Source organism: Coregonus clupeaformis, chromosome 23 (assembly GCF_020615455.1).
Source record: "Coregonus clupeaformis isolate EN_2021a chromosome 23, ASM2061545v1, whole genome shotgun sequence".
Classification (NCBI taxonomy): Eukaryota; Metazoa; Chordata; class Actinopteri; order Salmoniformes; family Salmonidae; genus Coregonus; species Coregonus clupeaformis.
In genome coordinates, this window is record NC_059214.1 from 13,336,702 (window position 1) to 13,387,531 (window position 50,830).

The 50,830-nt window shown below is 42.9% G+C and overlaps 1 protein-coding gene across 2 annotated transcripts; it reads left to right on the plus strand.

The window, feature by feature from the left end:
- The first annotated feature begins 2,091 nt into the window (after nt 1–2,091).
- Nucleotides 2,092–24,659, plus strand: LOC121536630 (GPI inositol-deacylase). 2 transcript variants are annotated; one of them, XM_041844039.2, is made up of 26 exons: nt 2,092–2,390; nt 3,393–3,546; nt 10,843–11,018; nt 11,293–11,464; nt 11,575–11,735; nt 12,702–12,754; nt 12,851–12,917; nt 14,380–14,485; nt 14,630–14,688; nt 14,955–15,038; nt 15,277–15,338; nt 16,578–16,629; nt 16,877–16,954; nt 17,219–17,294; nt 17,498–17,571; nt 17,727–17,781; nt 17,945–18,011; nt 18,158–18,263; nt 18,473–18,511; nt 18,685–18,869; nt 19,192–19,422; nt 19,562–19,697; nt 19,786–19,836; nt 19,917–20,152; nt 20,278–20,385; nt 20,513–24,659. In XM_041844039.2, exons 1-26 carry the CDS (start codon nt 2,259–2,261, stop codon nt 20,649–20,651), a joined length of 2,859 nt encoding a protein of 952 aa, XP_041699973.2. In that variant the 5' UTR covers nt 2,092–2,258; the 3' UTR covers nt 20,652–24,659. The 2 variants fall into 2 exon arrangements, with proteins under 2 accessions (XP_041699973.2, XP_041699974.2); XM_041844040.2 differs by having other exon boundaries at nt 15,289–15,338.
- Nucleotides 24,660–50,830: the final 26,171 nt, after the last annotated feature.

The following is a 50,830-nucleotide window of genomic DNA, read 5'->3' on the forward strand; positions in this document are numbered from 1 at the left end:
ATAATAAGAACTAACCCAAACAGCAATAGGCAAGGCATATTGACATGGTAGAGAGGCATAAAGCAATCACAGGTGTTATTAGAGAGAGCTAAGACAACAACTGGTAATGGCAATAAAGTTTGGGCTGAGGCTAAACAGAATAAACAGGACAGGGTACCGTGTAAAGGAACAGTCCAGCAGGCATCAGCTGTGCAGCTGAGTGATCATAAGGTCCAGTGAACAGCAATATGTGAGTCTGAGAGCAGTTTGAATTGGTGCTAAAGCACAGCGAGCAGGAAGCACGGCTGTTGTTTGCGTGTGCTAGCGGGCCGGGGCTAGCCGATGGATCTTCGTGGTCGACATCGTAACGGGAAGCCTGTTGAAACCACATCAGACGATTTCGTCTGCAAACCAGTCGTGTTGGATCGGCGGGGCTCAGTGTCAACACTAGGAGGTCCCGTCCGGTTGACAGAGAGGTAGATAGCCGGGAGACACCTACAGACACCTACAGACTGTGTAAGGGCTTTTTTACCAAGAAGGAGAGTGATGGAGTGCTGCATCAGATGTCCTGGCCTCCACAATCCCCCGACCTCAACCCAACTGAGATGGTTTGGGATGAGTCGGACATGAAGGAAAAGCAGCCAACAAGTGCTCAGCATATGTGGGAACTCCTTCAAGACTGTTGGAAAAGTGCGACTGCACTTGAAAACACTTTCAAAGTTCTTGAAATGCTCCGAATTGACTGACCATCATGGCTTAAAGTAATGATGGACTGTCATTTCTCTTTGTTTATTTGAGCTGTTCTTGCCATAATATGGACTTGGTCTTTTACCAAATAAGGCTATCTTCTGTATACCACCCCTACCTTATCACAACACAACTGATTGGCTCAAACACATTATGAAGGAAAGAAATTCCACAAATTAACTTTTAACTAGGCACACCTGTTAATTGAAATGCATTCCAGGTGACTACCTCATGAAGCTGGTTGAGAGAATGCCAAGTGTGTGCAAAGCTGTCATCAAGGCAAAGAGTGGCTATTTGAAGAATCTCAAATATAAATATATTTTGATTTGTTTAACCCTTTTTGGTTACTATATGATTCCATATGTGTTATTTCATAGTTTTGATGTCTTCACTATTATTCTACAATGTAGAAAATAGTACAATTAAAGAAAAACCCTTCAATGAGTAGGTGTGTCCAAACTTCTGACTGGTAGTGTATATATATACTTTTTTTGTTTCATTGTAGGAAATAAAAGACTGTAAAAACAGCAGGAAATCAGCTCCAAGTGATTTTAATTTAAGAAATATGTTGCCAAGTATTCCCACACATAATAGAGAGACACGTGATTGTATACAAATGTAAGTAAGGTTTGAAATCATTATGTTTCATGCGAACATTATACTGTATATGTTTGGGCTTCTTGTGGTCAATTTGCAGTCTACAAATTATTTGTAATTGTGATCCGCCCCCCGACCATCCGCTCAAGAACAAATCGGCCAGCGGCTGAATCTAGTTGATGATCCCTGTTTTAGAACGTTGTCTCACCATCAAATATGGTAGAGAGAGGAAGTCCAGTCGCGGGTAGTGGGAGAGGATGGAGCTAGGTGAAACCAGGCCAACATTCTGCTAATTTTCTCATTGATGAAACATCTGATCTCAATAAATTGTTCTGTTCCCAAAACTGCAATCTGTTACGAACACAGCGCACAAAGCTTTATAGACTTGATGCTTTTCCAGAGTTTTAAGGAATAGTGTTGTTTAGGACTGCAAGGTCGAATTGAGTTTGTGCACACGCGCACTTCACGGAGGAGGCGTTCCCTAACGTAAATATGCAAATGTTTGCTACAACGCGCCAATAGGATCTCGCTAGCTCGTGCTGGGCTTTACCCACCTCCTTGCTTGTTCTGCCCACTATGTTTCATTTCCTCCTACTGTGACACAGTTGAACTATCTTGGGTTAATTATACATATCTTTGGTGTCGTTCAATACAAACCGTTTCTCAACGTAGCAAACGTTCATGCGAACTGAACGTTCTTTTACGCCTGCTACGTTAGGTTACTGAAGTAAATCCACTCGAAGTTGTCATTGGGCCGTCTCCCCGATGTTTCCTCTCTCATTGGTTAAACAATCTTTGAATCAGTGACGTTCCCGCAGATTGAAGGCTATAGGTAACGTTATGCCTCCCGATCAGGTTTAACAGAGAGAGGGTTTGCAAAAGGAAAAATGGAAACCGTATATCTGTAAACAGACAAAAGCCGAAAGACAGTAGACATGAGAGTCGCCACTGTGGCCTTTTACGGGTGTGCAATGGGTCTTCTGGCGATGGGCCTGCGAGAATTGTTGTCGGGATTTGAAGAGAATAGATGCACCATGACCTATATGTTCGAGTACCCCGAGTACCGGGTGAGTAGTTTACCTATTGATCTCAAACAAATGGCACCGTGCGCGATTTGGTTTCGGTTCGGCGTAATCGCTCGGCACTGTCAACAACACTCGGAACGTTGCTAGAAAATGCGTAACATTATTTTAGTGTCCCACCTTTTCAGGACCAGCTACCATTTTTTCTCTCTCCAGCTGTCAATGTCCAGCTGTCATTTTGATAGCCATAATATGGATAGCTATAAATTAGCCCATGACCGATATATAATTCTGAAGCTCGAGCTACCTGTTGTTGTTGAACACCTGCATTAGGCTTCCAATTTCAACATCGCACCTCATGCATGATTTTCAGAGTGACAAGGCTACACAGGGCTATTTCCTTGTTGAGGATGTCAACGGACTGTGTCATGCACACCAACTTCGTTTCATATTTTACCATGGAATTGTACATTATTTCCACTATCTCTAGCTACAATAGAGAGGTGGCACGGTAGGCAGTTACTGTATGTTGAGGATGCTGAGTGGGTGTGTGGTGTCATCATTGTATGTTACATCAGGGCTCAGTAGATCACACCTTGTGTTCGAAGCTGCAGTTGATCCATGATAAGTACTATAAGGTGATTATCCCATTTAGTGCTTGGCACAACCATATGGCACTGTCTGAACTTACCATGGTGCTGATAAAATATGAAGAATTAGGCCAATGTATTATTAGTAGCTACTATATTTATTACTCAAAATTGTTCTCTGATCTGATTTGCTCAATCAAGGGTCAGTATCAGCCATGTGGTGCCACACCTCTCCTGTCCCTCAGGGTAGTGATGCTTTCTCACGGTACTGTTTTTTCTTCTTCTCCGTGATGTGTTCATCTGCCTAGAAGTGTGGCTCAGCTGTACCCAGCATATGGCTCTACCTCTAGTGAGGTATGTGTGTATCCTTAGTGTGTCGCGCTTTAGGCTCGGCGAGTATGAGCTCTCGACCAGGGATGTGTGTCCTCACTGTGTGTGTGTGTGTGTGTGTTGACAGCGTGTGGCCCTGCCCCGACGCGTGGCCCGCCAGTACCCAGCGTATGGGCTCTACCTGTACGGAGAGGGCCAGTACGCTCAGGACACCCGCGGACTCAAACTAACTGGGGCCCCTGTTCTTTTCCTACCTGGAAACGCAGGAAGCTACAAACAAGGTGAGCCTCTACCACCACTAACCAAACTCATCCACTTATCAAACTTACCCTAATCAAACATACCCACTCAGGTTAGGGACTATCACAAGCTAGCTCTCTCTATTGCTCTAACAATGGAAGCTAAGAGTCTCTAATGTACAATATCTGCTTCGGTTACATATTGTACATAGGCTGGTGAAAGATTTCCCAACTGGCAGTGATTTAATTTGCAGTTTACAAATTATTTGTAATTATGTTCCGGCCCCCTGACCATCCAGCTGAATTTAGTTGATGATCCCTGTCCTATGCCCACTCTAATGCAGATCTATCTTCTTCTGGTTTGGTTTTGCTAGGGGCTGCTGGTGGGAGTAGAACACCCATCGCTCTATTTCTCTCACTCTCAATCTCGCATGCATACGCCCACCCACACACACACGCGCACACATGCAACATGCACATAGATTGCAATTTAACCATTTATATGCATGATGGTATTCAGTGTCCTCCATCATGGGTTCTGTTGCATTAGCCTATTTTACATGTCATGGTTGCCATCAGAAGCACAAACCTCAACCAAGCAAGCCTCAACCCAGGCATGATCTTTAGATGTTTTACATTCAACAACATCAGCACTAAGTAGGCTATGTTTAGGCTACTTTAAAGCCTGTCAAGTCTAATACCTGATTTTACAATAAACAGACTTAAAGGGTTACTTTGAGATTTTGGCAATGAAGCCCTTTATCTACTTCCTCGGTGTCAGATTAACTCGTGGATACCCTTTTTATGTCTGCATCCAGCATGAAGGAAGTTGGAGGTAGTTTTGCGAGCCAATGCTAACTAGCGTTAGTGCAATGACTGGTAATAGTATGTTAACAGCTAGCTGTTACCATAGACTGCCATTCATTGCGCTAACGCTAGTTAGCAATTGCGCTAACTAGTTAGCAATTTCTTTTAAACTGTACGCAGAGACATAAAAATGGTATCCACGAATGATCCCTTTAATCAGAGTTGACTTAAACTGTTAACGAACTCATCAGAAAAAGGAGTGCTACTGTTCGTAGGGAAGTGAAATGAGGTCCAGGTTCACAGGTCTATTGAAGGGATGCTTAAATCCATAATCCACACACTCCCCTCTGATTTGCTAATCAGATTACTTAACTCCAATGGTAATTCTAGTCTATTCAGAGGTCATCTTGTGTTGATATGAGCTTTGTCAACCCTAATCCTCACACATGGGGGACAGCCACTGTTCAGGGATCTGGTGGATGAATGTCAGCGATGATGGTCCCATAAGCAAAACATTGAAATTAAAAGGAAATTTCACCTTGGCTCTGCCACGGCATATAGTCATTACTATATTAACAACATTACGTTTTTGTCATAAACATCAAGATTATCGAAACCACAAGCTAGAACGTGCACGTTTTCATTTCACTAGTAGAATCGGAAAGTTTAGTCCAGCATTCACCCTGCTATGTAGATGGGGAGTGCCCACAAACTTGGATGATGGCGTTATTTACTTTGAACAACCAACACACAGTCATCTCAGAACTTCTCTAGGCAAGATGTTTTTGAAAACAATTGTTTTTCACTAACGTTTGTCATCTCAGCTTGTGTGATGTTCTGTGTCTGGCTGTGCTAATAACAAACGAGCAAAAATTATTTACTGTGCCTTCGGAAAGTATTCAGACCCCTTCACTTTTTCCACATTTTGTTAGGTTACAGCCTTATTCTAAAATTGATTTAAAAATATGTTTTACCTCATCAATCTATACACATTACCCATTAATGACAAAGCAAAAACAGGTTTTGATAAATTTTTGCTGCCTTATTAAAAATAAAAAACTGATATGACATTTACATAAGTATTCAGACACTTTACTCAGTACGTTGTTGAAGCACCTTTGGCAGCGATTACAGCCTTGAGTCTTCTTGGGTATGATGCTACAAGCTTGGCACACCTGTATTTGGGGAGTTCCTCACATTCTTCTCTGCAGATCCTCTCAAGCTCTGTCAGGTTGGATGGCGAAATGCTTCAGTCTGGTTTTAGACCCCATCATAGCACTGAGACTGCACTTGTGAAGGTGGTAAATGACCTTTTAATGGCGTCAGACCGAGGCTCTGCATCTGTCCTCGTGCTACTAGACCTTAGTGCTGCCTTTGACACCATCGATCACCACATTCTTTTGGAGAGACTGGAAACCCAAATTGGTCTACACGGACAAGTTCTGGCCTGGTTTTAGATCCTACCTGTCGGAAAGATATCAGTTTGTCTCTGTGAATGGTCTGTCCTCCGACAAATCAACTGTACATTTCGGTGTTCCTCAAGGTTCCGTTTAGGACCACTATTGTTTTCACTATATATTTTACCTCTTGGGGATGTTATTCAAAACATAATGTTAACTTTCACCGCTATGCGGATGACACACAGCTGTACATTTCAATGAAGCATGGTGAAGCCCCAAAATTGCCTTCGCTAGAAGCCTGTGTTTCAGACATAAGGAAGTGGATGGCTGAAAACTTTTTACTTTTTAAACTCGGACAAAACAGAGATGCTTGTTCTAGGTCCCAAGAAACAAAGAGATCTTCTGTTAAATCTGACAATTCATCTTGATGGTTGTAAAGTCGTCTCAAATAAAACTGTGAAGGACCTAGGCGTTACTCTTGACCCTGATCTCTCTTTTGACGAACATATCAAGACTGTTTCAAGGACAGCTTTTTTTCCATCTACGTAACATTGCAAAAATCAGAAATTTTCTGTCCAAAATGATGCAGAAAAATTAATCCATGCATTTGTTACTTCTAGATTAGACTACTGCAATGCTCTATTTTCCGAAGCTACCCGGATAAAGTACTAAATAAACTTCAGTTAGTGCTAATACGGCTGCTAGAATCCTGACTAGAACCAAGAAATTTGATCATATTACTCCAGTGCTAGCTTCCTGGCTGGCGTTTGTCTGTGGCTGGGGTTAGTTGGTTATACCTGGAGTACTTCTCCTGTCTTATCCAGTGTCCTGTGTGAATTTAAGTATGCTCTCTCTCAATTCTCTCTCGTTCTCTCTTTCTCTCTGAGAACCTGAGCCCTAGGACCATACGTCAGGACTACCGGGCATGATGACACCTTGCTGTCCCCAGTCCGCCTGGCCTTGCTGCTATTCCAGTTTCAACTGTTCTGCCTGGCTAGAAATACCTGTCCCAGACCTGCTGTTTTCAACTCTATAATGAGGAATGTAGCCGCTGCACAGCTATTTTCAGGTCTCTCCAGAGATGTTCAATCGGGTTCAAGTCCGGGCTTTGGCTGGGCCACTCAAGGACATTGAGACTTGTCCCGAAGCCACTCCTGTGTTGTCTTGGCTGTGTGCTTAGGATCATTGTCCTGTTGGAAGGTGAACCTTCGCCCCAGGCTGAGCTCCTGAGCGCTCTGGAGCAGGTTTTCATCAAGGATCTCTCTGTACTTTGCTCCGTTCATCTTTCCCTTGATCCTGACTATTCTCCCAGTCCCTGCCGCTGAGAAACATCCCCACAGCATGATGCTGCCACCACCATGCTTCACCGTAGGGATGGTGCCAGGTTTCCTCCAGACGTGACACTTGGTTTCCAGGCCAAAGAGTTCAATCTTGGTTTTATCAGACTAGAGAATCTTGTTTCTTATTAGTCCTTTAGGTGCCTTTTGGCAAACTCCAAGCGGGCCATCATGTGCATTTTACTGAGAAGTAGCTCCAGTCTGGCCACTCTACCATAAAAGCCTGATTGGTGGAGTGCTGCGGAGATAGTTGTCCTTCTGGAAGGTTGTCCCATCTCCACAGAGGAACTCTGGAGCTCTGTCAGAGTGACCATCAGGTTCTTGGTCACCTCCCTGACCAATGCACTTCTCCCCCGAATGCTCAGTTTAGCCGGGCGGCCAGCTCTAGGAAGAGTCTTGGTGTTTCCATACTTCTTCCATTTAAGAATGATGGAGGCCATTTTGTTCTTGCGGACCTTCAATGCAGCAGAAATGTTTTTGGTACCCTTCCCCAGATCTGTGCCTTGACACAATCTTGTCTCGGAGCTCTGCGAACAATTCCTTCGACCTCATGGCTTGGTTTTTTTCTCTGATGTGCGCTGTCAACTGTGGGGACCTTTTTATATAGACAGGTGTGTGTGCCTTTTCAAATCATGTCCAATCAATTGAATTTACCACAGCTGGACTCCAATCAAGTTGTAGAAACATCTCAAGGATGATCAATGGAAACAGGATGCACCTGAGCTTAATTTCGAGTCTCATAGCAAAGGGTCTGTACACTATTTAATGCTAACTCAAAAAGAGAACTCGGTATTCAACAAGAATGTTATGTGGTAAAAGTAACAAACACAAATACAGTATGAACAATGTAGTACAGTTCAGTGTGTCTCAGGTTTAGTAAAGTGCAGGGAACTGTAGCTACAGATTGTTACACCAGATAATGTGATTTAACCAAAGATTTTTGGTATCCATTACTGGGAGTTACAGGATAGGTACTGTTTGGGGTAGCACATAGAATGTTCCACCAACCTTAGCTTGTAGATACGGTCTTCGTCCTCGATTGTGGGAACAGGAGTCTCAAAATGTCAGTGTCCTGTTGCAGGGGGTCCGTTTGAATTGAGAAAATGCTTGTTATTAAATAAATATTTGTTTTGCTCCATGAACTAATCCAACAAAGTGTACGCCACCATCTTGTCTATTTCAAGCCTTCTCTCATTGATCAAGACAGTTAATTGTCTAAATTCTAACTGACCCCCTGCAAATGGACACAGACATTTTATGAGACTCCTGTTTCCACAAATCGAGGACGAAGACAGCATCACTAAGGTTGGTCGAAAATATTCAGTGCTATACCGAACAGTACCTATCCTGTAACTCCCAGTAATGAATACCAAAAATCTTTGGTTAAATCACATTATCTGGTGTAATAATCTGTAGCTAAGAGAACTGGTGATCAGCAGATGATGGGAGAGCTGGTCATGATGAAATTGACATTCACAAAGAAACATACAGTATGATCAGTGTAGTAACGTTCAGGGAATACTTGTACAGCTGTGGGAGTGTTGTCATGATCAAACTGCGATTCAGCTCCTCTTGAGTCATCTTCTGCTTGAAATACAGCATAATGTCCAATCTACCGAGAGGGATAGAGTTCTGCTACAATGACACACGCAGGCAAAGGAATTCTGTTTCTGTATCTAGAATCCATTCCAGGAAGAAGCCAGGCACCACACGGTATTGTCTGTAAGACAAACAAATATAATAAATTATACTCTATCGTACAGTTTGAACGACAGTTGAACTGTGCCAGCATAACATCAACATTAGGGTAGAATAGTTGAACATGCATACATGTGCACCGGCACAGAGATTACATTTAGAACAATATTTAGCCTAATAGAAAGAAATATGGCATAACCTTAAACCTTTGCTCAGTGACCAGACCGTACAAATGTACCTAGGTAGGTAGGCAGACAGTATCTAGCTACAACCATGTATATCAGGCATGCTTAGGCAAATATATTTATAGTAAAACCAGCTTATCAGTTTGAGATTTACAACTATAAAGTGTTGTATTTGCTCCTGTAAGTCGCTCTGGATAAGAGCGTCTGCTAAATGACTAAAATGTAATGTAATGTATTATTGTTTCTCCTCTTAACTAGCTAACGTAGCTATCTAGCTGGATAGCCAATAATTGTTATTTACATCTGTTTGGAATCCTATCTTGCGTCATGCCTATAATTTTCTGAGATTGAAATGCATCCAAGGTCATAACCAATGTGAATTATCTTGCATAGCTAGCTAGTAAAATTATTTACAGTTGCTAATGTTACATGTTTGCTAACAAGTTACAAACGCGAGGCGTGGCGCATAACAAGTTAGCAGGCGCCAGACTAACTAGCTAGTCAACTCCAGCCATGTGGGAATGTTTGCTGGTAAACCTAGCTTTAAGTGGCTGGTTTTAACATTTTAGCTTACTGTTTAGTAGCCATATCTACGGCTAAAAAGAGAAGAGGTTTTACAATCGAGATACAATAGATCTCCGATTGTAAAACCTCTTCTATGTTTAGTCATAGATATGGCTACCTGTAGTTGTTTAGCTAACTTAGCTATCTAGATAGACTAGATGGCTACCTACCTAGCTAGCTAGCTACCTAAGTTAGCAAAAAATAATTATATTTCCCCCCCACTGTAACACAGTACTATGTTAGCCAGCAATTCACAATATGGGTTTCAGTAGATAAACTAAAGTTAGCTAGGTGGCTTGCAGGAAAATAACTTACTTAGCTAGCCACAGTATTTGTCATCTGCCCTCTTGGTGCTGGCATTGATTGTAGCTGAGCTTCTAGCTAAATCCAACTATTTGTTTCGAATCCTCTTCGCTATATTCCGGTTGAAATGTATGGTTGAATGTCACCATGTAGCTAATAGAACATCAAATGCTCCATTGTCGAATTCACGTTGATGAGGAATCGCTTGAAGCCATGCTGGTCTGTTTTGTTCTTTCAGTTTTGCCCAAAGGATTGTGTTGTTAGTGTCCACCTCCCTTTCAAAAATGCCTGCCTTGGGGGAGGGACGGGGCCAGAGCATGAAGCACCGCCCAATGCGAGTTGTAGTCTTTCAAAGACTGGAAAAAATGTGCCAGCTTGTATATTTAGCAATGAATCCGCCGATAGGAACATCACTGAAAGAAGTCCAATGGTTCTATCAAACAAGGACAACCATATCTACATTCACAAAAACGTATACTGAGATCAGTATAACATAGAGCTTTCACGAAATGCCACAAAGCAGGACTACATTTATTTTCAGATCCCCCCCTTAATACACCGGAAGCCGTCATAGGGTACATCATTTAGTGCGCGAAGCCCAGACCTGCCTACCTTCTGGGCAATTATGTGTGAAACACATCTCACTGACCTAGAAATGCCTTGGACATGATGAAAACAAGCCAAGATTCCCCCAGGGTTATTTTCCCCTTTAAGGTTAAAGGTTGAGCTCATCGCTAGCTGGCCACCCTGAAAATAACTTTAACATGGTGTTCTATAGGATTAGGGTTGGACCTATCTCGTGTACATGGCAATTATGTCCGTTCTACCATGACCATTTAGTGACACTAGTTACACACACCTATGAATAGTCAAGCTATTCATTCATTCCAGCCGAACATCGTTCGAGGGCTGTAACTGCATAGCCCTGACCTACGTCTCCTCCCTTGCCCAACTTCAGGTTATTAATAAATTAATCCTATCCTTAAATGTTAATCTTCTCACAGCTTTCTAATCTGTCTTTGACCTCCTATGTCATCTCACCAGCTCGCTCCCTGGGTTCGGTGGCCCTGAGGAAAGCTGAGGCACTGGAAGGAGGGGTCCACCTCAACGTGTTCACCATCGACTTCAACGAGGAGCTTGTGGCCCTGTACGGAGGCAGCCTGCTCCGGCAGACTCACTTTATACATGAGAGCATCAAGGCCATCCTGCGCCTCTACAAGGTATATTATATAAGAAAATATTATATGAGCTCTCTCAAAAACATCAGATCTATAAATGTTAACCAAAAGTGGCTAACAACTGACTTACACCCAAGCCCAAATCAACCCCTACCCCCTAGGCACTTGTCTGAGATGGCAGGTGGAGTTTTTGCCATATTGCTTATACTATCCAATCCTCTCAGATAAACACAAGTGCCTAGGGTGCTAAGGATCAATTTGGGATTGGCCATTAGACTGATAAACCAAAGCCCCATACCTACCTCTTTCTCCGCAGGACCATGAAGCCCCCCCTCATAGTGTGGTGTTGGTGGGTCACTCCATGGGGGGAGTGGTGGCCCGAGCCCTCTTCACCCTGCCCCGCTTCAGCCCTCGCCTTGTCAGCCTCATCATCACCCAGGCCTCCCCTCACCAGGCTCCTGTGCTGTCCCTCGACACATACCTACTGGGTATGGTGCACACACACTAAGGCTTACAAAGTATAGTAACCTCCAGCACTGTGATCTGTCTGTGTTAAAGTCTTCTCCTCTCCTCTCTCCTTTCTACTCTGTGTGTGTAGAGTTCTACTCTGCTGTGAGACAGCGCTGGGTGGGTCGAGCGGAAGACCTGCGCAACGTGACAGTTGTCTCCGTGGGGGGTGGTTACCGTGACTACCAGGTGCGCTCCGGCCTCACGGCCCTGCCCTGCCCCCAGGACGACCCAAGCAAGCTGTCTCTAGTGGTAAGACTCAACAAAGTCAAAGTTACTCTTGCGTACACATTTGTTTTATCTGAACATTTATTTTGTTGACGTTTCGGTCAAATCGAGCCTTGTGAACTGCTGTAAGCTTTGTAACTGTTCTATCACTTGAGCAAAATTGTCCACTCAAAAGCTTTCAATTGATAAGATGTACTTTATTGTCTATTAACTTACAGAGAACATAACTGTGTATTTTATGCTTCCAACCCGAGATACACACACACACACACACACACACACACACACCCGAAGCGGCTGGAAGCAATGGGTCAGCTGCAGTGCAGCGCCCCTAACCACTAGGCTACCTGCCGCCCCATTAGTTAACCACATATTGCCAAATAACAATATACACTGAGTATACTAAACATTAGGAAGACCTTCCTAATATTGAGTTGCACCCCCCCTTGCCCTCAGAACAGCATCAATTCATCGGGGCATGGACTCTACAAGGTGTCGAAAGCGTTCCACAGGGATGCTGGCCCATGTTGACTCCAATGCTTCCCACAGTTGTATCAAGTTGGCTGGATGTCCTTTGGGTGTTGGACCATTCTTGATACACATGGGAAACTGTTGCGCATGAAAAACCCAGCAGTGTTGCAGTTCTTGACGGTGCACCTGGCAACTACTACCATACCCAATTCAAAGGCACTTACATCTTTTGTCTTTCCCATTCACCCTCTGAGTGGCACACATACACAATCTATGTCTCATGGCTTAAAAATCTTTCTTTAACCTGTCTCCTCCCCTTCAGCTACACTGATTTGAAGTGGATTTAACAAGTGATATCAATAAGGGATCATAGCATTCACCTGGTCGGTCTGTTTTTTACACTCCGTGTACATTTCATTCTGATAGCCCAGATTAATTTAGACGGCCTCAAGTCCTTCAGCCTGGCATTCAATTTCAATCTGATAGTGTTAATATACTTTCTGTTTTTCTTTTATGAAGGTTACTGCTGTTCCAAGGACCTGGGTGTCCACGGACCACCTGTCCATTGTTTGGTAAGTAGAGGAATTCGATTTAGAGCTTGTTGATGTGATCTCCAGACCCTCTTACATAAATATGCAAGTCATTTACTTATTGTGTTTGCTTTCCAGGTGCAAAGAGCTGGTTCTGGCCACTGTGCGGGCATTCTTTGACCTCATTGAACCTGAAACTGGACAGGTGAGTATCACACTGACTCACTAGACTGGAAACCAGGCAGGGCCTCCTTGAATCATCTCTAACAAACACAGGAAAGGCAACATTCTGTGAATTTGCTTCCAACTATCCAGTTATTTTGCATCAGTAGCTAGGTTTCCATCCAATTGGCGACAGATTTTCATTTGAATATTGGTGTGTTTTTGACGAAACAGACAAAATCTGTGCGTAATGAAGTAGTGCAAAAAAAAGTATTCGCTCAAGTTTTCATGTACCGAAGAAAAATCTAAAGTTCAATGTGTTTCCATTGCATTTTCAACTCTACTGATAGTTTTGTAACAAAATAGCAAATATGCATACTCTTGTCACGTGTGCTGTAGCCAACAACAGCTTGCACATACAGTGTGGGTAGGCTAGTTTACATGATGAGATAATTCTGGATAAGCGCAATGATATTTTTAGTTGTCAAACAGCAGTCAAGCATTGATCATCATGTCACCAGAATAAGACTCTCGATATTTATTGGAAAGGAGCATTAAACTCATCTCTGTGCACTTTCACCACCCTGTGAAGTTCATCGGCCCTCCTGTAGCTCAGTTGGTAGAGCATGGCGCTTGCAACGCCAGGGTTGTGGGTTCGTTTCCCACGGGGGGGCAGTATGGAAAATGTATGCACTCACTAACTGTAAGTCGCTCTGGATAAGAGCGTCTGCTAAATGACTAAAATGTAAATGTAATCTTTAGTCTAAACTGCATGGTTTCCCAAGTCCTAATGGGAGGACCACACACATTTTTTACATTTCATTTTAGTCATTTAGCAGACGCTCTTATCCAGAGCGACTTACATGAGCAATTAGGGTTAAGTGCCTTGCTCAAGGGCACATCGACAGATTTTTCACCTAGTCGGCTCAGGGATTAGAACCAGCGACCTTTCGGTTACTGGCACAACGCTCTTAACCACTAAGCTACCTGCCAGACCATATCATTGCGTGACTCCAAGTTTACTTCGATATGATGGTTATTATATCTATATTTGCATAAAGGGTTTCCACCACCATTTCTCACATAATTAATCTTACTGACGCAAAAGGAACCCACCATGTCGAACGAACAAATTATATCTCTGCATTTATAAAAATGTTACAGAAATGTCCTATTTCCATCACAGCTGTCGTGATTTAAAAAAATACCGTATGACTTTACTCGCATAAAAAACGGGATGGAAACGTGGTTATAGCAGATGAATGAGAGGAGACCAAGCGAAAGCCTCTGTAGACTAGATGTACACCAGGATTGTGGCTCAGTTAATCTTAGTGTATAGCTTACTTCCCTAATTGATCTGAGAAGAGTTTGATAGGTGAAATAATTAGTCTAGAATCTTGCCCAGTCTTTTCAACTCTAAGAGGCTGTGAAGGGAAGAGAATTGGAACTCTGTCTGTCCATTTGAAGTTGGTAAGTACCTTATATCGATGTGTCTTTTTTAACAGTTTTCAGACGATCCAAAGAGGAGAATGGCCATTCTGAACCATCATTTTATCAGACACCCTGTACGTGTGCTGGGTGAGCAGCTAGAGATGCCCATCTCCCTCTCAGGTCAGTGGGTTACAGTGCTACAGTGTGTGTTTTGTAGAAGGGCTGAACTGTGTGACTGTATGTCACCTTTTAGGCTGTGTGTCCTTTACGGTACATGTGTTTTACTGGATGTGTGACCACTCTCCTATTTATCACATTCTCCAGGGTCTCCTGAAACGTGGACCGAGGTGAACACACTCCGTCTGGCGTACAGTGCTCCCAAAGTAAGCCTACACCTTTACCACCAGGGCTGAGGACCATTTTGGTCCATAGACCCTTCACATAGCTCCTATCACTTTGGTCTTCACAGACCTAAAATAACTGGATAGGTGTAATCAATGTGATGATTGCACCACTTAGTCTTCCAGTAGGCTAAATTGCCCTTCTGGACCTAGATGGAGCTGGACCTTGATGATAGACACATAACATACTTTACAGATCCATGCCTTCTGAAAATATGACTGAGTTATTGTTCCTTTGCTCTCTGCAGGAAGGACAAGCCAAGTATTTCCTGTTTGCCCTCTCCAGTCGCAGGAAAGCCTACAGCCACTTCTACTGTCGCAGCAACAACCTGGTGAGACTGAGATGGCAGCTCTGCTGCTTGGGATTCAAACCAGTATACAATATATGCTCTTATGATAACACTGGTGCTTCCTACTGGTTATGAATCCCTCTTCTGCCACCATTTGTAACAAATATTAGAAATGTAAGACTTATGAAGTGAGTAAGTCTGCAAGTTGAGAACACAGTATAAGGTGAATCTTGCGAGCAGTAGAATGTAATTTGTGAGACTACCGAGCCAATGTTTGTAGTCTCTCCAACAGGAAATGACTAGCTGGGTTTACGGTTGTACACAGATGAACGGATCCATGTGGTGAGTAGGGGTGTGAATAAGTTGGGATCCTTAACGTTAAGAAAAACCCCTAACTGAAAATGTTTTTTTTTGTCCCGCCCCCCCCCTCCCCACAGTGCAGTTATCACAAAACATGATCTTCTGTGTTATAGCCTAACTAGACAGTAGGCTATAAAGGCCTGGAAGAAGTTGTGTAATTTAATTCAAACCAGAGAGCAAACTTTAGGCTACTTTGGTGAATTTGCGAGGCATGCATGACAATACATTGCAAGATACAGATTACCAAGACATTCTTTCTGCCTGCCCCTCTTTCCCTCGTGGTGACTCGCCTGCTCTTGCTCTTCTCAAATGATGCGAGTGTGTGTGTGTGTGTTCAGTCTTCGGTCTGTTGCGTGTAGAATATCCTAGCCTATTCATTGATGATAGGCTCTGCTTTACTGAAGTTGCGAGACATTGTAAGCCAAGAATTTGCAAGATGCAGCATTCCATTGCGAGATACAGCTTTTGATTGTCGGTAGACAGAGTCAGAGACGCGCACTATGCCTGTCTGCCAGGTGGCCGACCTGCCTATACTGGGCCCCTCCCCTCTCTTCGTCCCTCGCTAGCTAGCTCGTTAAGAAAGATGTGAGTGTTGTTTTCTCTGAAGTACAGCAACTAATCAGTCTCTTCCGTTCCAAAAATACTGAATCTTGATACTCAGAAATGGGAGTCGACGGGCAAGGACTTGAGGAATCAATTATTTTTGTGTCGGCTCTCCACCGCTACATCATCGTCAATAACTTTGGAAAATGGCAGAGAAAGGCAAGCAAACGCAGTGAAATGAAATGGGAAGGAAATGCAAACTTTGTGGTGAAATTGAGGTACAGTAATGGTAGTACAGGTGCAATGGTTAACCAGCTGAAAGGGACGCACCGTGATACCCAAACCGTTGCTGGCAGCAGCGCAGCTGCATTGTGAATTCACGTGGAATGTTCTGAATTTTTCTTATCGTTTGAACAGAAAACTGATAAAATGGCTGTTTAGATTTTTTGTCAGACATACTCTTTCTATTTGTCTCGCTCCTGCTTGCTCTTTCTGACAGACCATTCTCTCTCTCTCTCTCTCTCTCTCTCTCTCTCTCGCTCTCTCTCGCTCTCTCTCGCTCTCTCTCGCTCTCTCTCTCTCTCTCGCTCTCTCGCTCTCTCTCTCTCTCTCTCTCTCTCTCTCTCTCTCTCTCTCTCTCTCTCGTTGCCGTCTCTGACTGTACTCTTCTTTCCCCAGTGTGCAGGCAGTGGATCTGTCTTTGGGAACCGAAATTCTCCCAGCTTTCAAGGTAAGCGTTAACTTCCCATATTTACACCATCACTGAATATTAGGGCTTAGTCAGTTCTCTGTTTTTGATTTCTCTGTTTCTTGTGTTGTGAAATGCACTTTAAATAAATTGGGACATGACTTGACACTGCACTCAAACCGTGTAGACCAAAAATAAATAAGTGTGTATAATAATTAAGTGTAGATCAAAATAAATCTTCAGAACAGTTGCTTCACTGGTCTCTGTTTGTCTGTCCCTCTCCCCCCAGGTTCTGACTCTGAACCTCAGTGAGCTGTCCTCTGTCTCTCACCTCATTGTGGTTGCCTCCAACCTCAATGGTAGACAGGTACACTGTGTGCACTTAAGCCAAAGCACTGTTTCATTCTTAAACACAACTTTACATTTTGATAGCACTTATGTGCCCTAGTTATTAACAAATACAGATAAAAGTAGAGAAACACTATTTTCCATAAGGTGTAGTCACAATATAAATAAATCAACTACATTTATCTCAGTGGTAGCACCATCCATATTCATAAATGTGAAGAGAAGTAGAGAAACTCTTGTAGTACTATTCATGTGTGTATCTCTTCTACTCTGTGTCCCACAGTTTAAAGTGGAGTGTGAGTGGCAGAGACAGGAGTCTCAGACCATCTCTGTGCCGGTACCACACGTTCTCTCCTTTGGTGAGTCCACCTTTTCTCTAATTCCTCCCTGTAGAAGCAAATATATTTGCACCTTTATCTATTAAGTCTGGTTTGTCTGAAAATATGCTCAGTTTATATTGCAAGAGCTAGTTAGTTAGGTATACTGAATTTGTTGACGTTTCTCATTCGGTGGGCAACACTGGCTCCCTATGGTTGAACTCTGTGGGTCCTCGCTCGTTCAGGCATGAGTGTTAGTGACGTCACTCTCAACTCCACTGGACTTCGGCACACCATTGAGCTGCAGCACTTTCATCAGGTAAGTCCATCTGAATTGTATATTTCTATAATAAGTTTGGTCAAGTAATTATCCACTACTTGCATTCTATCAGGAGGCTGAATAACTTACGTACAGTACAGGCCGAACAAGACAGAGGTATTTGGCCTTATACTTACTGACCACTGTATCCTCAGGTCTATCAGGCGTTCAGAATTTCAGTCGTAAGCCACTGCAAAGTAACCAAAGCAGGTAAGCAGACGTCTACGGTTTTGCAGCAGCACATTTTTTATCAACTGATGTGGTGCGTGTTTGTGAGTCTGGTTAACAGCTGCTCTTAATCATCTTTCATTTATGAGTTTGGTAATTGTTTAAAATGCAAAAGTACCAGTAATGTTGGACTGTCTATGTACAGACAGACTACCCAATGTCTACATAATGAAGGTGCCATGGTTTAGGGAAGACTCCGTTACCACGTCCAGGTAAGAGCTTACCACCTGTCCGTCCATCTGTCTGTCTGTCTGTCTGTCCAATCCTATGACATTTGGCTATTTTTAAATCTAATATATTTACCAGTAACCCAATGGAAAACTGTTATTTATTTGGTCTATCCCTGCATCTCTCTCAGTATTCCCTCTGTAACAGAGATATCGGGCATGCTCCACACGAGTCGTCCTGACAACACTGCTGGTGTCCTGCTGCAGCTCCACACTGCCCCCAACTGCCACTATAAGGTACTGCCCACAGAATTAAATGGGATACTTTTGTTTTTCTATATGTTATCTCTACATGGTCTTGCCCATTAATGTGAGGCATTACACCATGATACAGGCTTCAGGCTGAATCACGTTTGGTTTTTAGTTTTAAAAAAAATGTTTTATTAAACTTCTCTTTTTCTCCAAGACTGGCTGAATCTCTCTCTTTCTCATCCCTCCCTCTCCAGGTATCTGTGAGAACATCATTTCCCAGAGTGCTTGGACAGGTAAGACCTATACTCTCTACTGTTGTGCTCAGCTCTCACCCTTACACACAGAGTTATGAGTGTTGTAGTAGTCCAGGGTAATTTATCCTTGTGTGAAATAGACAAGTTAGCTTAATTCAAACACACCAATATTACTAATTAGCTAACTAACTTTCTACCCTGATGTCCTTTAGGTGCTGAGGTTCTGTGGGCCCGTGTTGCCTGTGTATGTGGCTGTAGCGCTCCTACTGGCCTGTGGGGGGCAGATGTCCTCTGTCGTGAGGATGGGGCGCCCCTTACAGATGAGCCATGCCGTGGCCAGATCCCTGCAGCCCCACAAGGTGGACCTTCCCGTCTACCTGCTGCATCTGCTGCTCAGGTAGACCTATTATTCCATCAAGCATGCATGTGTGTGCACCAGTGGAGGCTGCTGAGGGGAGGACGGCTCACAATAATGGCTGGAACGCAAATGGAATGGCATCAAACACATGGAAACCGTGTATTTGATGTTATTGATACCTTTCGCTCCAGCCATTACCACGTGCCAGTCCTCCCCAATTAAGTTGCCACCAACCTCCTGTGGTGTGCACACACACACACATGCACACAGACACACTGTGAATGACCACTCGTATTACATGAAACCACACCACACCATACAAAGTCCCTCTATCCTCCTTCATTCCTCTATTTGTATCCAGGTATAGCTGGTTCCAGGATGGTTGGTCCACTCTTCATCTCCCGCCCTTAGATGCTCTCCCTGCCACCTCCCCAGATGGTACGACACAGGAGGGGGTGCCCCTAAACGTAGACTGGCCACGCCTCCTGTCCCCCCTGCTGTATGTTTTGGGAGCGGCCATGGCCTTCTGGGGCAGCGCGCTGCTCCGCCTCTTTCTACAGCTGCTTTCGTTGCTATTGGCCCCGCTGCACAGGTAATGAATGCCCATTCCCCTCATGCATTAGATTGAACTACATGGAATTGGAATTAGTTGAGTCTAGTGTGTGTGTGTGTGAGAATACATTTAATTGAATTGAAATTAGTTGAATCGTGTTGTGTGTGTCTGCTTTCAGGCCCTCTGTGTCTCGGGACTGTGGCACCCTGCGTAGGCGGACTCAGCTGCTCCTCATCCTGTGTCTGAGCGTGTTAGGAGGTGCTTCCTGTGGAGCCCTGTCAATCACAGCCACCTTCCTGCTCCATCTCTACCGAGTGAGTCTAGGGGCCCAGTTAAATACTTACTCATTGAACTTGTTAGTTTTCCTGTGGTTTACCAATGTATGCCTATGTTTCTATCCAGGTTCTGAGGCTACAGATGACAGAGAGGTCTCTGAGTCATATGTTGAACCTGGTAAGATTCAGAATTATTGCCCTCTCTAAAATGCCCTCTCAATCTTCATATATTGATTATAATCACCACTACCTTTCCAGGCGCCCGAGAAACAGAGAGACAAAGAGAACGGAACTGGGAACAAAGCGAATGGCACTGGGGACAGTGAGGCCCTGGACGGATTACCCAAAGAATGTAAGGGCGCCCCCCTGCTGTCGGACTCAGTACTGCAAGATGTGAGAGACGACCTGCAGCTGCACGTCAGCCTGTCTGCTCTCCTCACTCTACCAGTCATGCTCTGTGCCCCATCACTGATCCACTGGACCCGCAACCTCAGGTACTAGAGTGTGTGTGTGTTCAGCCCTTACCTTGTCCACCCTAACTCTACCGTGTGTGTGTGTGTGTGTCCATGTGTAGAACTGTGATTTCCCCCCTTCCTTTAATTGTGTTTTCTCTTTGCAGATATTCTGCTGCTCGTTTGGATCCTGACCCTTGCTGGCCACACACCGTGCCTCTCCTCATCGCCTCTCTGCTGCTCATCAACTGCAACACACTCACTCTCAGCCACAGGTGCTTGTACTATGCTGCTCGGTCGGTCTCACACATGCGCACACACACATCCTTTCTGTCTGTCTTCACTCCTGTCCTTTCACCCAGGCGTGCGTTTTAACTTGTGTATAACGCTCTTGTGTTTCAGTAAAACCCTGCCCATCACATCCCGCCTACTGCTGCCTCTCTCCGTTGCCATGGTGACCTTCTCCCCACTCCATCTATACCGCGTAAACTACTTTGTGTCTGCAGCCCTGGTTCCGCTGGCTGTTTCCTGTCTCTTCTGAGTTCTGCTGGTACCTGAGCTGGGCCTATCACTCAGCAGACTCACAGATCCGGGTCAGGTCCCCAAACTGGTCAAAGCTAGTCTGGCCTGGGATTGCGCTCTCCTTTCAGGTCATGAAGGGGGCGACGATGGCGACCCTACAGCAGAGCCATAGACATACATAGTTTGTGAAACTGTCCGCCATGTTGTCTCCAAGTGTTCCAAGCTTTTGGTGCCAACATGGCTACCAGTGGAATTCCTAGTCTTAACCAAGTTTGCCTTACTCTGTATATATATGGCTCTGTCTTCAAGGAGCATGACGCGATCACTCCTCCATAACAAATGACGCTCCTGATACTTGTGGTTCTCAACAGGATATTGCTCTCATTTGTTTTTCATACAACTGTAATTTAACCTATTTTAGTACAGTATATAATTGTGGTAATGGTGAGTATGAGGGGATTTGTCTCTGTTTATTGGATTATATTTATTGGACATAGAAAATGTTTGCCCATCCCCATTGGCCCTAAACGTCTTGGACTGTCTTATTGGTAACTTTGATTGAACACACTCATGAAGCTAGCTACCTTTAACTCTGTCACTAGTAAGATGTCATAAGCAGTCAATTGTTGCAATTAGGGTTGCAAAACTACCGGTAATTGACTATTTAAAAAATGTTTCATTAAAAAAAACAATTCATATTTTATATCTTTAACATGCTATGAAAATTACTTAAAATCCTTAAACGTTTCCAAAAGTTTGGTAGTTTACTGGTCAATTTTGAAAGTTACCGTTAACATTCCCTCCCTTTGCAACCTTAGTTACAATGATGTCATGCAGCTAGCTGTATGCAAGATGACCGTGGCTAACTCGCTTGCCCGGCTAGCTATTGTAACTGCACAGGACATGTTCCGTCATGCTTTTGACAGTGTAAAGATTTGAAAGGTTTACAAGTGAGAGTTGGCGTAAACTCTTATCACACGCTCAAACCTTCTTCTGTTGCTATCATCCAGTTCAAAACGCAGGTGATGCGTTATTGAAAGTGGAGCTCCTAACTACATTGCCTGTTCTTAGCCAAGTATGGTCATTATTATGCAGTATGTGGCCATAGCTATGAATGTTATTGGTTAGTCTCAATCTAAAGTCACCGGGTCCTCACTACCTAGGATATCATGAGGAATGGATGACCCTGTGCACCATAGCTTAATTTAGTTGTGCAATGTTGTAGGAAGGTTATATGGAGTTGGAAGCTATTCCACATCAGATCACTAGGGGGATAACTTGACGTTGTAACATAACTACTTGAGCAGTTCTGCTGTGCATCTCTATGGACGGAGTCCAGGTTGATATCCATACTAGAGTATATTAGATCTGATGTTACCTTGCAAACGGGCCTATCATGTGACTTTGACATTCTATTACAAGCTACTGTCTATTATTGATTAACAAAATTTTCTTTGCTTGAAGAGCTAGCTTGAAAGGGATCTTTGGCTAGATATCTTTTAATTTTTATTGATGACGTTAAGAGGCCATGGCCCCTATTATTTACTAGAAGAGTCGTTATGTACTTGGAAAACATCAGCACGTGGTATTTCCATTTGCCTTAATCAGTTACCTCACATATTTCCAAACTGGACTTTCTAAAGACTCATAGCTCCTGCATTGAAATACAGTTGACAAACTGACATCGGCCTGGTCTCCACAAGGCAAATACGTTTATAAATGTGTATTAGCCCTCATTGTAGTAATGAAAGCACAGGGTTGTAGATCTTCAGAATCAGATGAAGGAGCCCTATTGCCAACGATACATGGAGGCACCAGAGCTGTTGCCTTTAGACTGTTTCACCCGCTACTGTTCGTTAATTCGAGGTGTGTGTGTTTCCGTAAAACCCTATCCGCCATGGTTCCACTCCAATGTACAACACAGTGGACTGTGTTAGTGGTGTTTTTACTTTTTTGCCAATTGTTTTGTAAGAATTAACCAATATCGTGTGTGTTTGTGTACTTTTTGACGCTCACCAGCACCCCTTGACCCCAGCTCTGTTGGCATCCCTTGGTCAAAGCAGCTAGTGCCTTTCTGCCGATATGCCCCTCCTCCTCCACGCATTCACTCTCCTATCTGCCTGTCAATCAAGACACTTCCCTAATATAGGGCATAAGATTGTCACATAGACCAGCACCTCTGACAAGTGACTCATCTGGTCATCTGAGTGCAACAGTACAACAGTAGTGAGCATAACCCTTGCTTGTAGCTGTCTTAATACTTTCATTTGCAAGACAGAACAGATTTCAAATACAGACTGGTTACATGGAATGGTTATGTTGGTGTATGTTAAATTATTTGACATAGCCACAATGGTGTTATGTCAAGGTAATGACCGTGTAAAGGCAGTTTGGTTCTTGTATAGTGTTACCACTTTTCAAGCTCAACAAGACAGGCTATGAATGACACACCTTTGTCCATCCTAGCTAGCTTCAATTTAAAGAGACGTTTTATCAGCTCCTGGGACCAAACTCACTCTAGCACAAACACGCATATACTACACTCTCCCCGACGACACCCCTGTGTCACCTGCACTGTGAATGTACCTGCACCTGTTTGTTTGTTCTGTTTGTTTGTTTGTATGTGTGTGCGTAAGTATGTAAGACTTTAGTGCGGGTGCTTTTGTGTGTACTAAACTATAGTATGTCAATGTGGTGCAGTTTTAGTGCTTTGAAACGTACATACTCTGCCTCATTCCAAGTTATGAATTGTGACTAGATTTATATAGATTAAACTTTGTGGTAAAACTAGTAGAAATGGGCATATGTTTTCTATGAATACGATGATTGTGATCTTTTTTTATTGGTGTTCACTGTGACAGTGCCGTGATTTCTGAAGTGAGATTGACACCTCAGCAACTACTCATGTTCTAATGTTACCAACCAGAGTAAAGCTGTCACTACAAGCATATCTCAATTTAAATATGTTGTTTGTTAAGCTTTTTTTGCTCTTTGAGATTATTTTCTGTAATGAAAAAGCACTACAAGTTAAATTAATTATTATTATTATATAGAATACTGTTCCTTGAATCCTGAAAAGCCTAATGTTTGCATTCATAACACTGTTATGATTGTAACGTTAGCAGTCATAACTTTATTATTAAAATCTGTCATTACAACTAAGTCATAACAATTGTTTATTATTAAAAGCAGACATCACAATTCACGTTATGATTGTCTGAAAATGTATATGATCAAGTTAACAGAGTAATGTAGTAGATGGTGGCTGCTTGTGGAATGATTAATGATTATACAAATGATGATTTAAGGGAAGGGTCTCCAAATTGTACATATTGTGTGTCCAATGAAGTGAATCGCTGTTGCTTTGTGCTGTTGTAGCTGTACTGTTGCAACTAGGATACTAGACAGACCGCAACTCCATAGGGATCTGCAGTACTTTCTTCTCTGATTCACAGCCAATGACAAAATACTTACATGTAAATGTCCCAACATACATATTCAACTAGAGTGGCAGATTTAGCTCAGAAACTGTTAAGTCCAGATGAATGCTAAAAATTGTTTGGGTCTCTACTTGCTTTTTGATGTTTTGTTGACTATAGGGAAGTGAACATCCAGTTAAGTGTTACCGAACTGTCTACACACTGATAGTCACGTTATTGATGCGGTCTCTTGCTGTTTCTGTCCTAGGTGACTTTAAACCTATAACCTCCTATCTCTAACTGGTCCTCGTTGTGTGAAGATGGTCTCTTGCTGACCTTTGCTGAACCAGAAATGTTCAAAAAATTAAATTGGACCCAAAAAGACCTTGCCTGAGGGAATGTTGGGAGTCTGTTTTTACAGTTGGGTTCTAGGTGTGGTCAAGTGACAAGGACTGGCATACTCAATTCTCAGGTTTTAATATTGTCGCAACAAAAAAAGATTGCTTTGGTGTTTTTTATATTGTTCAAATTTTTTATCTAATGTTATTATAACTGAGATTTGTGCAATTTGTTAGCATTATGGCTGTTAAAATAAAATTGTGAGAAGCAATGGCAACCACAGGTGTCTTCCACTTTCTTTGTACCTCTTTTGCACAGTTTTTCTGTTAATCAACTGCTTATTTAGAGAATGAGGTCAGTTAAAGGACTTATAATAGACGGGTTGGTTGTTTAGCACCTGCACAACTATGGGACAAAACAGACAGGGTTGGCATAGATTATTGAAAACATGAAGTTGCACAATGAGCCGGAAGTGGAGGTCCAGGGATGGTGTGGTTACACGTGGTCTGCAGTTGTGAGGCCGGTTGGATTTACTGCCAAATTCTCAAAAACAACGTTGGAGGCAGCTTATGGTAGAGAAATTAACATTACATTCTCTGGCAACAGCTCTGGTGGACATTCCTGCAGTCAGCATGCCAATTGACAAAACTGCACATTTTAGAGTGGCTTTTTATTGTCCCCAGCACAAGGTGCACCTGTGTAATGATCATGCTGTTTAATCAGCTTCTTGGTATGCCACACCTGTCAGGTGGATGGATTATCTTGGCAAAGGAAAAAATATTTGCACAAAATTTAAGAGAAATAAGCGTTTTGTGCGTATGGAACATTTCTGGGATCTTTTATTTCAGCTCATGAAACATGTGACCAACACTTTTTTTTTCTTCTGGGGGATGGATCAGCTTAATATTGCAGATAGGTTGTATCTTCTATCAATGTAATTGTCTGCATCACTTCCAATCCCCCATGTTTTTTATATACACTGCTCAAAAAAATTGAGGGAACACTTAAACAACACAATGTAACTCCAAGTCAATCACACTTCTGTGAAATCAAACTGTCCACTTAGGAAGCGACACTGATTGACAATAAATGTCACATGCTGTTGTGCAAATGGAATAGACAACAGGTGGAAATTATAGGCAATTAGCAAGAGCAATAAAGGACTGGTTTTGCAAGTGGTGACCACAGACCACTTCTCAGTTCCTATGCTTTCTGGCTGATGTTTTGGTCACTTTTGAATGCTGGCGGTGCTTTCACTCTAGTGGTAGCATGAGACGGAGTCTACAACCCACACAAGTGGCTCAGGTAGTGCAGCTCATCCAGGATGGCACATCAATGCGAGCTGTGGCAAGAAGGTTTGCTGCGTCTGTCAGCGTAGTGTCCAGAGCATGGAGGCGCTACCAGGAGACAGGCCAGTACATCAGGAGACGTGGAGGAGGCCGTAGGAGGGCAACAACCCAGCAGCAGGACTGCTACCTCCGCCTTTGTGCAAGGAGGAGCAGGAGGAGCACTGCCAGAGCCCTGCAAAATGACCTCCAGCAGGCCACAAATGTGCATGTGTCTGCTCAAACGGTCAGAAACAGACTCCATGAGGGTGGTATGAGGGCCCGACGTCCACAGGTGGGGGTTGTGCTTACAGCCCAACACCGTGCAGGACGTTTGGCATTTGCCAGAGAACACCAAGATTGGCAAATTCGCCACTGGCGCCCTGTGCTCTTCACAGATGAAAGCAGGTTCACACTGAGCACATGTGACAGAGTCTGGAGACGCCCGTGGAGAACGTTCTGCTGCCTGCAACATCCTCCAGCATGACCGGTTTGGCGGTGGGTCAGTCATGGTGTGGGGTGGCATTTCTTTGGGGGGCCGCACAGCCCTCCATGTGCTCGCCAGAGGTAGCCTGACTGCCATTAGGTACCGAGATGAGATCCTCAGACCCCTTGTGAGACCATATGCTGGTGCGGTTGGCCCTGGGTTCCTCCTAATGCAAGACAATGCTAGACCTCATGTGGCTGGAGTGTGTCAGCAGTTCCTGCAAGAGGAAGGCATTGATGCTATGGACTGGCCCGCCGTTCCCCAGACCTGAATCCAATTGAGCACATCTGGGACATCATGTCTCGCTCCATCCACCAACGCCACGTTGCACCACAGACTGTCCAGGAGTTGGCGGATGCTTTAGTCCAGGTCTGGGAGGAGATCCCTCAGGAGACCATCCGCCACCTCATCAGGAGCATGCCCAGGCGTTGTAGGGAGGTCATACAGGCACGTGGAGGCCACACACACTACTGAGCCATTTTGACTTGTTTTAAGGACATTACATCAAAGTTGGATCAGCCTGTAGTGTGGTTTTCCACTTTAATTTTGAGGGTGACTCCAAATCCAGACCTCCATGGGTTGATGAATTTGATTTCCATTGATAATTTTTGTGTGATTTTGTTGTCAGCACACTCAACTATGTAAAGACAAAAAGTATTTAATAAGATTATTTCATTCATTCAGATCTAGGATGTGTAATTTTAGTGTTCCCTTTATTTTTTTGAGCAGTGTATATACTCCCCTTTATTACTTTTCAACCCCGCCATCCTTTCCCTACTTGGAGTAAATTAGTGAACAACAATGCCCAGGCCTCTACTTCCGGTCTATACTTACTATCTACACCTTATGGACACAGTTACTTTTACAATAATTATATATATATATATATATTTAATTTTTTTGCTCCTGAACAACTTCTACTCTCAACCTCTCCGATCATTTTCATGATGTCCATCCGGTTTGCTTCTATATGCCATATCTTTCTAACTGTGCTCTTTCCCAAAAGCTCCCAACATACGACCTATATACTTATTATGGACACAGTATGCTTACATTATTAGCTATCTTTGTTATTATTTGTTGTTATTTGTTATTAGTCCCATCCTTCAACTCTATTCAATACCTCCCATCTATCTCTTAACACCATCCATATAGGATTTCTATTTGCCATATATATTTCAACCGTACTGTGATGTTTTACAAAAGTTCTGAACCTTTCTATTCTCATTGCTTCTACAGATTGTGAATTAAAAAATAAACATTTTTGCTAAAAGTATTATTATATTATTGATCGATTGACTATGACTTTTCAGATCACCCAGTAATGCTATCTGCAAGGTTAGCTCCAGGTAAATATTGCAATCCTTTAGCCATTCCTGGACCTGTGTCCAAAAATAAGCTACAAATGGACAGAACCAAAAAAAAAGATCTAATGATTCTGTCTCTTCACAGCAAAATCTGCAGTGCTGGGAAGATTGTATCCCCCATATAAATAACATTCTATTGGTAGCAAGAATTGTATATAATAATTTAAATTGAAAGATTCTAATTTTTGAATCCGGTGTCGTTTTGCGTGTCAGTTCATAAACACTATGCCATGGGATCGGTACGTCAAAAATCTCTTCCCAACTATTTTGCAATCTATATGGGACGGCTGTCAATCCTTTGGTCCTTAAGTGAAAGTGATATACCTTTTTATTTATCACAGTTTTCCTTAACCAATTCTGTTCTTTAATGCAAGGCCGACAGACAAGTTCCTTACTTTCTTCGCCTTCCACTTTCCTCTTCCACTTTTGCGGTAAGGCTGCAATTATTTGGTTGTAATTTTGGGTAGAGCAGACATTTCCATATGTTTTTGTTAGCTGCATGTGCGACATAACTCCACCAGTCCTACCGATGATATCATTTACGAAGATTATACCTTTTTTAAACATTCTGTCAAAAAATAAAGGTTTTTTGTCAATTAGTATATTTGAATTTAACCACAATATTTGTTGCATTATTTGTTCTGTCGTTTCTGGAGGATTAAATTGAAATTGCAACCAACTTTCTATGGCTTGTTTTAGAAATAGTGATATTTGGGAGATGGTTTCCTTTTCAAATAACTGCAAATGAGTTGTTGTAATCTGAATAAAGGGAAAAAGGCCTTTCTTGAACATTGGGTGAGACAATTTTACTAATTTGCTTGAGAACCAGTTCGGATTTAAGTATAACTTTTGTATGACTGAAGCTTTTAGTGATAGGTCTAATGCTTTAATATTTAATAATTTCTGTCCTCCGAATTCATATTTATTATATAAATATGCCCTTTTAATTTTGTCTGGCTTGCCGTTCCAAATAAAATTGAATATTTTTTTCTCATATAACTTAAAATACTATTCGCTAGGCGTAGGCAAGACCATAAGCAAATAGGTAAACTGGGATAATACTAAAGAGTTAATCAGTGTGATTTTTCCACAAATTGACAGGTATTTTCCTTTCCATGGTAGTAAGATCTTATCTATTTTTGCTAACTTTCTATTAAAATGTATTGAAGTGAGATCATTTATTTCCTTTGGGATATGTATTCCGAGTATATCCACATCACCATCAGACCATTTTATTGGTAAACTACAGTGGGGAAAAAAGTATTTAGTCAGCCACCAATTGTGCAAGTTCTCCCACTTAAAAAGATGAGAGAGGCCTGTCATTTTCATCATAGGTACACGTCAACTATGACAGACAAAATGAGATTTTTTTTCTCCAGAAAATCACATTGTAGGATTTTTAATGAATTTATTTGCAAATTATGGTGGAAAATAAGTATTTGGTCAATAACAAAAGTTTCTCAATACTTTGTTATATACCCTTTGTTGGCAATGACACAGGTCAGAAAAACAGCCCCAAAGCATGGATGTTTCCACCCCCATGCCGTTCACAGTAGGTATGGTGTTCTTTGGATGCAACTCAGCATTCTTTGTCCTCCAAACACGACGAGTTGAGTTTTTACCAAAAAGTTATATTTTGGTTTCATCTGACCATATGACATTCTCCCAATCCTCTTCTGGATCATCCAAATGCACTCTAGCAAACTTCAGACGGGCCTGGACATGTACTGGCTTAAGCAGGGGGACACGTCTGGCACTGCAGGATTTGAGTCTCTGGCGGCATAGTGTGTTACTGATGGTAGGCCTTTTTACTTTGGTCCCATCTCTCTGCAGGTCATTCACTAGGTCCCCCTGTGTGGTTCTGGGATTTTTGCTCACCGTTCTTGTGATCATTTTGACCCCACAGGGTGAGATCTTGCGTGGAGCCCCAGATCGAGGGAGATTATCAGTGGTCTTGTATGTCTTCCATTTCCTAATAATTGCTCCCACAGTTGATTTCTTCAAACCAAGCTGTTTACCTATTGCAGATTCAGTCTTCCCAGCCTGGTGCAGGTCTACAATTTTGTTTCTGGTGTCCTTTGACAGCTCTTTGGTCTTGGCCATAGTGGAGTTTGGTGTGTGACTGTTTGAGATTGTGGACAGGTGTCTTTTATACTGATAACAAGTTCAAACAGGTGCCATTAATACAGGTAACGAGTGAAGGACAGAGGAGCCTCTTAAATAAGAAGTTACAGGTCTGTGAGAGCCAGAAATCTTGCTTGTTTGCAGGTGACCAAATACATATTTTCCACCATAATTTGCAAATAAATTCATTAAAAATCCTACAATGTGATTTTCTGGATTTTTTTTCCTCAATTTGTCTGTCATAGTTGACGTGTACTTATGTTGAAAATTACAGGCCTCTCTCATCTTTTTAAGTGGGAGAACTTGCAAAATTGGTGGCTGACTAAATACTTTTTTTCCCCACTGTACATGGTAATGTAACATTTTTATTTTTTTGTGATCCAATACGTAATATAGTACATTCGTCATAATTTGGTTGTAATCCAGAGCGGTTAGAAAATGTATCTAGATCCTCTATGAGGCTGTGGAGGGATTTTAGTTGTGGATTTAAAAGAAAACATGAATCATCAGCGTACAATGACACCTTTGTTTTTAAGCCCTGGATTTCTAATCCTCTGATATTATTATTGGATCTGATTTTAATAGCTAACATCTCGATGGCCACAATAAATAGATATGCCGATAGTGGACAACCTTGTTTCACTCCTCTTGACAGTTTAAAACTTTCTGAGAAATAGCCATTATTCACTATTTTACACCTAGGGTTACTATACATGATTTTGACCCATTTTATAAGAGATTCTCCAAAATTGAAATGCTCCAGGCATTTATATATAAACCCCCAGTCGAACTTTATCAAATGCCTTTTTGAAGTCTGCTATGAATAGCAGGCCTGGTTTCCCATATTTTCCATAGTGTTCTATTGTTTCCAATACTTGCCTTATATTATCTCCAATGTATCTTCCATGTAAAAAACCTGTCTGATTAGAATGAATAATATCCGACAATACATTTTTAATTCTATGCGCTATACATTTTGCTAGAATTTTTGCATCACAACACTGAAGTGTAAGGGGCCTCCAATTTTGTAAATGGACTGGATCTTTATATTTTCCACTTGTATCCTGTTTAAGTAATAATGAGATCAGACCTTCTTATTGAGTGTCAGATAATCTACCATTTACATAGGAGTGGTTAAAACATGCTAATAACGGTCCTCTTAGTATATCAAAAAAGGTTTGGTATACCTCGACTGGTATGCCATCCAACTCTGGAGTTTTCCCAGACTTAAAGTCTTTAATTGCATCCAGAAGTTCCTCCTCTGTAATTTCACCTTCACATGAGTCTTTCTGTGTGGCTGTTAATTTGACATTATCAATAGAAAAAAATCTCTACAATTAGCTTCAGTTAGAGGAGATGGAGGCGACTGAAAAGAAAACATATGCTTAAAGTACTTTGTTTCTTCCTTCAAAATATAATTTGGTGAATTATGGGTGACTCCGTCAATTGTATCCAGTTTCATTAAGTTCTTTTGGTAGCATTCCTATGTTGAAGATTAAAAAGAATTTTGTGCATTTTTCCCCCCATATTCCATCCAGTTTGCTTTATTTTTATAATATATTACACTTGATCTTTCTTGAATAAGTTTCTCAATTTCTTTTTGTTTTTTCTCTAATTTATTCTGAGCCTCTATGTTACAGTTTTTATTGCCATCTATCTGTTCTGTTAGACTTTCTATTTCCTTTCTTAGTATAAACTCTTTTGACCTAAATTGCTTTTGTTTTCGAGGTGAGTACTGAATTGCATGGCCTCTAAAGGCACATTTAAAGGTGTCCCATACAATAAGGGGATTCGCTGTACCTATGTTATGTTGGAAAAAGTCAGTTATAAATTCCTTTGTTCTAATTATAAATAAATTATCATCCAATAGGCTTTGATTAAATTTCCAATATCCTCGCCCACGTGGAAATTCAGTAAGAGTAATGTATATGCCTATTATATGATGGTCCGACCGCATTCTGTCCCCTATCAACACTTTTTTTTTTTACTTTTGGTGCCAACGAGAATGAGATAAGAAAGAAGTCAAGACGACTAGCTTGATTTTATTTTTAATTTTTTTATTTCACCTTTATTTAACCAGGTAAACCAGTTGAGAACAGGTTCTCATTTACAACTGCGACCTGGCCAAGATAAAGCAAAGCAGTGCAATAAAAACAACACAGAGTTACATATGGGGTAAAAAAACATAAAGTCAAAAATACAACAGAAAATATATATACAGTGTGTGCAAATGTAGCAAGTTATGGAGGTAAGGCAATAAATAGGCTATAGTGCAGAATAATTACAATAGTATTAACACTTGAATGCTAGATGTGCAAGAGATTATGTGCAAATAGAGATACTGGGGTGCAAAAGAGCAAAATAAATAACAATATACAGTGGGGAAAAAAAGTATTTAGTCAGCCACCAATTGTGCAAGTTCTCCCACTTAAAAAGATGAGAGAGGCCTGTCATTTTCATCATAGGTACACGTCAACTATGACAGACAAATTGAGAAAAAAAAATCCAGAAAATCACATTGTAGGATTGGTAATGAATTTATTTGCAAATTATGGTGGAAAATAAGTATTTGGTCACCTACAAACAATTAAGATTTCTGGCTCTCACAGACCTGTAACTTCTTCTTTAAGAGGCTCCTCTGTCCTCCACTCGTTACCTGTATTAATGGCACCTGTTTGAACTTGTTATCAGTATAAAAGACACCTGTCCACAACCTCAAACAGTCACACTCCAAACTCCACTATGGCCAAGACCAAAGAGCTGTCAAAGGACACCAGAAACAAAATTGTAGACCTGCACCAGGCTGGGAAGACTGAATCTGCAATAGGTAAGCAGCTTGGTTTGAAGAAATCAACAGTGGGAGCAATTATTAGGAAATGGAAGACATACAAGACCACTGATAATCTCCCTCGATCTGGGGCTCCACGCAAGATCTCACCCGTGGGGTCAAAATGATCACAAGTGAACGGTGAGCAAAAATCCCAGAACCACACGGGGGACCTAGTGAATGACCTGCAGAGAGCTGGGACCAAAGTAACAAAGCCTACCATCAGTAACACACTACGCCGCCAGGGACTCAAATCCTGCAGTGCAGACGTGTCCCCCTGCTTAAGCCAGTACATGTCCAGGCCTGTCTGAAGTTTGCTATAGTGCATTTGGATGATCCAGAAGAGGATTGGGAGAATGTCATATGGTCAGATGAAACCAAAATATAACTTTTTGGTAAAAACTCAACTCGTCGTGTTTGGAGGACAAAGAATGCTGAGTTGCATCCAAAGAACACCATACTAACTGTGAAGCATGGGGGTGGAAACATCATGCTTTGGGGCTATTTTTCTGCAAAGGGACCAGGACGACTGATCCGTGTAAAGGAAAGAATGAATGGGGCCATGTATCGTGAGATTTTGAGTGAAAACCTCCTTCCATCAGCAAGGGCATTGAAGATGAAACGTGGCTGGGTCTTTCAGCATGACAATGATCCCAAACACACCGCCGGCAACGAAGGAGTGGCTTCGTAAGAAGCATTTCAAGGTCCTGGAGTGGCCTAGCCAGTCTCCAGATCTCAACCCCATAGAAAATCTTTGGAGGGAGTTGAAAGTCTGTGTTGCCCAGCGCCAGCCCCAAAACATCACTGCTCTAGAGGAGATCTGCATGGAGGTATGGGCCAAGATACCAGCAACAGTGTGTGAAAACCTTGTGAAGACTTACAGAAAACGTTTGACCTGTGTCATTGCCAACAAAGGGTATATAACAAAGTATTGAGAAACTTTTGTTATTGACCAAATACTTATTTTCCACTATAATTTGCAAATAAATTCATTAAAAATCCTACAATGTGATTTTCTGGATTCTTTTTTCTCATTTTGTCTGTCATAGTTGACGTGTACCTATGATGAAAATTACAGGCCTCTCTCATCTTTGTAAGTGGGAGAACTTGCACAATTGGTGGCTGACTAAATACTTTTTTTCCCCACTGTAGGGATGAGGTAGTTGGGTGGGCTAATTTCAGATGGGCTGTGTACAGGTGCAGTGATCGGTAAGGTGCTCTGACAACTGATGCTTAAAGTTATTGAGGGAGATAAGAGTCTCCAGCTTCAGAGATTTTTGCAATTCGTTCCAGTCATTGGCAGCAGAGAACTGGAAGGAATGGCGGCCAAAGGAGGTGTTGGCTTTGGGAATGACCAGTGAGATATACCTGCTGGAGCGCAGACTACGGGTGGGTGCTGCTATGGTGACCAATGAGCTAAGATAAGGATTTGCCTAGCAGTGATTTATAGATGGCCTGGAGCCAGTGGGTTTGACGACTGAACATGTAGTGAGGACCAGCCAACAAGAGCGTACAGGTCACAGTGGTGGGTAGTGTATGGGGCTTTGGAGACAAAACGGATGGCACTGTGATAGACTACATCCAATTTGCTGAGTAGAGTGTTGGAGGCTATTTTGTAAATGACATCGCGAAAGTCAAGGATCGGTAGGATAGTCAGTTTTACGAGGGCATGTTTGGCAGCATGAGTGAAGGAGGCTTTGTTGCGAAATAGGAAGCCGATTCTAGATTTAACTTTGGATTGGAGATTCTTTATGTGAGTCTGGAAGTTGAGTTTACAGTCTAACCAGACACCTAGGTATTTGTAGTTGTCCACATACTCTAGGTCAGACCCGTCGAGAGTGGTGATTCTAGTCGGGTGGGCGGGTGCCAGCAGCGTTCGATTGAAAAGCATGCATTTAGTTTTACTAGTGTTTAAGAGCAGTTGGAGGCTACTGAAGGATTGTTGTATGGCATTGAAGCTCGTTTGGAGGTTTGTTAACACAGTGTCCAATGAAGGGCCAGATGTATACAAAATGGTGTCGTCTGCGTAGAGGTGGATCTGAGAGTCACCAGCAGCAAGAGCGACATCATTGATATACACGGAGAAAAGTGTCGGCCCAAGAATTGAACCCTGTGGCACCCCCATAGAGACTGCCATAGGTCCAGACAACAGGCCCTCCGATTTGACACACTGAACTCTATCTGAGAAGTAGTTGGTGAACCAGGCGAGGCAGTCATTTGAGAAACCAAGGCTATTTAGTCTGCCAATAAGAATGCGGTGGTTGACAGAGTCGAAAGCCTTGGCCAGGTCGATGAAGACGGCTGCACAGTACTGTCTATTATCAATCGCGGTTATAATATCGTTTATGACCTTGAGCGTGGCTGAAGTGCACCCGTGACCAGCTCGGAAACCGGATTGCATAGCGGAGAAGGTACGGTGGTATTCGAAATGGTCGGTGATCTGTTTGTTAACTTGGCTTTCAAATACTTTCGAAAGGCAGGGCAGGATGGATATAGGTCTGTAGCAGTTTGGATCTAGAGTGTCACCCCCCTTTGAAGAGGGGGATGACCGCGGCAGCTTTCCAATCTCTGGGGATCTCAGACGTTATGAAAGAGAGGTTGAACAGACTAGTAATAGGGGTAGCGACAATTTCGCGGCTAGTTTTTAGAAAGAAAGGGTCCAGATTGTCTAGCCCAGCTGATTTGTAGGGGTCCAGATTTTGCAGCGCTTTCAAAACATCAGCTGTCTGAATTTGTGTGAAGGAGAAGCGGGGGGGCATGGGCAAGTTGCAGCAGAGGGTGCAGAGTTGGTGGCCGGGTTAGTGGTAGCCAGATGGAAAGCATGGCCAGCTGTAGCAAAAAGCTTGTTGAAATTCTCGATTATTGTAGATTTATCGGTGGTGATAGTGTTTCCTAGCCTCAGTGCAGTGGGCAGCTGGGAGGAAGTGCTCTTATTCTCCATGGACTTTACAGTGTCCCAAAACTTTTTGGAGTTAGTGCTACAGGATGCAAATTTCTGTTTGAAAAAGTTAGCCTTTGCTTTCCTGACTGCTTGTGTATATTGGTTCCTAACTTCCCTGAAAAGTTGCATATCGCGGGGGCTATTTGATGCTAATGCTGTACGCCACAGGATGTTTTTGTGCTGGTCAAGGGCAGTCAAGTCTGAGGAGAACCAGGGGCTATATCGGTTCTTAGTTCTGTATTTTTTGAATGGGGCATGTTTATTTAAGATTGAGAGGAAATTACTTTTAAGGAACAACCAGGCATCCTCTACTGACGGAATGAGATCTATATCCATCCAGGATACCTGGGCCAGGTCAATTAGGAAGGCATGCTCGCTAAAGTGTTTTAGGGAGCGTTTGACAGTGATGAGGGGTGGTCGTTTGACCGCGGACCCGTTACGGACGCAGGCAATAAGGCAGTGATCGCTGAGATCCTGGTTGAAGACAGCTGAGGTGTATTTAGAGGGTATGTTAGTCAGGATGATATCTATGAGGGTACCCATGTTTACGGATTTAGGGTTGTACCTGGTAGGTTCGTTGATAATTTGCGTGAGGTTGAGGGCATCTAGCTTGGATTGTAGGATGGCTGGGGTATTAAGCATATCCCAATTTAGGGTCACCAAGCAGTACAAACTCTGAGGATAAATGGGGGGCAATCAATTCACATATGGTGTCCAGGGCACAGCTGGGGGCTGAGGGGGGTCTGTAGCAGCGACAACAGTGAGAGACTTATTTCTGGAAAGGTGGATTTTTAGAAGTAGAAGCTCAAACTGTTTGGGCACAGACCTGGATAGTATGATAGAGCTCTGCAGGCTATCTCTACAGTAGATTGCAACTCCACCCCCTTTGGCAGTTCTATCTAGATGGAAAATGTTATAGTTGGGGATGGAAATTTCAGAATTTTTGGTGGCCTTCCTGAGCCAGGATTCAGACACTGCTAGAACATCAGGGTTGGCAGAGTGTGCTAACGCAGTGAATAACTCAAACTTAGGAAGTAGACTTCTGATATTTATGTGCAAGAAACCAAGACTTTTGCGATTACAGAAGTCATCAAATGATAGCGCCTGGGGAGTAGGAGTGATACTGAGGGCTGCAGGGCCTGGGTTAGCCTCTACATCACCAGAGGAACAGAGGAGGACTAGAATAAGGATACGGCTAAAGGCTTTAAGGACTGCTCTTCTAGTGCGTTCGGTACATAGAATAAAGGGGGCAGATTTCCGGGTGTTATAGAAAAGATTCAGGGCATTATGTACAGACAAGGATATGGAAGGATATGAGTAAAGTGGAGGTAAACCTAAGCGTTGGGTAACAATGAAAGAGATAGCATCGCTGGAGGCATCAATTGAGTCGGTCTCCGCGTGTATAGGGGGAGGGGCAAAGGAGCTATCTAAGGCAGGTTTAGCTAGGCTGGGGGTCTACAGTGATATAGTAAAATTAGAAATAACCGAAACAACAATAAACTAACCATGTTTGGGCTGAGGCTAAACATAAACAGGATGTAGTACCGTAAAAAGGAACAGTCCAGCAGACATCAGCTGTATAGCTGAGTTATCATAAGGTCCGGTGGTAAACTAGTGAGTAAGAGGCCACGGCTAGCCTGTGCTAGCGGGCCGGGGCTAGCAGATGGATGGAATCTTCGTGGTTAACGTCGTAACCACATCAGACGATTTCGTCGGCAGACCAGTCGTGTAGGATCGGCGGGGCTCCGTGTCAACACTAGGTGGTCCCGTCCGGTTGACAGAGAGGTAGATAGCCGGGAGATGGGCCTAGCTCAGGATGATTAGCCAGACCACAGCGTCCGTTTTGTTGTAGCTAGCTGATAGCGATGAATCCGGAGTTAAAGGTCCAGTGATTCAGTGATTCCGGCGGAAAAACTGATATGTTCTGGGTCGATAACGCTGTGCAGACTGGCCGAATATCCGGTGATTAATGTCCAGTGATTAAAATTAATCCCGCAGAAAAAAATCCAATGTTCTGGGTGAAATACCGCTAGCTGAGGCTAATAGCAAGTAGCTAGTTAGCTGGCTAGCTGGCTAGCTAGTTTCAACTGGAGATTCTAGATTCTAGATAAAGGTAAGTCAATAATAGAATCCGTTCCACATTGAGTGAGGCGGGTTGCAGGAAAGTATATTTTGTAGAAGGATGAAAAGTCTGATATGGAAATATGTACGAAAAATACAGAAAAATAGGGTATTTACAGGCTATTTACAGACATACGATAAAAACACAACTGCACTACTACGCCATCTTGGATCAGTCTCCGCCATGTATATCTCACTAGATCAGTATATTTAAGCCTCCATATATCTACTAGTTCTAATGTATCCATGACATTCACAATTTCCTTAAGAGCATGAGAGTGATTGTTTGTGGTGTGATTTCCTTTATGGTCCATTGAGCTATTTAAAACATTATTATAATCCCCCACCATAATAATATTGTCTTGAATTGCTTGCAGGGTTGATAATTTATTATATATATTGTCAAAGAATTGTGGATCATCATTATTTGGTCCGTAAAGGTTAATGAGCCATATCTGTTTATGGTCCAATAACATATTTAAAATAATCCATCTACCTTGTGTATCTATTTGTACAATTTGCACATTCGGACGGATCGAAATTACTATTAATTAATATCATCACCCCTTTTGAATTTCTTTGCCCATGGGAGAAGTATATTCCCCCCATTATTTTTTCCACACTACTTCGTCTCAAATTGTTGAATGAGTTTCCTGTATACAATATATATTATATTCCTTCTGTTTGAGCCATGTAAATATTGTTCTTCTTTTGTTATTATCAGCTAAGCCATTACAATTATAACTGGCTATACTTATTTCACCATACACCATAATGAGATACAAGTTTCAAGTTTATTTATCATTATATATGTTTGTAAATTTACCAATAAAAAAATACCGTAATGATTGAGTGTCCATATAGCTGTACCGTGATATTTGCATTGCTACGGAGTAACCCTTCAATTGTTCTCCACTAATTCCCCCGCTAAAGCCCCTCCCCATCCCAAGTTGAGCCGTCATCCCAGTGATCAGCATCCCACCCACGTCCCTCCGGATCCCTAAGGCCCCGAGAGGCCAGGACCCATCCATCGAAAACAGCACACAGTGCCACCCACAAAACAGAAGCAGATGAACTGCCAAAAGCATTTCCAATGCTTTCACCTCTATATATATATAACTATTTTTTTTAAATTATGCATATCCTATTTTCCATCATTATCAATTAATATGCGTAATAATGTCGGCAGTTCACGCATAGGATTTTAACATATAACCCGGATTGCCATTGTATTACATTTAATTTATTGACAAGCAATTATTATCCTAGCAAATAATTCCCGCGGTGCTGCTCAAGTAGGTCTCTGACCGCATTTATTTCTCTGTTTAGGCTGCATACTCACAGCAGGTCCATAAAAGAGATGGGAACTTTTCTTTGGTGTATGGGTCGCTCAGGTGGGTGTCCAGGTTATAGGGTTAGGGATCTTTCCATCATGATAGAATAATAAAAAATTAGATTAGATGTATACTATATTTAAAAATGTATATCCCTCATCTACACAAAATTGAAAGCTCTCTCTCACTACCCCTGCTCATAGACCCCCGGTCGGCTCTGGGATATGCAACCATTTCCCCTCTCACTCACTTAACGCCGCACCTTTTCAAACACAAAAATGCACACCACATGGTTGACTGCGGAAGAAATGGGCAGAGCGTGCAAACGCACCCGCATCCACATCTGCCGCAAGGGGGAAAGGACGCCAGAGAGAACACAGGACCAACCACAACAACCATCCGCCAAAACAACAACCTCCCGCCAAAAAAAGCCATGTTCTAATTATTTGTATTTAAAGATGTATTATTCTGCTTGTTATGTCATTTTATCCTTTTATAAAATACTATACTTACTATAAATGTTATTTAATATTACAATCTATTACAACTATCATTGCTAGTATCGGGTGCTCCAATATTCGACTCCTCTATTACAACTTTTAGAATAGCCATGGAGTAGTCTTTGTGTCTCTGAACATTTGGTTGTCAATATATAATTTATCCACCACGAGTGCAACACGTTTCCCTTTTAATCTGTTTTCCTTGAAGATTGGATACAGAACTTTGCGCCTTTCTACAATCTCCCTCGGTAACTGATCATTCATGCCTATTTTCGTGCCAGCAAGTCTTTTTCCTAGGCTTTTCACCATAGCTTTATCTTTAAAAAAAAACAAATTTGGCAACGATTGGGCGCTCATATTTCTGTCCTCTTTTTCCGAAACGGTGTACATGTTCGAGTTGGATTTTATCGACAGCCTCGAGTGGGATTTGTAGCGCTGTATGCAGGAAGTCCTTCATAATATTCTCTGTTATTTCTCCCTCCTTTTCCTGAATACCCGTAAGTACTAGATTTTCTCTCATCGATCTAGTTTGGATGTCTAGTAATGCTTATCTCAGAAGGTTGTTCTCCTTTTTTAGTTCCCTAACGTCCGTTTCCATCTTAGAGACTGTCACTTTAAATGTTTTGGTTTCTTTCTCCATTACCAAAGCTTTTTCGTCACTCATTTGAAGACTCGCTTTCAACTCTTTTACATCTTTACTGACCAATTCTAGTATGCCCAATTTGTCATTTATCGTCTTCAACAGGTCGCTTTCCACACTTACCATACCCAGTGGTGAAAAACATATATCATCTGTATCAGTCGATGAGTCGCGTTTCCTTTTGGGGATCGGCTCTCCACGCTTATCTTCAGTCATGTTTGGGTGTTGCGTGTTGTAATATTTGTAGATATATTTCTCTAGCCTTATGATCTGTTTTGTGTTATTATCCAGATTGAATTATATTAACTGCGAATATATGAAATGCTAATATTTAGTCTAACTTACTGATTTTGAATATTATGTTTTTATCTTGAGGTGTTTTGTACCGCTTTCTATTCAATACGCCATCTTGTCTACGCGTGCCCCGCCCCTCTAGTCTAGTGCCTAAAACAGACAGGGTTGGCATAGATTATTGAAAACATGAAGTTGCACAATGAGCACTTGAGTTACAGTTCATATAAGGAAATCAGTCAATTGAAATAAATTCATTAGGCCCTAATCTATTGATTTCAAATGACTGGGCAGGGGTGCAGCCATGGGTGGGTCCCACCCACCCACCCACTTTGGAGCTAGGCCCAGCCAATCAGAATGAGTTTTTCCCCACAAAAGGGCTTTTTTACAGACAGAAATACTCCTGTTTCATCAGCTATCAGGGTGGTTGGTCTCAGACGATCCCGCAGGTGAAGAAGCCGGAAGTGGAGGTCCAGGGATGGTGTGGTTACACGTGGTCTGCAGTTGTGAGGCCGGTTGGATGTACTGCCAAATTCTCTAAAACAACGTTGGAGGCAGCTTATGGTAGAGAAATTAACATTACATTCTCTGGCAACAGCTCTGGTGGACATTCCTGCAGTCAGCATGCCAATTGACAAAACTGCACATTTTAGAGTGGCTTTTTTATTGTCCCCAGCACAAGGTGCACCTGTGTAATGATCATGCTGTTTAATCAGCTTCTTGGTATGCCACACCTGTCAGGTGGATGGATTATCTTGGCAAAGGAAAAAATATTTGCACAAAATTTAAGAGAAATAAGCGTTTTGTGCGTATGGAACATTTCTGGGATCTTTTATTTCAGCTCATGAAACATGGGACCAACACTTTACATGTTGTGTTTATATTTTTGTTCAGTATACATAGATAAAGTTGTTGGTTAGCTATCTAGTGAATTTTAGCCATATTAGCATAGACGTGACATCAGTCAAAACACCTCAAAACAAGACATGGTAACTAAAACGAGCCACTTACGATTCCCCTTATGTTTCTTTCCATTGTTGCTAACTATCTGGCCATCCAGAATCACAACACATGGCCTTCTGCCCCATTGAAGCATGCACATCGTTTTCGTGACGTTCTCAGCTAACCTGTCTATAGCAACAAGTAAAGATGGCGGCATCCATGCACTTACCACAAATGCTGTTTGCTAAATTTGCCGTATTGTAGATTGCTCTCCATTACGATTTTTTTATATTGGCATTGGCACAGTATACATGATCCCAATTCTATCTCCAAGATGCCGGTGATTGGAAAAAACTAAAAACTAGATAGTGCTGATATATGGGCACATTGAACCATGTCGCGTGCTGTACTAGTTTGAAAACTCTGTGGAGAGTCCTAAAACAATGTAATATCTGTAATCTTCCATCTTGGAGTCCACCTGTGGTAAATTCTACTGATTGGACATTATTTGGAAAGTCACACACCAGTCTATATAAGGTCCCACAGCTGACAGTGTATGTCAGAGCAAAACCCAAGCCACGAGGTCAAAGGAATCGTCCGTAGACAGGATTGTGTCGAGGAACAGATCTGGTGAAGGGTACAAACATTTTTTTGCAGCATTTAATGTCCCCAAGAACACAGTGGCCTCCATCATTCTTAAATGGAAGAAGATTGGAACCACCAAGACTCTTCCTAGAGCTGGCCGCCCGGCCAAACTGAGCAATCGGGGGAGAAGGGCCTTGGTCAGGGAGGTGACCAAGAACCCGATGGTCACTCTGACAGAGCTCTCAAGTTCCTCTGCGGAGATGGGAGAACCTTCCAGACGGACAACCATCTCTGCAGCACTCCACCAATCAGGCCTTTATGGTAGTGTGGCCAGACTGAAGCCACTCCTAAGTAAAAGTCACATGACAGCCTGCTTGTAGTTTGCCAAAAGGCACCTAAAGACTGAGTGCTCAGAACCTCAGACTGGGGCGAAGGTTCACCTTCCAACAGGACAACGACCTTAAGCACACAGCCAAGACAACACAGGAGAGGCTTCGGGACAAGTCTCTGAATGTCCTTGAGTGGCCCAGCCAGAGCCCGGACTTGAACCCGATCGAACATCTCTGGAGAGACCTGAAAAAAGCTGTGCAGCGACGCTCCCCATCCAACCTGACAGAGCTTGAGGGGATCTGCAGAGAATAATGCGAGAAATTCCTCAAATACAGGTATGCCAAGCTTGTAGCGTCATACTCAAGAAGACTTGAGGCTGCCAAAGGTGCTTCAACAAAGGACTGAGTAAAGGGTCTGGATACTTATGTAAATGTGACATTTCCGTTTTTTATTTTTAATACATTTGCAAAGACTTCTAAAAACCTGTTTTTGCTTTGTCATTATGGGGTATTGTGTGTAGATTGATGAGGAAAAAATTCAATTTAATCCATTTCAGAACAAGGCTGTAACATAACAAAATGTGGAAAAGGTCAAGGGGTCTGAATACTTTCCGAATGCACTGTATATTAATATGGGCTATTTTCAGCCCTTTCCTGGGTAGCCTATCAGAGATGGACATAATATGGAAAAGAGTAAACAAAGCAAAATAAATAAATATATACATTCAGCAGTCCATTAATCAGTTGGTGTGTAGGTGTGTGTGTGTGTGTGTGTGTACTGCGGGGTTGAAGCTACAAACCCATAGGCTTGGCTCTCTCATCCCTTCCAGGCTGTTGGGAGGGAGGGTGGACAATGAGCCTGTCATAGCGGATGTAAACAATGTACCCACACGCTCTGGCAGCTTTCATGGCTGGGATATGTTATTTCCTCTTCTGGAACACAGCTTCAGGATAGTCCTCATTGAGGAAGATATACATTCCTCTCAAGTTATTGGCTCTTTCCAGAACAGCTACCTTGTCCTTGAACCTCAGGAACTTGACCACTATCGGTTCTTCACCTGGGCCAGTGGTGGGTTTCCCAGTCCTGTGGGCGCGCTCCACTTCAATCTTCCCGTGGTCCATCTTCAGTTTCTCCGAGATAATTTCCCTCACTTTGTCCTAAGACTCCGTCCAGGTCTCGTGAAGAGTCTGCAATATCATCCACAAACATGTTGTTCCGCCTTGATTGTCCCTCAAGATAATCTGATTTCTCCATCATTGTTATTATGGATTCACATAGAGAACTGATGTCCTCTCTCAATGACTTACAGATTGCTGTCATCTTGCCGTTCTCCTGTTTAAACTCATCGAGCTGAACCTGGGAGAACTGCAAACAGTTTTTTAGATTCTGGATCTCTCTGATCAGGTCATCCATTCTTTTATTAGTTGACTCCACCAGTATTTGGAAAAAACACTTGAAGCTATTTTCTTGTTGTAACAACTTCTTGTAGAACTCTTTTTGTTTGTTTAAAAGATCCTTCACCTGTGATAGAGAGACACCACTATCCTCAATGGTACAATGTAGGTTACGCTGTTACTCCTCGCAGTTCCAGACAGGGGATTGAAAACAGCCACAATGGCTAACCACGTCATGGGCTGCATTCAAGCCCTCAAGAAAACCCCACTAGCTAGCAGCTAGGCTAGATTCTACGCTAAACAGCTCCTCAGACCCGGCCTTGGTCCAAATTCAAAAGGTAGTCAGCTAGTAAACACATTTTTTCAATAGACTTTCAAAATTTCCCAAAACAACAAACTTTCCAAAACAACAAACCAAGCTCACCCTCATTCCACGTTCAACAGGAAGTGAATGGAAGAAGCTAGCCATGCCAAAATAGGTGCAGTCAGTGTGGGACCTGTACCCGACCGAAGACTACAAGCCTCTGTCCCTAGAGAACACAGAGGAGGATCTTCAGTGGCTATGGAGCCATCTCCAGGGCAAGTTCAATGGAATGGAATGCCTCCTTGAACATGAGCCAGAACAACCACTACTCTCCCTGTCATCTCTGGCTGTACCAGATATTATATAAAAAAGGGCACCTGGGGCATGCAGGCATTCTGGCTGGCATGGCACTGTCGGTAGAGCAGCAGGAGGCTATATGGCAGGCAACAGTTGGACAGCGCACCAACCCAAACTGGCACAACCTGAGGAGAGGGAGGTTGACGGCCAGAAATGTTGGAGCAGTGGTTAGGGCCAAGCGCTAAAAAGGGTCCTCAGATCACAGTAGTTGGATGGGGTGTTGTCTGTAAAGTGTGGCACAGATAACGAAGAAGAGGGCATCAAGGCATTCAAAATGTCTACAGGGATGGATGAGCAGGAGTCAAGGCTTTGGGTCATGGGTTCTGGCATCCTGGGTGCCTCACCGGATGGTCTGGTGGGCACCACAGCAGTGGTGGAGGTCAAGTGTCCCTATGGTGCAAGTGACCTTCCTATTGAAAAGACAGTGAAGTCGAAGGATTTCTATTTCCAGGAAGAGGGAGGGTCTTACCGCCTCCGTGAAGACCATCCTTACTGGCACCAGGTCCAAGGGCAGCTCCACATCACTGGAAGGGACACTTGCTTCTTCGTAACAATATGTTCATTTGTCAGCAAACTAGCCAGACAGTTTTAAGTGGAATGATTGAGAGAGAGAGAGAGAGAGAGAGAGAGAGAGAGAGAGAGAGAGAGAGAGAGAGAGAGAGAGAGAGAGAGAGAGAGAGAGAGAGAGAGAGAGTGTTGAGGAACAATGGGAAATAATTCTGCTTTGAAAGTTGATAAACTTGTAACCTCACTTTTGAGAAAATGGCCCTTGAATGTTTGGTACACATACTGGAGAGCTCTTCTTGGTCTACACACACTCAGCATCGTTCACACCCTCTTAAGCTTTATCCCCACCCAACTCTTTAAGGATTCACATGTGAGGCCATGTACTAAACAACCAAAGATTTCAAGACTAAACACTGGTTTATACTATGGGTGTGTTTTAATATTGCAGATAGATTGTAACTTCCATCAATGTAATTGTCTGCATCACTTCCAATCCCCCATATGTTTTTTTTCTCGCATATATACAGTGCTATGAAAAAGTATTTGCCCCCTTTCTAATTTTCTCTACTTTTGCGTATTTGTGATACTGAATGTTATCAGATCTTCAACCAAAACCTAATATTAGATAAAGGGAACATAAGTGAACAAATAACACAACAATGACATACTTATTTCATAAACAAAGTTATGCAACACCCAATTCCCCTGTGTGAAAAAGTAATTGCCCCCTTACACTCAATAACTGGTTGTGCCACTGTTAGCTGCAATGACTCCAACCAAATGCTTCCTGTAGTTGTTGATCAGTCTCTCACGTCGCTGTGGAGGAATTTTGGCCCACTCTTCCATGCAGAACTGCTTTAACTCAGTGACGTGTGGGTTTTCAAGCATGAACTTCTCATTTCAAGTCCTGCCACAACATCTCAATTGGGATTAGGTCTGGACTTTGACTAGGCCATTCCAAAACTTCCATTTTGTTGCTTTTTAGCAATTTTCATGTAGACTTGATTGTGTGTTTTGGATCATTGTCTTGCTGCATGACCCAGCTGCGCTTCAGCTTCATCTCACAGATGGATGGTCTGACATTCTCCTGTAGAATTCTCTGATACAGACAAGAATTCATGGTTCCTTCTATTAAGACAAGTCATCCAGGTCCTGAGGCAGCAAAGCATCCCCAAACCATCACACCACCACCACCATGCTTGACCTTTGATATGATGTTCTTAATGTGGAATGCAGAGTTTGGTTTTTGCCAGGCATAATGGGACCCATCTCGTCCAAAAAGTTGACTCAAGTTTGCCAAAAAGCACCTGGATGATCATCAAGACTCTTGGAAGAACATTATATGGACAGATGATTCAAAAGTATAACTTTTTGGACGACATGGTTCCAGTAATGCCTGGCGTTCGTAAATTCGTTAGTTATTCTGCGCTCTGGCACACTCAGATGAGAGTGCTCTGAAATCGGAGTAGATAGCCAGAGCGAATTTACCAGCTACGTCTATTCACAGTTGTCTCATTGACATCATGAATATTATATTGAAATGGTTACTTGCATAGTGGAGTCTTTTGTTTAGAGCTAGCTAGCTAAACAATGAACCATAATCCCAACTCATAACGTTACTACCCTGCATGAATCTGCAGGTAGCTAACCAACCAGGTTCAATGTTAGCTAGCTAACATTAGGCTATAAGTAGTAATGCAAATGGCTCTGAGATACGAATAACATAACTACACAGATCATACACGTACTGTTAGCTAGCGAGCCAGCCAGCTAACGTTAGCTAGCTAGCTAACAGTGCACTTTAACTTGAAATGAAAATGACTTTATGACAACATTTGAAACATGTAATATCTGAACAACTGCTAGCTACAGTGAGGGAAAAAAGTATTTGATCCCCTGCTGATTTTGTACGTTTGCCCACTGACAAAGACGTGATCAGTCTATAATTTTAATGGTAGGTTTATTTGAACAGTGAGAGACAGAATAACAACAAAAAAATCCAGAAAAATGCATGTGAAAAATGTTATAAATTGATTTGCATTTTAATGAGGGAAATAAGTATTTGACCCCTCTGTAAAACATGACTTAGTACTTGGTTGCAAAGCCCTTGTTAGCAATCACAGAGGTCAGACGTTTCTTGTAGTTGGCCACCAGGTTTGCACACATCTCAGGAGGGATTTTGTCCCACTCCTCTTTGCAGATCTTCTAAGTCATTAAGGTTTCGAGGCTGACGTTTGTCAACTCGAACCTTCAGCTCCCTCCACAGATTTTCTATGGGATTAAGGTCTGGAGACTGGCTAGGCCACTCCAGGACCTTAATGTGCTTCTTCTTGAGCCACTCCTTTGTTGCCTTGGCCGTGTGTTTTGGGTCATTGTCATGCTGGAATACCCATCCATGACCCATTTTCAATGCCCTGGCTGAGGGAAGGAGGTTCTCACCCAAGATTTGACGATACATGGCCCCGTCCATCGTCCCTTTGATGCGGTGAAGTTGTCCTGTCCCCTTAGCAGAAAAACACCCCCAAAGCATAATGTTTCCACCTCCATGTTTGACAGTGGGGATGGTGTTCTTGGGGTCATAGGCAGCATTCCTCCTCCTCCAAACACGGCGAGTTGAGTTGATGCCAAAGAGCTCGATTTTGGTCTCATCTGACCACAACACTTTCACCCAGTTCTCCTCTGAATCATTCAGATGTTCATTGGCAAACTTCAGATGGCCCTGTATATGTGCTTTCTTGAGCAGGGGGACCATGCGGGAGCTGCAGGATTTCAGTCCTTCACGGCGTAGTGTGTTACCAATTGTTTTCTTGGTGACTATGGTCCCAGCTGCCTTGAGATCATTGACAAGATCCTCCTGTGTAGTTCTGGGCTGATTCCTCACCGTTCTCATGATCATTGCAACTCCACGAGGTGAGATCTTGCATGGAGCCCCAGGCCGAGGGAGATTGACAGTTCTTTTGTGTTTCTTCCATTTGCAAATAATCACACCAACTGTTGTCACCTTCTCACCAAGCTGCTTGGCGATGGTCTTGTAGCCCATTCCAGCCTTGTGTAGGTCTACAATCTTGTCCCTGACATCCTTGGAGAGCTCTTTGGTCTTGGCCATGGTGGAGAGTTTGGAATCTGATTGGTTGATTGCTTCTGTGGACAGGTGTCTTTTATACAGGTAACAAACTGAGATTAGGAGCACTCCCTTTAAGAGTGTGCTCCTAATCTCAGCTCGTTACCTGTATAAAAGACACCTGGGAGCCATACATTTTTCTGATTGAGAGGGGGTCAAATACTTATTTCCCTCATTAAAATGCAAATCAATTTATAACATTTTTCACATGCATTTTTCTGGATGTTTTTGTTGTTATTCTGTCTCTCACGGTTCAAATAAACCTACAATTAAAATTATAGACTGATCATTTCTTTGTCAGTGGGCAAACATACAAAATCAGCAGGGGATCAAATACTTTTTTCCCTCACTGTAGTCTCTCTTAACCGTATACATGGATGGACACTTCTCCCTCTCTGTCACGGATGCTATGGTTGCCCTTAGTTTGAAGACGTAGACAGGTGTTTTATACAACAGCCTTCTGAGTGTTCTCTTTTCGACTCCGTCTGCATATTTGCAATCAAACCCCAGAATTGTCTTCATCTCCCTAGCTATCATACTCTAATTCCACTGATTTCAAAACTCGGTCCTCCAGAAAGGGGAGCAACACTTATGCAGCTCTACTGCGTGGTAACTTTCAAAAACACTGCGTTAGAAAGGATTACCTACACATACCAGCTCATGTTATAGACAGAAGAGTGCTACATGGCAGACCAATCCGAACACACCTCTCAGCATGTCCAGCCCACTCATTATCTCAGCCAATCATGGCTAGCGGGAAGGTTTTTTTCTGTGGGTTTCTACTAGGCTTGTAAAATTTTACAATTTTGTTCGTATTTACAGATGGCATACAAATGTGTTATTAAGGCACATGAAAGTTCACATGTTGGAGAAAGCCTTTCTGCCCAAAAACACATTTGGATTAAAAAAAAAGTTTACTGTGAAGTTGTGACGTGTGACATATGCCTAGTTTCCTGAAACGAGTCACATATACAGGGGGTACCGGTACCAATTCAGTGTGCGGGGGTACAGGTTAGTCGAGGTAATTTGTACATGTAGGTAGGGGTAAAGTGACTATGCATATATAATAAACAGCGAGTAGCAACAGTGTAAAAACAAAGGGTGGGGTGGGGTAAATAGTCCGGGAGGCCATTTGATTAATTGTTCATAGTCTGAGCAATTAATCAAGCTTGGGGGTAGGAGCTGTTAAGGAGCCATTTTGGACACAGACTTGGCGCTCCGGTACCGCATGCCGTGCAGTAGCAGAGAGAACAGTCTATGACTTGGGTGACTTCCACTGACACCATCTAGTATATACTGTTTTTCCTGGTTGGCAGGAAGCTTGGCCCCAGTGATGTACTGGGCTGTACGCACTACCCTTTGTAGTGCCTTACGGTCGGATGCCGAGCAGTTGCCATACAAGGCGGTGATGCAACCGGTCAGGATGCTCTCGATGGTGCAGCTGTAGAACTCTTTGATGATCTTGGGACCCATGCCAAATATTTTCAGTCTCCTAAGGGGGAAAAGGTGTTGTCATGCCCTCTTCACAACTTTCTTGGTGTGTTTGGACCATGATAGTTTGTTGTTGATGTGGACACCAAGGAACTTGAATCTCTCGATCCGCTCCACTACAGCCCCGTCGATGTGAATGGGGGCGTGTTCAGCCCTCCTTTTCCTGTAGTCCAAGATTATCTCGTTTGTCTTGCTCACAATGAGGGAGAGGTTGTTGTCCTGCCACCACACGGCCAGGTCTCTGACCTCCTCTCTATAGGCTGTCTCATTATTGTCGGTGATCAGGCCTACCACTGTTGTGTCATCAGCAAACTTAATGATGGTGTTGGAGTCGTGCTTGGCCACGCAGTCGTGGGTGAACAGGGAGAACAGAAGGGGACTAAGCGTGCACCCCTGAGGGGCCCCCGTGTTGAGGATCAGCGTGGCAGATGTGTTGTTACCTACCCTTACCACCTCGGGCGGCCCAACAGGAAGTCCAGGATCCAGTTGCAGAGGCAGGTGTTTAGTCCCAGGGTCCTTAGCTTAGTGATGAGCTTTGTGGGCACTATGGTGTTGAACGCTGAGCTGTAGTCAATGAACAGCATTCTCACATAGTTGTTCCTTTTGTCCAGGTGGGAAAGGGCAGTGTGGAGTGCGATTGAGATTGCGTCATCTTTGGATCTGTTGGGGCGGTATGCGAATTGGAGTGGGTGTAAGATTTCCGGGATGATGCTGTTGATGTGAGCCATGACCAGCCTTTAAAAGCAGTTAATGGCTACTGACATGAGTGCTACAGGGAGGTAGTCATTTAGGCAGGTTACCTTTGCTTTCTTGGGCACAGGGACTATGGTGGTCTGCTTGAAACATGTAGGTATTACAGACTCGGTCAGGGAGAGGTTGAAAATATCAGTGAAGACACTTGCCAGTTGGTCCACGCCTGCTCTGAGTACACGCCCTGGTAATCCATCTGGCCCCGCGGCCTTGTGAATGTTGACCTGTTTAAAGGTCTTGCTCACATCGGCTACAGCGAGCGTGATCACACAGTCATCCGGAACAGATGGTGCTCTCATGCATGCTTCAGTGTTGCTTGCCTCAAAGCGAGCATAAAAGGCATTTAGCCCATCTGGTAGGCTCGCTTCACTGGGCAGCTCGCGGCTGGGTTTCCCTTTGTAGTCCGTAATAGTTTGCAAGCCCTGCCACATCCGACAAGCGTCAGAGCCGGTGTAGTAGGATTCAATCTTTGCCTGTTTGATGGTTCATCTGAGGGCATAGCTGGATTTCTTATAAGCGTACGGATTTGTGTCCCGCTCCTTGAAAGCGGAAGCTCTAGCCTTTAGCTCGGTATGGATGTTGCCTGTAATCCATGGCTTCTGGTTGGGATATGTACGTACGGTCACAGTGGGTTGACGTCGTCGATGCACTTATTGATGAAGCCGGTGACTGGGAGGGTATACTCCTCAATGCCATTGGATG

Bases quoted from the DNA above. Each gene is read 5' to 3' on its own strand.
- LOC121536630 (XM_041844039.2), top strand. From the start codon at position 2,259: ATGAGAGTCGCCACTGTGGCCTTTTACGGGTGTGCAATGGGTCTTCTG. The intron at 2,391-3,392 runs GTGAGTAGTTTA...GTGTGTTGACAG, and splicing joins TCGAGTACCCCGAGTACCGG to CGTGTGGCCCTGCCCCGACG. The intron at 11,019-11,292 runs GTATATTATATA...CTTTCTCCGCAG, and splicing joins CCATCCTGCGCCTCTACAAG to GACCATGAAGCCCCCCCTCA.